This window comes from Nicotiana tabacum, chromosome 19 (genome assembly GCF_000715075.1).
Source record: "Nicotiana tabacum cultivar K326 chromosome 19, ASM71507v2, whole genome shotgun sequence".
Classification (NCBI taxonomy): Eukaryota; Viridiplantae; Streptophyta; class Magnoliopsida; order Solanales; family Solanaceae; genus Nicotiana; species Nicotiana tabacum.
Window position 1 is genome coordinate 5,955,074 of NC_134098.1, and position 72,089 is coordinate 6,027,162.

Below are 72,089 nucleotides of genomic sequence, written 5' to 3' on the forward strand. Positions count from 1 at the left end.
GAAATCGAAAGTTTATTGAAAATAGTCTTTCTATTTTTATTAGATAAGGATAAAGCCTGCATATATATTATTATTTTTCAAATTTCTTTTTATAAAAATATATTAAATTTATTATTAATATTGTTATATAATTATTTTTGATCGAATGGACTAATCGTGTAACTTGCTTACAATAGAGGGGAGATGTTTTATAGATGTACATTGTACACGTTTTTGGGAGCGTGGCTGTTTTTTGACTTTGGGAAAAGGAGGCTGAAGACCGAGCGTAGCAGACAATAGATTTGTTGTGTTGACAGGTAGTATTTCTATTCAGAAGTGCGTGGCAAACTTATCTTTATCCAAAATGAAGATGATAATTGGTTGGCTTATATTATTTACTTCCTCCGTTTCAATTTAGGCGAACCTATTTGATTGGGCACAGAGTTTAGGAAAAAATAATACTTTTAGAATTTGTGCTCCTAAACAAGTCAAAAGGAGACTCAGAGTATTTGTGTGATTATAAAAACTTCTTGTTAAAAGTAGAATTGTAAGTTTAAACTAAATTGTTTTCAAATTTAGAAAGGGGTTATTCTTTTTGGAACGGATAAAAAAGAAAATAGGTTCACATAAACTGAAACGGGGGTAGTATAAGTTTAATAGCCTGTTTGGCCAAGCTTATTTTGGGCCAACAACAACATTGATCCAGTACAATCTCACAAGTGGAGTATGAGGAAAGTTTTATTTTGGGCCAAAAGTGTATTTTTTTCAAAATTTGAGGTGTTTGGCCAAGCTTTTAAAATGAAAAAAAGTACTTTTGGGGAGAAGCATAAGCAGTTTTGGAGAAATAGAAAAAATATTATTTTAGAAGGGAAGGATGGATTTTTAGTGTGGACGATTTAGAAGATATAATCGGAGGACATGTATGGTTAGGTTCCATTTGTATATTTGGTGGAATCTGGCATATCTTAACCTTAACTTTTCTCCAAAAGTACTTTTTAAAAAATCACTTTTGAGAAAAATACACTTAAAAGCAGTTTTTAAAAACTTGGTCAAACACTAATTGCTGTTCAGAAGTGTTCAAATTAATTAGCCAAACACAAACTATTTCTCACCAAAAGTACTTTTGAGAAAAAACACTTCTCAAAATAAGTTGATTTTTGCAGCTTGGCCAAACATGCTATAAGTTTTAGTATCTGTTTTTCTAGGTAGGGTTGCCGAGTGCACAAAGTATCTCACATTTATGCAGGATCCGAAAAAGGATTATATCCGAGGAGATGTAATGTAAACTGCCCTAATACAATCATCAATGACTAATTTCAGAACAAACATGTAACATATGGGTCACACGAAAACAACCAATAACCTATTATTTTCCCGAAAGAGGATGATGTTTCCGCTAGTTTTTCTGAGATTTCATGGTTCTTCTATTTTATTGACTAACTTTATGTTTTATATGTTGAAGCACGAGATATTATTATGTTGTTCTTGCTTTTTTTAAGGCTTAAAATAGGCATACTTATGTTTAATATTCCTCTCGTCCTAATTTATGTGAATGTGTTTGAATTTCGAAAGTCAAATAATTTATTCTTTAATTATTTTTTTATATATTTTTTAAATATTATAAATTATTAATTATTATAATTTATAATATTTTTTTATATAGCTTTTAAATATATATATTATATTTTAAAATATATAATAATTCTTTTTATTAAATATTCGATCAAAGTTGCAAAGTTTAAATTTCGAAAAACAAAAAAATCACATAAGGATGATGGTTGTGTCAAAAACATCAGAATCAAAGTGTCTAGAACAAAACGTGGCAGGTCATTGAAACAAAGGAGATCCCTTTGGTCATTAGTCAAAGTATCAGCTACTTGGTTCGTGTTTTCTGGATACATAACATATTAAGTCTGTCCAGCTAATCTAAAAGTGATTCACAATCATCAATAATATGTGATTAGTTTTTTAATCATTTTAAATTGGTGCAAAACAACCTCAAGCATCGACTTTGATTTTTTATTTGTTTCGCAAAAGGAAAGGGGGAAGCACAAGTAGGGAAAGTTGGAACAGTGGATAAATATTATCTCCAATAGAAAATTATCTATATCTTGGTATAACAGCCTACCACATAATGTAAATAATGGGGAAGGAAGAAAAAGAAAAGTCAAAAGAAAAAGGAAATGAAAAAATAATTGTTATTAAAATCTCATTTTTGTTATAAAATAAAAGTTGTAAAGTAAATAAATCGAAGACAAGTATAGAGAGAGATTGATATATTATTCAACTTCAAACTCATGTACATAATGAACTGAAATCCCCTCTATTTATAGAAGAAAGGAAGTTGATGTGTAAGCTGCTACTGCAAGCTGTTGTGTAAGCTGTTTGTAAGTTGCTGTGTAAGATACTTGTAAGCTGATATTATACCAGATATAGATAATCTTCTACCAGAGATAATATTTATCCATAACAGAGTACCGAAATGATAAACTTCTTCAGGAGGCTTATTTCCAATAGAGTACTAAATAGATAAGCATATTTACGGCGGAGTCCCATATGGATCAACTTCTTCAGGAAGCTTATTTACAACGGAGTACTAAATGAATATCCATAGTATAATATATTTATAACACTCCCCCTTGGATGTTCATTAAAAGATAATGTGCCCCCTTAAAACCTTACAAAGAAAAACTCTGTGGGAAAAAATTCTAGTGAAGGAAAAAGAGTACACATATCTAGTAATACGCATTGCTAGCTGTCTCATTAAATACTTTATAAGGAAAACCTTGTGGGAAAAAGAGTAAGTCGCATATTTTACTCCCCCTAATGAAAATCTTGTTTCAAATATTGAGTCTTCGCATTCAATCTTGTATACTATCTTCTTAAAAGTTGAAGTTGGTAAAGATTTAGTGAATAAATCTGCTGGATTGTCACTTGAACGAATTTGCTGCACAACGATATTATCATTTTTCTCGAGATCATGTGTGAAGAATAACTTTGGTAAAATATGTTTCTTTCTATCTTCTTTTATGAATCCTTCCTTTAATTTGGCTATACATGCAGCATTGTCTTCGTATAATATTGTAGTTTTTTTTATTACATTCCAACCCATATTTTTCTCGAATAAAATGAATCATTGATCTCAACCATATGCATTCCCTACTTGATTCATGAATAGCTATTATCTCGGTATGATTTGAAGAAATAGCAACAATAGATTGATTTGTGGAGCGTCATGATATGACAATACCTCCACATGTAAATACATATCCCGTTTGAGATCGAGCTTTATGGGGATCGGATAAATAACCTGCATCTGCATAACCAATAAGATCTGCACCACCTTTGTTAGCATTAGCAAGATACATAAGTGCACTAATTGTATTGAGATAGAGTATTTAAGGACCAAGAAGTTTCTCATCCTCTTCTGGAGGTTGGAACGGGTCCTTATTCACTTCAAGAGATTGAACACCCATTAGTGTACCTAATGGGTGCGCTTTGTTCGTATAAAAGCATTTAAAGACCCTTTCTGTATAGGCAGATTGATGGATAAAGATCTCGTGTGCTAAATATTCAATTTGCAGACCAATAAAATTTTTATTTTTCCAAGATCTTTCATCTCAAATTCTTTCTTAAGATATTCAATTGTCTTTTGGAGCTCTTCTAGAGTTCCAACAAGATTTATGCCATCAACATAAACAACAGGTATAACAAATTCTGATGACATTTTCTTTATAAAAATACATGGACAAATAACATCATTTATGTAACCTTCTTTCAGCAAATATTTACTGAGGCGATTATATCACATGCGCCCACCAGATTGATTTAAACCATACAAAGATCTTTGTAATTTGATCAAGTACATTTCTCGAGACTTTAAATTATATGCTTCAAGCATTTTAAATCCTTCAGGGATATTCATATTGATTTAATCAAATGAGTCATATAGATTATGATTTGCATTTAAATGGTATGACATCTTCAGGTGTCTGTCTATAGGCCCGATCCTCACAATCTTTTATAATATCGTGCACTAAATTGGATTAAATATATCGTCGACGATCATTTTGTATCGGTTCCTAATCGACATAACTTGTTGAGATCTCATCACTTTCTTTATTTTTAGGTATCTGAACTTCTTCTGGAGTTTCATGAAATGTTATGTCAAGGGTTGTTCTAGAGCTCATTTCCTCCTCATTATGATCATTTGCTCCTATCATTTTTCAAGGATTGTTACCTTTGGAACCGATCGGTTTACTACGCTTCATGCATGTAGTAAACTTTATCCTTCAGGGACTTTAATTTTAATAGGAGCATTTGCAGCTGAAATATAATATTTATTTTGGATCAGCAAATGCTTCTGGCATTTGATTTGAATTATCTTCTAAGTGAGGATAATATTAATGATAATTTGATTCATATAGCATATTTTACAGCTGTTTATTCCATCCCCCAAATGTTAGAAAAACTAACTCATATCCCCAATCTTCTTTGGAAAACCTATCTTTGTGCATTGTGGTAGAGAAATTAATCATATACCACACATCAAAAGTTATTAGATAGTAAAAATATTTGGTTTATGATCCTAAACCAATTGTGAGGGGAGGACTTATCATATTTTATTGGTCTGATGCATACAAGTGCTACTGTATGCAATTTAGAAAATCTTAGACCAACACATGAGTTTTTGTTCTCATAAGCAATAGTTTAGCCATTAATAGGAGGTATTCAATGCTAAATTAGCTTGGATATAAATCAACATCATCAAGATGAACTATCTTGATTTCATAATCTGAAAGTTATGCTCTTAATTGAGAAAGGCAATTTCAAATGCCAAACTGCAGGTTGACAATAAACATACATGTAACAATCTCATATATGCATCTATAAGTGGTTCACATGATAAGTGAATGGGCCCATATTCACCTTTTATATATTCCAGAATTCATGGATTTTAGTCCCAACTTTAGCTGGTATAATCAATTTATTATGAGAACGAGCAACACAAGAGAATTCTAAAAGAATCTTCTAGTTCTTCAGTATATGCTTATCTGAATTCTCAAATAGCTCATTTAAAAATGGCAAATGAAAATTTCAAGTTTATCATGGCATGTGATATCTCTTAGTAAGCTTCTGGTTTACTATAGCATAAACTTTTGCATTAGTAAACTTCTGATTTACTGTGGCTACTTTTGTATCAGCGAATTTCTGATTTACTGTAGCTACTTTTGCCTCAGTAAAACTTCTGATTTACTGTGACTGCTTTTGCATTAGTAAACTTCTGGTTTACTATAATACATAATATAATACAAATTAAAAAATAAGGCAGGTCACTTCTCACATTCATATTATTTTACCCCCTATGATTGTGAAAACATGAAGATTTTCAATCTTCCAGCTATTTGTAGTTTCAATATGATAGCCATTTGTATTAGTAAATTTCAGGTTTACTACAACATATGTTTTGACCATAATCATATAATATTAATGATATATTTGTATATAAGATCTTCGAGAGCCTTCATTTATTATCCACAATCTAATATTTATCAGGCACTACTGGTGTCATATGTCTTCTAGACAAACAATTAGCTTTTCAGGAGTTGTTGATACATTTTGTACTATCAAATATTGCACAGATACTTCTGGTATCATGAGAGAAAATCATAATCAAATAAACAATATAAAATAATTGTTTAAGTAGAAGAAAACACCTCTTCATAATATTTTCCTACTTCAGGAGGAAATTGCAATTGTGTTACTTCTTCAAGAGCAAATTTAAAATACGAAATATTGAGTATATATTCGCTCAATCATATTACCTCTCCTGGAGGTGAATTGTAATATATTTACATCAAGAGCGCGTTCATATTTACGAGTTTTATTAATATTGTCACATTCACTTCGGGGAATGAATTTATATTTATCAAAAATTCTCATCCTTCAGGAAATCGAATATAATTATCTGAACGCGCATTAATCACATCAAATTATGATGCTTCAACATATTTTAAAATATTTACTACTTCAGGAGCAAATCGAGGCGTGCATGTAATATAGAGAATATTTCTCTAGCTTATCTTCAATTGTAACCATAGAAAGCCTAAATTATCACTTCTGGTGGTCATAGGCATATACCACTTCTAGTGGTTAACAAAAATATAAATATTAAGATAATTAGGATGAAAACAAATACCAAAAATAGGTATTGTATGCGTAACATATAACCAAGCAAGCGATGATAAAGATATTAAAATATAGGCAAAAGGCTCAAATTAATTTACGTAAATTTGGCCACTCCAGATGTAAGTGATATCTACATCACTACTGCCAAGAAGAAAAACTCACCACCTCAAAGATATAATCTACCTTGTGATGCTCGGAATGAACATGATCTAACCACGGACATAAGAGTGTCGCCTTACATCGGAGATGAACACTGAAATAGAAATTAAACGAAGTAAGTGATAAACATGGCAGTCTCGTGCTGATAACATGTTATAAAATAAAAGTTGTAAAGTAAATAAATCGAAGACAAGTATAGAGAGAGATTGATATATTATTCAATTTCAAACTCATGTACATAATGAACTGAAATCTCCTCTATTTATAGAACAAAGGAAATTGTTGTGTAAGCTGCTACTGCAAGCTGCTATTGTATCAGATATAGATAATCTTCTATCAGAGATAATATTTATCTATAACGGAGTACCGAAAGGATAAACTTCTTTAGGAGGTTTATTTTTAATAGAGTACTAAATAGATAAACATATTTACGGCAGAGTCATATATGGATAAGTTTCTTCAGGAAACTTATTTACAACGAAATATTAAATGAACATCCATAATATAATATATTTATAATAATTTTCTAGGTTTTCTTGAAAGTTTTATAAATTATTGCTACTAATTATGTCTTTTCTCAAAAGAGAATTCTAAAGGAGCATAAATTCTCTCAAAAAAATAAATTTTACTAAGAAAACTTTCTTTGTTAGATTCTTCTAATAATAATTTGACCAAATGCTAAAAAAGCTTAGAGCGGGAAACGTATTTCGTGGATATTTATGGTAGCAAATCTAAATTATGGATTTAACTTTGCGGTGTGAAGATCTTTTTACGTTAGCAGTATAGTTTAACTATTTATAGCAACTATATACTTTATATTTGAGTGAACTTATTATTAACAATAGAAAAGGGTCAGATATATTTATTTACAATTGAAAATGGTTTAAAACTATCCCCGTTATTTTATTTGGCCACCTCAATCCCTACGTTACACTGCTATTCACAAATATTTCTCGTTTGGACAGCCCTCCACGTGTCATCACCAGAACAAAATAACTCATTCCCCTTTCTTTACCTGATACCTGACTCATCTAAAATAACCCTCTGCCAAGTCCAAACCAACCCAATAACTTAACGTGAAAATGGTCAAATATACCAATTTACTTTCGTATATTATTTATATTTAATATTTATTATACTATCGGATCAAATTTACCCTTATCGTTATATTATTGGGCCAAATTTACCTCTACAATCAGCAAATTTTTAAAAGTACATCTTGATCTGTTAAGTAATCCAAAATCTCCCAAATTCCTTTTATTTAAATCACTTGTTGTTCTTCTTGGTCCATTATTTTTAAAAATTACTATTGATGTGAATGCTAAAGTTACTAGACTATACAAATTATTCATAATTTTCTTTTAATTACCAATGCACCCATTTCTTTTTGTAATAAATAAAGTTGGTTTAAAATTTTATTTATTTTTCAATCATATACACACCGTAGAATTTAGTGGGTCCATTTATTGTGTATTATATGCAGCTGATCATCATGTATGTGATAGGTCGAGGCCCTGTTCCGACCTTGATATAGTTCAGTTATCTTTAGAGGTATGTAGACGAGTTCTGTACATGTATATTCAAATATATTTTGCCATTGCCTGGTTAGTATAGAGTTTGATCGACTAATTTAAGAGTGCACAATGTGTAGGCATTTAATTAAAGCAAAGTTGAATTAGACAATGTAAAATCTCCGAGGAACTTCAACTTCAATCACTAATACTTGCAAAGTCTCCATACATTTGGTGCAACGAATTCATTAAAATTGGGATGTTGTAAATACTTTTAGAATTTAGAAAAGCTACCTAATTTAGATTTTTTAATTTACTATACTTTGTTTATTCGGTTGTATTATTTAATATTTTTTTCTCTTATTTATTTTTTCTCTAATTCAGAAAGCAGGTAAATATCAATTATTTCAAAAATAGTGGATCAAGAACAACAACAAGAGATTTAAAAAAAAAAAAAGAAATTTGGGAGATTTTGAATTACTTAACATATCAAGGGGTCTTTTTAAAAGTTTATTGATTGTAGGGGTAAATTTGCCCCAATAGTATAACGGTGGAGGTAAATTTAGCCCGATAGTATAACGGATGTTAAATATTGACAATATATGAAAGTAGAGGGGCATATTTGGCCATTTTTACTTGAAAGAAATCCCAAACGTGAAAAAACACCCCCAATTATATTTCTCTCAAACCTCGGTTGTATCATTCTTCACTTTCACCATAAAAAAAAGGCTGCTTAGGGTTTTAACTTACAAGGTAAGAAGTTTCGTCAATAAAAGCTTTTTTTAACTCTTAGATACTTCTAAAATTGTAAAATCATTCTTTCAGGGTTTCAAGTAAGCTTTTGATGCGAAGTTAAATTGCAGCTGCTTTAGAAGTGATACCTTGAGCTTGTGTAGTTGTACATGAAAGTTAAGTTAGTTAAATAGGCAAGGGAGTTATAGTTCCGATTAAGTGCAAATGAGTCCCATACTAGTTTAAGTATAAGTTTGAGGTATTTACACATTAGTCATGTTAGATATTAATTTTAATTACTTATAGTCCAATAGAGTTAGTTATACTATTTTGTCTTTTAGCTAATAGTGGAAGCATATACCCCTCTGTATTCAGACAATAGAATTATCAATTGAAGAATTATCATTTATTTTCTTAGCCTTCTTCTTAGCTCTAGATTTTCTCTTGAAACCCTAGCTGCCGCAATAATGGTATCAGAGCAATTCCGCGGCTCTGTGGATAAATGTCGACGGAGATGAATGAAGTGATGAACATACTGCAGAAGATATCCACTGATATGTCCAGCTTTGTATCTAGACAGAACCAGCTTGAAGCTAACCAGGAACAAAGCTGCAGAAATCAGGAAGAAGCTTTGAGCGAAATTAGAGATGTACTCAACAAGGTCATTCATGGAGCCAAGAGACCTGAACGAGACAAGAAGTGAGATTCATTGGAGAGGAGATGTATTCTCCAAACGATAACCCCTTCGATTTTGGTGAGTTAGCTACCCCCTATACTGCCGGAATTAGTGATTCTATAGGGGTCAGTAGGAATGTGGTGTCAACCACTTTCCCCCTTGTTAATGAACCAATACAGGCATCGCGACTCCCTCAACATGTTGGTTCTAGCCACCCTTCTTCAATACCAATTACCCACAGACTTATTTCCCCATACAACCAATTCCAGTCACCCATGAACCAACCCACACCATTTCACACCCAAAGCTTTCAGCCAACTCCCTCATCACTAATGAGAACTAACCAGATTCCTCCACAACCCTATATTGGTCCACCTGACTTGAGCAGACCTTCACACCCAAGCCAAAATCAATATCAAAGAACCTTCAACAATAACCAAATGCTTTACCATTCCCATGGCAACAACATGCCCTATCCTCCACCTTATAACTTACCAAATACTCATATGCCACCTTCCCTATATCATCAACTTCCTTATGTACCACAGCCGCCAACACCACCACCCTATCAAAACACCCTTTCAGTTAATACTCAACAAACAACCCATAACAACCATAATGTTCCCCTGCCTAGAATTTCATTCACCAAATACTCTAAAGTCGAATTTCCTAAATTTGATGGTGAAGATCTGAGAACCTGGTTGTATAAGGTAGACCAGTTCTTTGCTGATGAAGAAGTTACTATACAGAAGAGAATGAAGTTAGCATCCCTACATTTTGAAGGAGATACACTTCAATGGCACTTGGGGTATATGAGGAGTAGAGGGCAATTGCCATTGCCTAGCTGGGAGAAGTATATCTGGGCTCTATGTGATAGCTTTAGTGCTGAGTACTCAGATCTAATGACAGAAATTATGAACATCAAGCACACAGGCACTGTAAAGGAATATCAAAAGGCTTTTGTTGGGGTAATGACTAGACTAGATATCTCAGTAGAACATGCCATCAACATTTTCCTGCATAATCTTAAGACATAGTTGAGTCATATAATTAAGGTGGGGAATCCATGCACCTTACCTCAAGCATATTACCTGGCCAGGCTCAATGAGGCCAGTTTTGTTGCTCAAAGCAAGGCTATCAAGACCTTATCATCAGGAGTTTCTTGGAATAAAGGGCACAACTCAGGAAATCTGCAAAGAAACAGTAACAATGTTCTCAGGAGACCTATCACAACTAAGCTAGATAACACCAAAAAAGGAGACTCGCTCCTATAGAAATTGAGGAAAAAAGAGCCCAAGGCCTATGCTTCTTATGTGATGAGAAGTATGCAGCAGGACATGTCAAGCAAAAAGGCAGTTGTTTTCCTTAGAATTAGAAGGTGTTGGAGTGATAGAAGAAGAAGAACATGAGGAGGAGCCAATAGTGGAGGAATAGGAAGAGAAAACAATGGCAATGGAATCTCTAGAGAACTGTGCAATATCACTACAAGCCTTGAATGGAACAATGGGGTACCAGACACTAAGACTCAGAGGGTTTACAAAACAACAACCTCTAGAGATATTCATAGACTGTGGATCCACATACAATTTCATAGATAAGGATACAACAAAGAGACTGGGGTGCAAGATTAGCAAAATCAAACCTCAACTGGTACAGGTTGCAGATGGAAGAGAAGTGCCAACAGATAGCATATGCAAGGGATTTCAGTGGTTGATGCAAGGAGTTATGTTCCATGATGACTTCTTAGTGTTTCCCATTGGAAAAGTGATGTAGTTCTTGGTATCCAATGGCTATACCCACATCAAGTTCAATTTCAGAAAGTTGTTAATTGAATTTGAGTACAAGGGGAAGTTGCTTACCTTAAAGGGAATACAACCTAATTTCAAGATTATTAAGGCTAAGTCACTAGAGAAAATAGTAATGGAGGGATCACAATTCTTCATGATTAAGGTTCAGTAAGCAGAATCTAAGGTTTTTAAGATAGAGGAGAGCAAGGTAGAAGAGTAACCTGTAGAAGTTAGAGAAGTGCTTGATAAATATGCAGAGATTTTTGGGGAGCCAACCCAATTACCATCTTCCAGGGGGTTTTGACCATCACATTCCCCTATTATAAGGCACAACACCAGTAAATTCAAGACCCTACAGATACTCACCCCTTCAAAAAGATGTCATTAAGACCATGATTAAAGAGATGTTGAACCAAGGAATTATCCAATACAGTTCAAGTCCTTATGCATCACCTGTAGTACTAGTGGGGGAAAAGGATGACTCTTAGAGATTATGTGTAGATTATATAACATTAAACAAGGCAATTGTGAAGGATAAGTTCCCAATTCCAATCATATAAGAGTTACTAGATGAACTAGGGAGATCTCAGGTTTATTCTAAAATACACTTAAGGGGAAGCTATCACTCGATAAGAATGGCAACTTCAGATATCCCTAAAACAGCTTTCAAAATACACTCTGGTCATTATGAGTACTTGGCCATGCCATTTGGCTTGACCAATGCACCCTCAAGCTTCCAAGGACTGATGAACTATATCTTTTAGGATCACCTCAGAAAAGTCATTCTAGTCTTTTTTGATGACATTTTGATCTATAACAGGAGTTTGAAGGAACACATACAACATCTCAGGATGGCATTTGAATTGCTTGTACAACATCAGCTGTTGGCCAAGAAAAGCAAGTGTGTATTTGCTTCTAAAAGAGTAGAGTACCTAGGATATTATATCTCAGCACAAGGGGTGTCCACTGATCCCAGGAAAGTGGAAGCTGTGAGGTCATGGTCTGAGCCACTGTCTGTGACACAATTGAGAGCATTTTTGGCCTTGCCGGGTACTACAGGAGGTTCATCAGGGGCTATGGGGTCATTAGCAAACCCCTCACTGACATGCTTAAAAAAGACAGCTTTGTATGGAATAAAGAGGCTAGAGAAGCTTTCAAACAACTTAAGAAGGAACTGACTACAGCACCAGTCCTAACTCTCCCAGATTTTTCCATAATGTTTGTGGTCGAGATTAATGCCTGCAACATGGGCATTGGAGTTGTCTTAATGCAAAAAGGATACCCTATTGCATTCCTTATTAAGGGTCTCTCCAAAAGACATCAGTCTTTGTCTGTTTATGAGAAAGAATTACTGACTTTAGTGCTAGCTGTGAATAAGTGGTCACAGTATCTAACAGGTAGACCCTTCATTGTAAAGACAGACCAAAAATCTCTCAAGTTCTTATTTGAGCAAAAGTTACACATAGAAACTCAACTCAAGTGGATCACTAAGCTCGTGCAGTTTGACTTTGATATTGAGTACAAGAAAGGAAGGGAAGGAAAACAAAGTAGTTGATGCTTTATCAAGACTTCCTCTGGACAAATTGGCTACAATGACACTGTCAACTATGAGAACTGACCTATTGGAGTTGATAATAAAAATCTGGGATAAGGATGAAAAATAAGCAGCATTAATTCATGCATTAAATGAGAAGGAAATTGAGATTAACAATTACACCTTCATCCATGATCAACTAAGAAGGAAGGGAAGACTGGTAGTAGGTCTTGATAAACAACTCAGAAAGGATATACTACATCTTTGGCATGACTCCCCGGCAGGAGGGCACTCGGGCATTAACAATACTTATAGAAGATTGGCATCACTTTTCTGGTGGAAGGAAATGAGAGAAGAGGTTCAGAACTATGTGAAGGCCTGTGATATACGTCAAAGGCATAAATATGATAATGCTCCTTATCCTGGGCTATTGCAGCCTCTCAAGATTCCAGTAGCAGCATAGAGTAGTATAAGCATGGATTTCATAGAAGAGTTGCCTAAATCAAAGGGAAAACTGTGATTTGGGTGGTGGTAGACGACTCACAAAATATGCCCATTTCATTAGTCTTTCACATCCTTACTCTGCTCATGATATAGCTAAACTCTTCATGGAAAACATTTAACAAGTTGCATGGGGTGCTAGAAGACATAACCAGTGATAAGGATCCAATTTTCACAAGGTCTGGCAGGAACTGTTCTCTATGATGGGAGTAACTTTGAACACATCTACTGCCTACCACACTCAAACAGATGGCCAGACATAAGTGGTAAATAGGTCTTTAGAAACTTATTTGAGGTGTTTTTGCTCAGACTCTCAGACTGATTGGACTCAATTCCTGACATCAGCTGAATAGTGGTATAACACCACCTTCCACACCTCAATTCAGAGTACACCTTATAAGGCTTTGTATGGTCAGTCTCCACCTTTACATCTACCCTATGAAACTGGTGATTCGGTATTAGAAGAGATAGATAGAAGTCTATTGACTCATGAATTCAAAGGACAACTACTAAGGTATCATCTTAAAAGAGCACAACAGAGGATGTTGGCTCATGCCAACAAACATAGGTCTGATAGACAATTTAAAGAAGGAGATTGGGTTTACCTAAAAATTTAACCATACAGATAAATTTCCATGGCGGGTAAACATTTTTCTAAGTTATCTGCTAGATACTATGGACCTTACCAGGTCCTACAAAAGGTAAGAGTTGTAGCCTATAAACTGTCACTGCCTCCTCAACTTCTCCTACATCCAAACTTTCATGTCTCCCAACTCAAGCCCTACCATGCATTCCCAACAACCATTTCTCACCCCCCCCCCCCCAGTTATAGACCTGTCAAGCCCATATTATCCACAACCTGAGAAGATTTTGGAGAGGCGTTTGATTCAAAAAGGAAACAAGGCAGTATCTCAAGTTTTAACCCAATGGAAGCAATTACTTGCAAAGTCTGCTATGTGGGAAGATTATCAAGCTCTGAAGCCTGCCTTTCTTCCTTGAGGACAAGGAAGATATTAACAAGGGGGAACTGATGCGAAGTTAAATTGCAGTTGCTTCAGAAGTGATACCTTGGGCTTGCGTAGTTGTACATAAAAGTTAAGTTAGTTAAATAGGAAAGGGAGTTATAGTTCCGGTTAAGTGCAAATAATGAGTCCCATACTAGTTTAAGTATAAGTTTGAGGTATTTACACATTAGTCTTGTTAGATGTTAATTTTAATTACTTATAGTCCAATAGAGTTAGTTATGCAATTTTGTCTTTTTGCTGATAGTGGAAGCATATACCCCTCTGTATTCAGAAACTGGAATTATCAATTGAAAAATTATTATTTATTTTCTTAGTCTTCTTCTTAGCTCTAGATTTTCTCTTGAAACCCTAGCTGCCGCAATAGTTTTTTTATTATTTTCAGATGCTAGGGTTTTGGGTACTGGTTCAGATCGATATATATATATATATATTGTTGGTTGTTGAGATGTTTTAGTGTTGTATTTTGTTTGCATGTGAATTGTTTTACGTAGTTTTGGATCCTAAAACTGAAAAGTGATTTTGTCGTGATATTGTATTATATTCTTCACTTTTCTTTTTCGTGTATTTTTCATGTATAGAAATGGCCCCTTTTTAATTTATAATTGTTTAGTTGCAATCATAGTGGTCCGTTTTCATTTGTATAACTATTTTTTAATTATATTTTTAGCTTTTAATTTTGTTTGTCTTTACATATTTTCTTATTGTTTAGCATTCAAAGGTGTAGTCCTTTTCTAGTTCTTTATTCTGAAGTAATTTTGTTTGAGTTAAATGCTAGTCAAGAGAAGTGTAAGAGAGCTAAAAGGATGATTTTAGAGACTTTAAAGGGCAACTTTACTGATGGTTATAACAAACTAGAGACTTATGCCAATGAACTTAGACAGTCAAATCCAAGAAGTGATGTTATGATCAATGTGTCTAAGGTGACACTTGCTCTCAAGGTAGAAGAAAGTTTCTTGGAATGTAAATCTGCTTCAAGGCAATGAAGATAATGCTCGAGACCCTTTATTGGATTAGATGGCACATTTCTTAAAGGAAAAGCCAAGGGACAATTACTGGTTGCTACTGGTCAAGATTGTATGAACTACTTCAACCCTTTGGCTTGGGAAGTAGTAGATAAAGTGAACAAAAGTAGCTGGAATTGGTTTTTGGTGCTACTGCAGTATTCACTGGAGCTCCAAATGGGAGACGACATAACCTTCATGTCAGACATGCAGAAGGTAATATTGCTTCTTTCTTACTTTATTTATATCTTTATCTCTTACTTTATGATTTTTCTTGTATGTAAAAGTTTAATAGCTTGCCTTTCACATACTGGGATTAATTGATACAGTTAAAATTATACTATCAGAAGCACATCGTAGATTCTGTATGAGACATGTAAAGGCAAACTGGTGCAAAAGATGGAGTAAAGGGGAGCTGAAGAAACTACTGTGGTGGAGTGTATGGTCTACTTACGAGGAGGAGTTCCTAGACCATGTGAAGGATATGAGACCTATTTAAATAAAAAAGGAATAAAAAAGAGAAAGAAAAAATGATTTAGAAAATCAAAAGCAAAAGAAAGCAATTTGTGAGACCAATCAAAATTAAAAAAGTCAAATTTGGTTGGTTACATTGCACATGGGCAGCTGAACTTTGCAAATTGTAGAACCAATCTGATTGGTTGGGTTGGTGGCAATTTTGCCTATAAAAGGAGCTATTCGTTCCTCATTGAAAACACACCAAAACATAGAGAAGCAATAGAAGTTAGAGAGAGTAATCCACATATTATAGTCTGTGAGATAAATAATGAGTGTGAGACTATATTGTAGTGAGGTGTTTTAAATAAAGAGTGGTATTTCTTTCAAAATTGTAGTAATCTCTTGACACTACTAAGTTGTAATATTATAGTGGTAATATTGCTTCGCTCGGGTATTATATTTTACCCCGATAAAAGATTTGGTATCGTTGTTACTCTCTTGTGTTATTATTATTTGCCGTGGATGTTATTCCTGGGCGGAATATTATTTTTCCCCAACAATATGGTATTAGAGACATGACAAATAATGGTACGCTATCTTTTCAATACCCCCGTTTCACAAAAAATAATTATGAGAAATGGTGTCTACGCATGAAAGCCATTCTTGGCTCCCAGGATGTGTGAGAAATCGTAGACAGAGGGTATGCAAAATCCGATAATGAGGAAGCTCTACCTCAAAATGAAAAAGATATCTTGGAAAAGACAAGGAAGAAGGATCAACAAGCTCTCACGCTCATCCACCAATATTTGGATGTTGTCATGTTTGAGAAAGTGGCAAATGCTACTACCTCAGAGGAAGCTTGGGAGATTTTACAAAATTCTCTTCAAGGAGTTGACAAGGTGAGAAAGGTAAAACTTCAAACTCTAAGCGATGACTTTGAAGTTTTAAAAATGAAAGAATCTGAATGCATCTCGGATTATTGTTCAAAAGTGAAGGCTGTTGTAAATCAACTAAGAAGATACGGGGAGGACATAGAAGATGTCCGTGTGGTAGAAAAGATCTTTCGTACTTTAACACTTAAATTTGATTTTGTGGTATGTGCTATTGAGGAGTCTAAAGATTTAGACTCTATGATGGCAGAGCAATTGGAGGGTTCTTTACAGGCCCACGAAGAAAAGATCAAAAGGAGACAAGAACTGCCATTGGAACAACTTCTTAAAACTCAGACATCCTTCAAGGATTATGGAGGTGAAAAGAGCTATCGAGGGAATGGACGGGGATGAGGCCGTGGCAGTCATGGAAGAGAAAGAAGTAACGGTAACAACTTCAACAATGAAGTTAAAATCCACCAAACATTTAGAGGTCGTGGTCGTGGACATAGAGGAGAAAGATGACGTGGCTACTATCAAGAAAATAATGGACAAAGGTATAAAAAATAAAAAATTTAGTGTTATAATTGTCATAAATTTGACCATGACTCTTGGGAATGTCGTAGCAATATTGAAGAAAAAGCTAACCTCGTTGACGACAAGAAAGAAGAATATGAGTCAATGTTGTTGATGACACTCAAGGAAGAAGACAATAATGATTGCAACTCGTGGTATTTGGACAATGGAGCAAACAATCATATGTGTAGATGCAAAGAGAAGCTTGTGGAGATCAATAAAACGGTGAGAGATAATGTGTCCTTTAGAGATACCTCAAAGATTCAAATCGAAGGGATATGTACGATTTTGATATCCTGTAAAGATGGTAGTCATAAGCTAATTCAAGATGTTTATTATGTGCTAAAATTAAAAAGTAATATTTTGAGTTTGGACCAACTTCTTGAAAAGGAATATGACATCCACATAAAAAATATACATCTTTGGCTTAGAGATTAGGTGGAATTCTAATTGGTAAAGTGCATATGACAAAGAATAGATTATTTTCTCTGAATCTTAAAATAATTTATGCAAAGTGTTTGAAGGCTAATGTGCAAGATGAATCATGGTGTTGGCACATGCGATTTGGGCACTTGAATTTTGAAGCACTCAAAACAACGGGAGAAAAGAACATGGTGCATGAGATACCATCAATAAACCATCCCAATCAATTGTGTGAAGCTTATCTTCTTGGAAAACATGCAAGGAGGAGTTTTCCAAAGGAGGCCATGTCAAGATCAACCAAACCGCTCCAGCTTGTTCACACTGATGTGTGTGGACCAATCAATCTGGTTCTTCCATGCCAACATGGATACCAACCAAACTTCATATGATTTTCTTCCATACTTCGGTGATGAAGAAGAACCAGAGACCGTGGAACCTGTGAAGGATACAACTCCACCTCCTTCTCCAACCAATGTTGTATCTCCCTCTTCTCAAGAAAGTTCAAATGAACAGCCGCAAAGGACAATGAGTATTCAAGAGATCTATGAGGACATAGAAGAAGTTACTAATTTTGATTTTTTATATTATTTCTTTGCTGACAGTGAACCAATGAAATTTGATGAAGATGTTACAGACAAAAGGTGGAGACAAGCCATGAAGGAGGAGATCGATTCAATAGAGAAGAACAACATTTGGGAGTTAACAATTCTTCCCAAGGGTAATCGCGCAATTGGAGTAAAATAGGTATACAAGACAAAGAAGAATGTTGACGGAGATGTAAAGAGATACAAGACACGACTTGTGTCTAAAGGCTACAAGCAAAGGCACGACATTGACTATAAAGAAGCCTATGTACATGTTGCCCGCATGGATACGATTCATTTTCTCATCTCTTTGGCGGCGCAAATGAAGTGGAAGATCCATCAACTAGATGTCAAGTCAGCCTTCTTGAATGGCTATCTTGAAGAAGAAATCTATATTGAACAATTATTGGGCTTTGTGGTCAAAAACCATGAAGATAAAGTGTTGCGGTTGAAGAAAGCTTTATATGGATTAAAGCAAGCCCTACGAGCATGGAATAGTTGCATCGACAAGTATTTTCAAGACAATGGGTTTACTCGTTGTCTCCATGAATATACTATTTACCTTAAAGTTCATACTAATGGAAATATATTACTTGTTTGTCTTTATGTTGATGATCTTATTTTCACGGGTAATAACCTAAGTTTGTTTGAAGCTTTCAAGAAAGATATGTCCCGTGAGTTCAAGATGACAGACGTAGGGCTCATGTCATACTACTTGGGCCTAGAAGTGAAGCAGATGGAGGATGAAATTTTTATCTCTCAAGAAATCTATACAAAAGAGATATTGAAGAAGTTTAACATGCTCAATTGCAACCCCATAAACACACCGATTGAGAGTGGGACAAAATTGTTCAAGTTTGATGACGGAGAAAAAGTGGATCCAACATTCTTCAAAAGTCTTGTAGGAAGTTTGAGGTACTTGACTTGTACCAGGCCAGATATACTCTTTGCAGTTGGAGTAGTAAGTCGCTCCATGGAAGCTCCTACCTCCACTCATTTGAAAGTCACTAGAAGAACTCTTCGTTACCTAAAAGGTACGATCGACTATGGGTTATTTTATTCTTCTTCTAGTGATTTCAACCTTATGGTATATTGTGATAGTGATTATGTGGGAGATATTGATGATAGAAAAAGCACAACTGGTTTTGTATTTTTCTTGGGTAATTGTGCTATTTCCTTGAGTTCAAAGAAACAGTGCATTGTTACTCTCTCGACCTGTGAAGCCGAAAATGTAGCAGCAACGTCATGTACCTGTCATGTTATTTGGCTGAAAAAATTATTAAAGGAGCTTAATTTTCCACAAATTGCAGGTACGAAGATTTGTATTGACAACAAATTCACACATGCACTTGCCAAGAATCCGGTATATCATGATCGAAACAAGCATATAGATACAAGATATCACTTCATCAGAGAATGCATTGCCAAGAAGGAAGTCGAGCTCAAATATGTGAAGTCTCATGATCAAGTTACAGATATTTTCACAAAGCCTCTCAAATTTGAAGATTTTCAGAGATTGAGATTAAATCTTGGAATGAAGAAGAAAAATCAAAATTAAGGGAGAAATTTGTGGGACCTATTTCAATAAAAAAAGAATAAAGAAAATAAAGAGAAAATGATTTTGAAAAGGAAAAGCAAAAGCAAAAGGAATGCAATTTGTGGGACCAATCAAAATAAATAAAGTCAAATTTGGTTGGTTACATTGCATGCGGACGGCTGAACTTTGGAAATTGTTGAACCAATCTGATTGGTTAGATTGGTGGCAATTTTGCCTATAAAAGAAGCTATTCGTTCCTCGATGAAAACACACCAAAACATAGAGAAGAGAGAGTAATCCCCAGATTGTAGTTTGTGAGATAAATAGTGAGCGTGAGTAATATTGTAGTGAAATATTTTAAATAAAGAGTGTTATTTCTTTCAAAATTGTAGTAGTCTCTTGACACTACTAAGTTATAATATTATAATGGTAATATTGTTTTGCTCGGGTATTGTATTTTACCCCGATAAAAGATTTGGTGTCGTTATTACTCTCTTGTGTTATTATTATTTGCCGTGGATATTATTCCTGGGCGGAATATTATTTTTCCCCAACAAAAGGAAATAGGATAGCTTGAGGAACCTGCTGCAAATGACTTAATGGGGTATCCTCCACAGAGTTGGTATAGAGCTTTCTCCGACACAGTGTGTAAGAATCAAGCAGTTGACAAAAATCTTACAGAGTTATTCAATGTATGGATACTTGAAGATAGGTACAAACCTATTATTGGGATGTTGGAGGGTATAAGGATCAAATTGATGAACAAGTTGAGAGAACAATAATATTTTGTGATACAATGGAGTGGCCAGTTTACTTCTAAATCCCTCAAATTATACACTGAATATTTGAAGATAACTCATGCTTGTAAGGTTGACAGCAATGGAGATAATGGATATGAGATATCAGAAAAAAGGAAACAAACACATTGTCAATATGATCATGAAGAGGTGTACTTGTAGGGTATGGGACCTCACTGGAATTTAGAGCCTTGATGACAACAACGGTTGATACACTATCTGAAATGCATTGGTTTCATAGCAAGGAAACATTCTTGCTTACCTACAAACATAAGTTGCAGCATGTAAAGGGTGAAAAATTCTGAAAAATTGACCCTTCTCAAGCAATGAAACCTCCAGAATTAGTCATTCAAGTTGGAAGGCCTAAGGTTAAGATGAGGCACTTAAGAGGCAGGGATAATTGAGCGGTTCTAGAAAAGGTAGAGTGATTCATTGTGGCAATTATGGAGAGCCAAATCACAATGCCAGAGGTTGTGTCAAGGTTACTTTAAACACAAAAAATTCATATACTTTTTTAAAGCGTTTACTAACTTATTATTCCATGTTGCAGAAAAAAGAAGTAGGGAAATGTGGGTATCTAAAGGAAAACAGAAGCAGCCTACGAAGGGCTTACTTGATGAAGATGATGATGGTCCAGTTGAGAAAGCCATTGATTTATCAGCACCATACAGTCACAAAACTGTGACCATACAGTGGTGTCTATGCCAACAGATCTTCCATACACCCACACAACTTAACTTGGAAGGTCAAAGCTGCTATGACCATAAATCAGTTGTAAGTTGAATATCAGAAGAGGATTGGGAAGTTGAAGCCAAGAAAGGGACAATATCAATAGTTTTAGGAAAAATGGTTCTGGACAATACTATTTCTACTGCTTATGAAAATACTCTTTTATTCGGTTAACTTGGTGATGTATTAACTGCTTATTACATTACTCTTTTGGTTAGGAAACTTAGTGATGTATTTAATGCTTATGGCAGTACTTTTGTCTTTATTTTGTGTTCAATTGAAATGCAAATATCTGCAGGTTTTATGACTTGGATCATTGACTGAATTATTGAACAGGTTTTGTGTTGATTTCGGTGAGCCTATATGGGGGTTTTATGCAGTCTTTTAATTAATTTTGGACTAGTTTTTTTAAGTGTAGAAATTTTGACTGCTTGCTACAGTTTTTAAAGAGTAGTTTTGGCATGGATTTGTGTTAGTTCTAATGAGCTTATATGGTGGTTTTTATGCAGTTTTTTTCTTAATTCTAGAGTGTTTTTTTGTGCAAAATTCTGCACTTTTGTTGCAGTTTTTTAGGAATGGTCTGGCATGAATTTATGTTGGTTTTAGTGAACCTAAATCAGTGTGGCAAGAAGGTAAAAAAGAGAGCTGAAATTAGTAGAATAACTTACAATTTCATTACAAACAACATAATACAGCCTAATATGCAAGATACAAATTACATTAACAAGAGAAAAAAAATTCATTCAAGCAACATTACTAAGACTGCAGACTTGATACAACCTAACAAACTAAATTACTTCATCAACAATGTGGTCACAAATCCAACAGACAATGCACAAGAAATCAGAAAATACATGACCCTCGATACGGAAGTGTGGCGGTCGAGGATTAGGGTTGTGGGTTGACAGATAGTTGAGAGTCTCTTCTAATCGTACTAGTAGTATTAGTATTAGTCTTGTATTCTCCTATTTCGAGTTCCTTGTTGATTAGACTATGTGGCACTATTGCCGGTAGTTTTCGTACTTTCTCTTATTGCTTCGTATTCCTAGTTTCTTTGTTATTACATACTGTGCTGTTTGTTTCTGTTATCTTATTTCCTTGCCATTGTTACTGTTTGTTTATTGTGTCATTTTCACTATTCCTGAGCCGAGAGTCTATCATAAACATCCTCTCTTCCGTCAATAAGGTAGGGGTAAGGTCTGCGTACACATTACCCTCCTCAAATTACACGTGTGGGATTGCACTGAGTTTACTATTGTTGTTGTACATCTTCATCTTTCTCAATTTCTCTTCTACCTCCCTTATTTGATCTCTTGATAATTATTTATAGTCTCCATAACACTCCCTTTTTCTTTAAGTTGTCTCTTTAAATTTTAACCGCATCCAATGGCGAACTCAAAGTATTGACTTTAACTGTAGCCACATCCAACTGAGCCTTAATATTGCTTATTATCACCAACGCTCTATTCGGGAGTACTTCGTTGTGCCACTCTCAATACCTGCAAGAATCAACCTGTCCAACCCAATCAAAAAGAGAACTTCAAATTAACAGCCATTATAAAAAGAGGGTAACTATTTTTTGTAAGAATACTTAACAATTATGCATATTCAATAATAAAACTAACATCACGTTTAGGACATTTATAAAATCTTATTTGGGGATTAAGGATTGTTGTTTGAGTAAAGAAGTGGCCAATTTCAGTGCAATGACACCTCTTCTTGGACGAGTTACTACTTCCAGACATTCTACTCCTTTTTGGATTAAAATTACTTACCTGCGAAACTTAAAAATTAGATAAGAGAGACTTTACAACAATAACAACAAACCCAATATATTCTCACAAGTGGGGTCTGGGAAGGATAGTGCGTACGCAAACCTTACCCCTACCTAGTGAAGATAGAGAGGTTGTTTCCAATTGATTCTCGGCTTAGAAAGAGTGAGAAGAAGAAGAAGGAAAAGAAGAGGAAGAAGAAGAGGGGGAAGAAGAACAAAAAAGAGAAAAGAAAAATAAAGGGTACTAAAACAAGGGAAGAAAAAGAAAAGGGAAAAAAGGGAATTAGTAGTACTAATTAAACACTAACAACAGGATATATACTACCATAACATAAGTGAACTAAAACACATGACGAAGTAACGATCTACTTAAGCATAAGAAGGAACCTGAGTGCTACTAAAGTAATTGGTATGAGAAGGAGAAACTTATAACTACCTAATACCTTTCTACCCTAATCCTCGACCTCCATACCTTCATATCAATGGTCATGTTCTCAGTAAGCTGAAGTCGCGCCATATTATGTCTAATCACCTCTCCTTAATACTTTCTTGGCCTACCTCGTCCTTTTCTCAAACCCACCATAGTTAGCCTCTCATATCTCCTGACAAAAGCATCAATGCTTCTTCTCTTTGCGTGTCCGAACCATTTCAGACTCGACTCTCGTATCTTATCCTCCACGGAGGCCACTCTCACTTTGTCCCGAATAGCTTCATTCCTAATCTTATCTCTCCTAGGATACCCACTCATCCATCTCAACATCCTCATAAATTTACCTTTAAGTCTTGACGGTACATTCCTATCACATAAGACGTCAACCGCAAGCCTCCATTTCATCCATCCCGTTCCAATACAATATGCAACATCCTCGTTAATCTCCTTGTTACCCTGGATAATAGATCTGAGATACTTGAAACTCCCTTTCTTGACTTGAGTATCAAGCTTCACATCCACGTGTGACTCATGAGCCCCGTCATTGAATTTGCACTCTAAATATTCTGTTTTATTCCTGCTCAACTTGAAACCTTTAGACTCTAAGGTCTGCCTTCAAACCTCCAACCTTGCGTTGACCCCGATTCGTGTCTCGTCGATCAACACTATATCATCGGCAAATAGCATGCACCATGGCACTTCCTCTGTATGTTCTGCGCCAGCACATCCATTGTCAAGGCAAATAAAAACGGGCTAAAAGCCGATCCCTGGTGCAGCCCCATCACAACTGGAAAGTGCTCTGAGTCCCCTCCCATAGTCCTCACCCGAGTCTTAGCACCATCGTACATATCCTTAATCACCCTAGTGTATGCTACCGGAACGCCGCTAACCTCCAGACACCTCCACAAAACTTCTTTCGGTACTTTATCGTATGCTTTTTCAAGGTCGATAAAGACCATGTGCAAGTCCTTTTTCCTTTCCCTATGCTGCCCCACTTATCTCCTCACTAGATGAATAGCTTCCGTAGTCGAGCGCCCCGGCATGAATCCGAATTGGTTCTTGGAAATAGACACGTTCCTCCTCATCCTGACTTCCACCACCCTCTCCCAAATTTTCATAGTGTGGCTCAACAACTTTTATACCCCTATAATTGTTACAATTTTGGATATTACCTTTGTTCTTGTACAACGGAACTATCATACTCCACCTCCCTTCCTTAGGCATCCTTTTCGTCTTAAAAATAACATTAAACAACTCAGTGAGCCACTCCAAGCCTGCTCGACCCGCGCTCTTCCAAAACTCCACTAGGATTTCGCTTGGCCCCATCGCTCTGCACCTACTCATCTTGCGCATAGCCCCTTCCATCTTCTCCACCTTAATACGCCTACAGTACCCAAAATTCCGCCGACTCTCGAAGTGCTCCAACTCATCCAGCACAATACTTTATCGGAGTGCTCCAGATAAGAGAGATTTTAAGATTCACATAATCTATTGAAGAACCTAGAAATTGAAATAAGAACTCTAAGTAGCCTTTTTTGCTATGAAGAATGATACGGGCAAGTGTGTGGGTTTTTATGTTTGGGATTTCTTTTAAGTTATTGTGGTCGATTTGGATCGGGTACTGGGTCATTTTAGATGATATAACGGTAGGAATTGAGGTGACCAAATAGTATAACGGGAGATATTTTTTATTTATTTCTGATAGTATATAAATATATATGACCCTTTTTCCGTATTGACAATTACCTGTGAATGCGATTAACCTTAAATTGGTAGGGCAAAAAAATTTATGAAGCACTTAAATTATATACCATTGTACATTATAAATGGAAACAATTGCTTGTTGTTTAGCTGATTATTAATTCATACTTATTATAAAAAGTTACCTATAAATATTACATTCATTTATAGCAAATACGAGACAATTTGCTTAACGGTAGAATAAATTGAGCTAGTTTAAATAATTATAAACTAGAAGACAACAACAATAACAATCTAGTAAGATCTTACTAGTGGGGTATGAGGAGGATAGTGTACAAAGATCTTACCCCTACCCCAAAGGGAGGGGAGGAGATAGGGAGGCTGTTTCTGGGAGACCCTCGGCTCAACAGATGAGACAATAATATCAGAAAAAAATAAAAGAATAAATCTGCAACAAGAAAAGAAATCAGAAAAATAATAATCACCATCGAAAGAGATAACAAATAAGTGGGAGGGCAATAATCCAATACTATGCAAAACGAGAAAAATAGTGTGAAAATAACATAAAACACTAGCCGGTACAAATTATAAACTAGACAAAAAATAACAATATATTGCATATTAAGAAATTATAGGAAAATAAAGTTGTAGTAAAAGAAAAAGATGCAAAAGTATTAACGTGTAATGTGTATAAGGAGAAACGACGTAGTTTGGGGTTTGCCGTCTTGTGACGCGCTTGCACAATCACCGTCCTTTTGCTCGAAGCAAAAACCACCACACTTTGCTCAGACAGGCACCATACTTCCGCTAACATTCCATTGGTAGTTTGGTACTACTATTATACTACTCCCTAGTAATAATTTACAATAAACCAACAAACAAAGAACATAGGAAGTAGCAGCAGATTAACTCTTCAGCATAAAACAAGCAAAAAATGGAGCTTTGAAACACTTCAAGATTGCAACTTTTTGCTTCAATGGAGTGTCTACTCCCAACCCCTTTTTCATTTTCTTCTTCTTTTTCCTCACCAAGCTGGTTTTCTCCATTTCTAGTACTAAAAAATAGTAGTAAACTTGGTTTCAACAGAAAATTATGTAGCTTTAACAGAAATGGAAGTAGGTCCACGAGTATGAGTCATGAAATGGAAAGCTCTGTTTTTTCTTACAAGAAGTTGATTCACTTTGCTTTAGAAGAAACCAACTCACATACCCAATTTGTCCCTTCTCCATTACAGGTATATATATTTTGGACTTTCATTAGTTTACACTATCTTTCTTTATGTTTGTGCTGAGCATGTGAGTGTGTGTGTTTTATTTATTTTTTCCTGTGTTTGGTGTGAATTTGATGGGTTTGAAACATTTTTTTGGTTTTGCAAATGCTGGGAATAGTAAGGATTCCAAAGGATTTTACCGAACAAATTATTGAATTGATGATTCTTCCATTTGTTAGTTTTGACTAGTTGCTGTGTTAAAGATTCTACTTTCAGAGTCAAAAAGGTGTTTTGAGACAGGAATGCTTAGGGCAGAGAGTTAGGTTAATTCTTATCTAATCAGAAGTATTAAACAAACTTGAACTCTTAACTTGTTTATCTCGTGTATGATGTAATAGTCAATGAATTTGATGAAAACTATGGAATAACAAGGTCCAAATACCAATAGAGACAAAACTCGCTAGGTCATCTCTTATAAGCCGAGTAGAATTACCGGTATCTGTGTTGGTAGAAGGTAGCAGGTACCCAATGGAACAGTCAGAGATGTGTACAAGCTAGTTCGGATAATACTATTATCCCAAAAAATGAGCTTACACCATATTTGGTTGGGTGAAGATAAGAGGGGTTAGAGGTATTTCCCTTATTTGGGTTAGGAAATATGAGGTAGAAATGGAGGCATATGTTACTTTTTTCACATTAATTTTTCTGTTCTCTCATAGAAGTGGATTGAAGAGGAAGTAAGTGTTCTTTATCTCACTTCAGTTGCACCAAACAACTGAAGAGGAAGAATGAATACTTATCCTAGTGGAAGCAGAAGAAATAGTACTCCTCCTTTTCCTGGAAACAAAAATAGGTTAATGCTACTCTGTTAAAGGACAAAGTAATCTTTTCTTGGATGAAAGTATCAACTAGTTAGAATATGAAAGATACCCCTTTGATTGTAGGCTGTGTTGTAGCTGATGGTATGATGTCTTGCAGCATAAATATGTAAAGGGGTTAAACTGGGGACGGGAATTAAGGAGCACTGGGGTTGGGAAATATCAAGGTAGCTCAAATAATGATGGGTGTTGGCAGGTATATAATCTTTATCTTTTAATGAAGGAAGTGGGACAAGGTACTACATTCTCTCACTTAGGTGATTCTATAAGTAGGGATAAGTTAATGATGGTGCAAGCACATAAAGCATAAATGAACACAAAATTAGAAAATAGTTGGAAACTGAGTATGTGTGTATCAAATAGTTATTGTGCTTCTTGAATAACACCGGATAGTTTCTTCCCGTACGTCTAAGCCTTGGTAGGCAAAGTTACTCGGTACATGTGTTGGTGAGAGGTATCAGGTATTTAGTAGAATAGTGTAGGTGCCTGCAAGCTGGTTGGGACATCACCATTAAAAGGGCTGCCCGGTGCACAAAGCATCCGGTGTTCACGCAGGGTCCGGGAAAGGGCCGCATCCCAAGGGGTGTAATGTAGGCAGCCTACCTTGACACAAGCATTAGTGACTGATTCCACGACTCGAACCCGTGACCGATAGGTCACAGAGAAACAACTTTACCATTGCTCCGGACATCACCATTACCAAAAGGAAAAACACTAGAAGTGAGTATGTCATCCTCGCATAAATAAGCTAGTTGAGTGCTGATTTCTTTTGTGATTGCTCATTGTACTGGTCAAATTGTTCTTCCCTTTGGAACACTGGCTTTATGTGAGGGAAGACTTGCTTTTCAACTTATACCAGCCACACCTAATTGTTTTCAGCTTCTCTTTGCTTTGAAATGCATGATTTGCATGCTGTAGGTTTCCTGGCTCAAGCTTTTTGCTTATATCTGTTTTCCAGTTTAAGGTTAAAAAGATGAGTTTCATGATACCTCTAGGAGTTTAAGTTGCCTTTGGAGTTCACCTGTTCACTTTAACTCTTTAGTCTTTAAATATATTCAAGTTTTCTTACCTTTTCATCCAAAATATTAATATATCAAGCTTCCAATTTGCAGCTGTTAAGGTTATCTTCAGAACTATGCTAGCAAAATGTGGTTAACCTTTTCCTTTCTACAGGAGAAATACAGCTCTTTGTTGGCCATGGATGACGAAACGGAGCTACAGATGCTGTCTTTTGAAGCCCCTAAAATTCGACTTCTTCGCAGTTTGTGTATTGAAGGGAGCGACGGCATGCAGGTTCAATTATGTTCAAGTTCATGTTGTAGCTATCAGTTATGTTCAAGTTCATATTCCACTAAATGAAGAGCATTTCATGCAGGTATTGGATTTTGCTGCATTCCCAAAACCGGAATTTGATCTGCCTATCTTCTGTGCGAACTTTTTCACTGCTGCTAAGATGAACATAATTGTACTGTAAGCTATTCTTTTAGGTGGTATTTGAGAAATATGTTACCTTTAAGCTGCATTTATAACCTTCAGAGGTTTACTATAAAGTCAAGTAAAGCATATAAATGGTAATTAGTTTCAGGATCTAGAGAACGTATCCAGAAATTCTGAGGTGGAAAATGTTTGAAGTTAAATCTTCTTCCGTCCCAATATTAGATGAAGTTTGATAATGAAAAGAGAAGTACTGAAGTGAAAGACAAGCTGTCTTCTAGTCAAATGAAAAGGAAACTGAAACATCTTTTTGATGGACAAAAGAGGTAATGATTGAAAGAGAATTAATATCATGAAAACAAAATTATATAACATTGCTAGAGCTTGGATAATGCTTTGACAGTGATTCTCAGAGTCGGAGCCAAGATTTTCACTAAAGCAAGTCAAAATATAAAGAAGTAAAACCCAGCGCTTAATGAAAGGACTTATACTTTGCATCTGAGGCAGATTCTCCAGTTGGGGACACGCCAAGGCGTTCCATATTGGTGGGTTGAAAAAGCCATCAAGGACTTGGATCTCCTTTTAGAAAGGGCTGGAAAACCCTTTAGATTTGAAATTCTTCGCGCCCTCCACCCACTTCCATTTTCCCGTGTGCCCAAAAGCCCACTCGCCCGGTTTTTGAGACCCTTTCTGATTCCCTCACCCAATCTCATGAGAAGCAAGCCCACTAGGCCCTGCCTTAACCTGTCTTCAGAAAGCCAGCCCTCACCAGGCTGCTGGCATTGCTAAATGCTCCGCCACGAAGCAAGGTCAATATATAGTGTATATACATAAATAAATAAAAATTACCCAGCTACATAGTGTAATTTTCCCGAAGGGGTGTCGGTCCTTGAATACATGTGGCTCCACCACTGGTCATTTTAGATGCATGCTTTTGAATCTTTTGATTGGAAGAATACATAAGAAATTTTGAGCATTTCAGTCTTGCTGATTTTATAATGACCGTTCATCTTACTAAAGAGTTTATAAATTACTTGGACGAGTGGTTTGTGCATCAGAATCTCTTGTCTTACATCCCCATGGGGTAAATGGAGAAGTAGTAGTTCTTATTTTTTGTTGTTAAATTAGAGGGAAAGAGGTAATTGGAGAAGTATTAGTTTATGTTTCACTGTTTCCATTTGTGGGGACAGACAAGTCGTTATCCTGCCTCTCGACAATACTTATTTGGTATTCATCACTTAATCTTGCCTATAGATTCACGTATAGAAAAATGGCTTATGTTTTCACTACTGCCAGCCTATAAGCTTTATTAAAGCACCAGGATTTCACTAAGGAGTGTCGAAATATATAAAATTAAATACGCGGTAAAGCCAAGGGGATTCAACATATAATATGCATAAAATAAATTTTTTACCTAGTAACACAGTGTGAGCTCCACCACCGAGTACTGTGGTATCTTGACTTGATCTTGAAGACCACTAGTTTATATAGCTTTCTTTCTTCCACAGTGATGATCAAGACTTCCAGATAAGATTTTATTGCAGTAATTTGCACGTGAACTCAGATGTGTTTGCTAAACTACTATACTATGATTACCTGACTTAAGATTCTGAGCTAGAACTAGGAAACACCGGTAGGCTGTCGGAATCCCACCCCTTGGGGTGCAGTACTTCCCCGGACCCTGCGTGAACGCAGATGCCTTGTGCACCGGGCTGCCCAACTAGGTAACACCGCTTATTCAGGAAGAACTATAGCGAAGAAATGAAAGGACAAAAAAAAATTCTTCTTTTCCACCTTGTAGAAACATTCTCATAAATACAATGCTTAGAGATGTCCTTGGTTTTCTGTGTATATTGTTTGAACCGTAATAGTTATTGATGTCATAGACCACTGAGGCTGAATCCTTATAAAACATATGCAGGGACCTTAACCCATTGCATGATGTCATGGATCAAGAAGATTACAAAGAGAAGTACTATAAAGGCTTGATTCCTTTAGGCCTCAAGTATTCTGAGGTAAATGATAATCTTATGACATTTGCACAACTCTAAAACATAATCATATTTCTGAAGCACTTTTCTTCTGAACCCTCTCTAAATTGATTATATGGAGACTTAACACAGACTTCATGCAGCTTTTACCCTGGGGAGGGAAGCTCACCAGCGAGTCTCTGAAATTCTTTTCCCCAATAGTCATATGGACGAGATTCTCATCTAGCCCATACAACCATTCAGTTCTGTTTTCTGCATTCAAGGATTATTACAAGGTACCAGTAAACTATGTCCCATATTCTCCCTTTTATGTAATCTCTTGTATATCTTAGTCTAGCACACTATATTTTTAGCTTTTTTTTTCAGAAGTTTTTATACGCAAGTATATGTGTTTAAGAAGGCCAGGTCTGTTCACTAGGCTTACTGCTTTATTTGTTTCTATTACAGGCATGGCTTGAGCTAATGGACAGATCAGAAGAGGAAACTGATGCTTCTCAAGTTGATCGCAATCGCGAAGCTCAGCATAGATACTTGACATGGAGAGCAGAAAAAGTGAGTATTTGTGCCTTCTCTTACATCAGTCTGGCATTATTGGTCAGCTATCATGATTAGCATGGAATTCAATTCTGTTAGTCTTACAGCGTACTGATATCCCAGTTGTGGAAGCATTATTGAAGAAGTAATTAAGTTTAACCTCTCCCTCGCCCTTTCCCTGTCTTTGCTTTCTTGGATTTCTTGGCCCTTGGTTAAAATTTTCCAGAAACTGAAAATGTACTGTTTATTTCAAAATTTGTTTCGTAGTAACAACATACCCAGTATTATCCCACACCGTGTGGTCTGGGGAGGGTAGTGTGTACGCAGACCTTACCCCTACCTTGTGAGAATAGAGAGGATGTTTCCAATAGACCCTCGGCTCAGGAAAGTATATCACCACATTAATGAAAAAATATAAAAGAAGGGCCAAGCAGAATAGAAACAACAAGACAGTAAGGTGATCAACAATGAAAGAAAACAACAGCTAGTCATAAAAACTTACTACGAATAGAAAACGAGACTGCATGCCAATACTACTGTTATGAACACTCTAGACTACCTACTCTACTACCCTAATCCTCGACCTCCATACCTTCCTATCAAAGGTCATGTCCTCTGTTCGTAGTAACTAAAACAAAAAGTTCTTGATAAATCAAATACTAATCCTAATCTAGGTTTGTATTAAGCTAACTGTTTGCAAAATCAGCCCCATTTGATTCAACTTGACCCCTCAACTCTCAGCTATTTTCCTCAAAGACTTTTAACAATCTGGAAATTCCTTATAAAAAATAAAAAAAACTCTGGAAAATAGAATTATTTTATTTATTACTACTATATTATCGTGCTTAATTCAACACTATATGCCATTGGTTTTTTTTAATGACCTTTTCTTCAACTTCAGCTCAAATGTTGTCTCTAAATACAACTCGATTGTTTTGGACATTTTTTTCCCTCTCAGTACGTTGGCGTAGTTCACCAATGGCATATAAAATATCTCTTTCAAATAGTTTTCTTATCTCTATGGGTAATATCGCATGTTATGTTCCATGTTACGTTCGTCAGGTGTCCATACCCTTAACATGAAGTTAAAATCTAGTTAGAAACCTTGAACACAAGGATCCAGCAAAGAATCTGAATCTTCATACGGCTGTTCACATTTGTGTTGCTACAACTTCTGCTCCATTTTCTCCACTTTGCTATTGTTCTTCTTGATCTCTCTATTGATGCAAAATGCTCTTTGTATCAGGATCCAGGTCATGGAGTTTTGAAAAGACTGGTAGGGGAAGCTCTTGCCAAGGTATATCATTCTTTCATCCAAAGAGGCAAAGACTCTCCTATGTCTTGTTATTGGCATCTCTAATTATTCCCTTTTTTTTTAATCACTCAGGATGTGATTAGTGAATTCCTATTCAATGGTGTTAACAAGCTTGGTAGCAAAACATTTCTTGATTACTTTCCAGAGTACAGATGTGAAGATGGTAGAGTAAACGAAAAGCGCAGCATGATTGGAAAATCATTTGAAAGTCGACCTTGGAATGCAAGAGGAGAATTCATAGGTAATAGGGTTAGCTAGTCTGATGTAATTTTTGCAATTTTCTTTATTTATTTTTTACCTAGTCGCCAATTCCAACTCGCTTGGGATTGAGTCATAATTGTTGTTGTTGTTGTAGTAGTAGTAGTCGCCATCGTCGTCTCTGTCAATGTTAATCTTGACTGAGATGCAAGAGGAGGAGATCCATAGGTGATAGGTTGGATCATCTGTTGTAATTTTCATAAGCTCTCTTTATTTTTCTTTATTCAGTCTCTTTCAATGTAAAAGTGTTCATTCTATCCCCTAATCACTTTCTTCATTCCCCTCTAATTTATATGTTACCTTGGTTTCCATGTTCTATCCATACAAAAGAGATCATAATTTGATCTTAAAATGAAGGTATATTCTCAACAGTTCAAAGATATACCAAATTTGTAAATGACAAAATGAGTAATATCTACCTAAATAGGTCGGAATCTTTGTAACTACTGTGGATTAATACCCTGTGTAATTTCCATTTTTATATGGATTATTGATTTCTTTTGTGAAATTTGTTATCAAAACGGATCTCCCTTTAGATTGCGATAAACTTTAAATGTTCTCGGTATACACATAATTAAGAATATAATCTCGGTATAAATTCAACATTATTTTACATTGCATTTGTTTGGTATTTCTCTTTTTGGTATAAGCATTACAATTGTATATATCAATTTCATTAACTATTTCAGATCAGATTCTACATGGGATAAAACACCTAACGACAAAAAAAGACTTTGTTTCATCTTTATTTACTTTTAAAAAAAGAGTATAATTTGTTTATTTACCTAACAAAAAGAGTAAAATTGTAAGGTTTTATACTATATACTATTATATATCCCAATTGTAGGAAAGAACGAAACATTAGATAAAAGAAACTTAATCATCCATTAATTACTAATCTATATATTACAATCCTTGCATATTTTTGTTGGCGAACCACACGACCCCTTAATTCACAAGGATAAGGGGTTATAGGGTTGGGAATTGCATATGTCCATCTCAGGCAACAAGTTAAGAAAACTTGTCATCAGACAGGACATCATAAGTATTCCAAAATCCAAATGTTAGAAAGGGGTAAAACTGTAGACACTTCATTTTTTGGTTCTTTTTGTGGAACCTTGCAACATTTCTTATGCAGATACACAACACATATCAGAGAGATTTCAACAACAACAACAAAAAAAGGGAAGATAAAGGAGTCTAACTCGCAAAAAATGTAAAATGTTATAATATGCTTTTTACATGATAGAACCAGAAAGCAGCAGCAAGGATCATGAATCTTTATAGGCATTCTTGGCTTCTATAAGCTCTTTCTTACTGTACGCTATCTACTACTTACAAATATCCTCACCTGTTGAAAAGAGTGCACATAAACTTCAGGCAGTTGCTTTGACATCAGAAAACTCAAAATGTGCATAGTCATTTTCAGATTACAGAAAATACACACAAAGCTGCATCATGTCTGTTGCCATGGTAAAATTGTGTCCATAAAGGTAATAACAACGACAAGAACTGGGGTCGGGTTGAAGAATCCTCATTGTCTATCTCGCTCCATTTAAGCCCATCATAGTCCAATATTATAAACAATTAGTTCTCTAGCACCCAAAATTCTCTGCATTTTCTATTGACATATTAATTGTATCAGACTAAAAGACTCTTAGCAAATCTGAATCCTAGTCCTACTAATTTTTTCCTATCACCTGTGTAATATCTTTTTTCTATAATTATATCCTCTTTTTCGCTACATCTACATGATTTTGAGAGATTGTAGGTCTTTCACGACTATTTCCATGTGATTTAAGATCTTCTCATCTTCTTTTAGCACCTTCACTCATCATGGTTTCACACCTACGTATCAGTGCACGTCTATAAAGGTAAGCTTATCACAAATTGAGAAGGAACAATTGGAGCACAAAAAAAAACAAATGCAAAAGACAGGAAAGAAATTTGAAACGAGGGGAGTGAAGAAAAAACTCAGTTTAATTCTCAATGATCAAACATGTCAAGATGATTGTATATGAAAATAGAACTTCAGGTAATTTCATATTCATTTTATGCAAATTAACTTGCTAAAAATACAGTATGGCATGAAACATATCATTCTTTTCACCCACCAACTATTCTACCGGGATAAAAAGCAGCTCGCTAAGGATTCCTTAATTTCAACATTCTCAATAGAAGAAAGTGGCATTAAGATAGATCAACTGTCTCTCACAAATCCGATTATAATCCATTAGATAACTCAAAAAACGATTTCAAAGGCCCATCACATATTGGCTCGTGTAAAGCAAAGTTTAGCCTGCAGCCTAAAATCCAAAATAAAGCTGGCTTTTGGGATCAACTACTGAAAGAATTTACTTGACTACTATGAAGTTACCACTAAGGGGTGTGGTGAGATGGTTGGGATCCTTTAACCATTAACAGGAGGTTTTGAGTTCAAGTCCTGAGAATGGAGAACCTCTTGGTAAAGAGTACTATACCCCCCTTAGTGGACCTACCTAACGTAAGGTCATAGGGTTTTGGATACAAAATAGCTACACTAAGAAAAATGACTACAATAAAGTTCCTCATCTCTTGGTGTCAGAGGCGGATCCAGGATTTGATGGTTACGGGTGCCACTCAGGGGTGAATGCACATTTATCGAAGCAGTGTCAGGCGACATCGCTTTGTGAACTCTTTTGCTAAATATACGTATTAATACTGCGAGGAAGCGGATAAGTAGGAAAAAATGACATCACTTGGCATGATTTGTCTCTTGGTATATTGGTTATGTGCTTGAATATGATCTAAGAGGTCATAGGTTCAAACCTAAACTAGCACATCGTTTTTTTTTTGCCAAATATTTGAGAGAATCTATGCAGTTAAAAGTTGTGATGAAGTAGAATTTAATTCAGGACTTTTTCTGACTTAAAACTCAACAAAATCAATAGACTAAAGTTATTTCTTGTCTAGAAGTATGATAATTAAAGTTATTATTCCCGTTCTTTTATAAATTTTGACACCGCTTATAAAAATTCTGTGAATGTCCCTGGTGCCACTGCTTTTAATGCAAACCGGCCATAGTGAAGAGATTGAACTTGGGTGCACATTTAGTCGGTTCGATCCATTTTTAATTAATTCGGTTGAGGTCGGCTATATGAATCATCATTGGCCACTTCTTAGTCCATATATTGCGAGAACTAAAAGTAGAGTTAATCTTAGCTTATTCCTTTTTCTATGTTAAACTTTTGCTTGTACACATTATAGATACTAAAAGTTTTTGATTCCTCCCTGAGCTTTAAAAGTGAAGGGTGAAGTGCAAATGAGGAAAGTGTTACAGTAAATACCTGGACACCAAGCAGGGGCGGATCTATGTAGGGGCTTGGGGGTGGTACGCCACCCGGTCGCTCGAGTAAAATCATATATATGTACTAGTATTTTCCTCAAAATATTGAACATATATAACAAGTGGCACCCCAAGTCACAAAATGACTGCAGGTGCCATGGTTAAAGCACTGAAACTCCACATAAAATACTCAGGATCGAGGCTCTGTTGAAGTTCTAGCTGTTTTGCTGTTATCTTCTTTCTTTATGCTCCTTTTAAATTCTTTTAATTTCTTCACCTCTGTTATTTACTCTATTTTGTACAATCTCCTTTTTATTATTTATTTAAATTGTATATTTGCTTCCTTTTTCTTTTCCTAGATCTTCATTTTATTTGAATGTGATTTTAATCATTTTCTCTTTTTATCCATCTAATATTATTTTATTAATTTTAGAAACTAGAGTGATGCATCAAAGACATAATATTAATCGAGCTATATGTAGATTGAAGTGATGTATTTCCTAATTTAAAATTTTATTTTTCTTATATTTTTAAATCATATTAATCGAATTAGACCGAATTGGATAGAACTTATTCGATTTTGTGATCACATATTCATTTATGCATAAAATAATCTTTTAAATTGAATTGAATTAATTCAAAATGGACAAAACTGAGGCCTAGTAGCTGTTGTTGTAATATATGACTAAGCATGTAAACTACAATTTGATCAGTTATATATTTTTGATTAATCAACTAACAATGTTCTAAATATTTAACAGTTTTTTAGTTCTTAAACCAAATGATCACGACCAAAATTCAATTTAATCGACAATTAAAGGACCAGACATGCAACAATCCCTAAGAAAGATTCAATTATCTACTACTGGTTATAACTATCAAAACTAGAAACGTAGACCATCATAAAACTGGGGGGATCTAAAATCCATTAAAATTGTCAGAAAAATGCTTAGATGCTAACACCGAGAATCATCAGTGAACACATTATGTAAAGTCAGATAAATGATACCAGTGGCTGAATTAAGTAGAAGGACGAAGAAATATGCGCCCTTCTCTAGATCACCGACAAGTGACAACATATGGGTGACAATATCTATATTGACATAATAACTCATCAAACAAATCGTTGCATATAGTATTAAGTGACTTACAGTTTAGTGTATGTGTATATATAAATTCAGGGCTTCCTCTGATAATCTGTATAAGAAATATAGTTGAACTGCACTTAATTGTTCTGAGGAGCTCTAAATAACTCCTGCCACTTCAGCGGATCAGTTCCTGGTCCATCACCCTGCATTATTTCATGGTACAGTGGAAAGAAGTAATGATCTGAAAATTTGCTGTCCACAGAATATTTTGTATAAATGTCAACAACATTCAAACAAAAAAAAAAAAAAGTATTACCACTAGGTTTTGAATTATGCTATTTCGAATGTTATGGGCATAACTTGAACCAGGCCCAGAATTCTTTCTTTACTTTATCTCAAAAAGATTCTAGTTTGTGATCGAGCACGACCAGGTAGGAGATAGGATAGGTTGCAGCTATAGTCAGAACAGAAGCTGGCTACCATTCCTCTTCATTCCCAGCTCTTCCCCGTCCACTTATATAAAGCCTCATATCATCTCTCCAAGTCCAGTAACTTGGCAACTGGATTACAACACAATGCTCAATTCTCAAGGAGATTACAGCCAACTTTGTATAGGCTCCTCGTTACTCCCTCCGGTCCACAATAAGTGACCAATTTGCTTTTTCATTTTGGTCCAAAATAAGTGTCCATTTATGTAATCAAGAAAAAATTCAATTTGTTTTTACTCTTTTACCCTTATGTGCATATCCCTAAAAAGTTTTCTTACTCCTCACATTAATATTTAATTAAGGGTAGTTTAGTCATACTAGGTATTTTTGTATAGAATTTAGTATTTTCTTAATAGGCGTGCCTAAAGCAAATTGGTCACTTATTGTGGACCGGAGGGAGTATTACTTTCAGTTTCAGATTAATCCCATGTTTCCATCTTGTTCTTTAACAATTCAAAGCTAATTTTCAGATAATAACATATATTTATCCATGAAGACAGTTAGTTTCAGAATATATGTATAGCTCAAGATAATTACCGTAATAGAGTTTATTTCATAAATTTGTCCTTCTGTGAAGTCTATGTCCAGCGCCTGTATGCAAGCTTCTGCAACTACAAGCCTACTAACTTCTCCAACAAGTTTATCCCCTGGAAACATGCATAAACAAACAAATATAGTAAAAATAGATAGGAAAAACAAAACATGTCTGGCGAAGGAAGAAAAAGTCAAGATTGCTTTCACACAAATTACACAAAACTATCCTCACATAGAATGAATCTTAAGGTTCTCAAATGCTTAGAAGACCCTATAGGTGTAGTAAGAATATTGACCAAAGAAAGCTCCGAGTATCATGATAAAGGATATCTGAACTGGATGGTTTCTACCCTGTGGTTGGAGGTGGAACCGGAAGAAAAATGGTAATTTGCCCTTTTTACATTTGGTTTGACAAAAGCAAAAGGCAAATTGTTATCAGCGAAATCCACGAATTTCTGGAGGGAAAAATCTAAAGATAATTTGTGAATATGGAAACCTTGATGTATTTTAAGCTTAAGAAGCTTGATGTCGAGAAAAAGCAGCAGCAAGTAACAAGCTTTTTGAAATTGAGGGTGCATAGGTTGGCGGTTTGTCATACGGAATAGTCTTTCAACTCTCTACCTATCAAAACTAGTTCTTATTGTGTCCCATCTAGACACATGGAGATTAAACATAAAGTTAGAATCTTGCAACATTTACTTCGTCTTGAGGACACCTTTTCTGAATTTTGAATTGATCACCACAACTTGTGAAATGTGTCTCACTTCTCATTATTTTCAAGAAGCTTATCAAACAAACATCTTTAGGTTGTCAAGTGTATGTCCAATGTAATAGGATGGAGGGAAATAACATTGTAATTTGTCAGTCACATCTGCAGCATATGTGATCCTAATGAGGCACTTAAAAAGTAGCACCCTCTGCTAATTTCACGTTACTTACATGAGAACAAAAGGAGTAGATACCTTGACCTATTAAAACTGCACGCCGTTCGCCAGCAGTAGCTTGTAACAGTGTGTTCAAATCATATGATGTGTATGGTCCATCTGTTAATCTACCAGCTCTGTATTTCAAACTGATGAATAAGCCAAAGCAGTATCTTTGCGAATAAAGTAACAGCAAAATATGAGATATTTAACATGTGGATTTAACTTATATACGCTAACAATGTTAACCATCAGTATAATATAACCTGTCGTCGCAGGTTGCCACTCTATTTCCAGGTAACTAATTCTACTTATAATAGATAGTTACTTGTAGTTATCTTTTACAGAACCTAATAGTATAAAAATTATTTTACACTGTCAATGTATAGAAGTTAAACTCTTAACATATAGCCAGTAGAACACACCAAAAATGGTTCAACTACCTGATTATGGTGAATGGAAGACCAGAATTGCGAACAAAATCCTCCCCCATCTTCTTATACTTGAGAACACCAAAAAGGTTCATGATACTACAAAACAAAAGTTGGAAACAACATTATGAGAGGGGGGAAAAGACAACGAACCTACTGCATTCTTAAGGATGGAGATAGTTATAGATCTCCTATCTCATTTTGCTTTTCAAGGAGCAAACGTAGTCACTTTAAACGCCCATATTGGGGAAATCATCAAACATGTGATGCTGGTATATACTTCTGAAAGGTGTATGTCTTGCTTGACATCCATAAGTTCTCCCACACTTAAACATTCCTTCTCAGTTCATCACAAGAATTCATTACCTTTTTATTTTCTTTGTGATGTGCACATAAGCCAAGAATATCCAAGTCTTAGAAGTCAGTGAATAGTTTAGATGGAGATTTACTAGTGTATAGAGTTTATCCAGTAGAGAAGGCCATTCGCTGTTAGGGTCCAACGTCAAATAGATGCTAAATATTAATATACTAATACAAAATCTAGACATATCACACAATTCAGGCACTAAACCGAAAAATGCTATATATAGTAAAATAAAGGAACACAGAAGTCAATAAAGGTGCACAGCAGGAAGAGTATGAAGGCTCATTCATTTATTCATGATGTACAAAGCTCTTTAAATACAAAGGATGGACCAAGAATTACTCCTAAATTATAGGATAAGGAGCTGTAATTGACAAACTAAAGATGCACCAAAATCTGCCCAAATAAAGGAATAAAATAACAGTACAAAAATACAAATAAAGGAAACAAAATAACTAAGGAGATTCACCAATAGTCAATTAGTACAATGCAAAGAAGAAATGAACCAACTTTGATGGAAGATGGTGCAAAAAAAGAAACGAGCCAAATAGTGTCTTAGGAGCTCTAGCCAAACTCAACCGCAAATGGTAAAGAGAACTTTCTTTTTTCTTTCTCAAATGAAAAAAGTAATTTTGAACCGAAATCTGGAACTTGGACTTTATTCAGAAAAAAATTATCATAAAAATATTTGAGAAAAACACAACAGGATTCATTAATCACCAAATCTGATACAAGTTATACATATTTATAAATCTTGATATCCATCATTTAGTTTTGCAATATGTTAAAAAGATATGAGAAAGATCCATGAAGCAGTAACCAGAATATGACGAGAACAAATTACTTTGATGAGCAACTTTTTGTTTCAATAGCAAAATAATCTAAAAGACATTCAAGAATTTAATTGAATCAAAACCAGAAAATACAAAAAGAAAACCTTAAACAGAACCTCTGCAGCACACCTCTCAAGTCAAATAAAATAAAATAAAACAAAAACTTAATCCTAAATCAATACCACTATAACGAAGTAGTTTGAATTCGAACTCCACAAAAGGTAGCATTCAAAAGCTAAACTGGATTCTTACTTGGAAAAGAAATTAACAGTGCCAAATCATTACTCCATGTTCCTATTTTAGATGCATGCACGGAAGGCAACATCAACAAGAAATATATATGAATTGATAATCATTTGAGGAGGTCAAAATATGAGCGGCGTTGTACCTCCAAGGCAACTCATTGAACTTTGTGACGCCAATTGATGAAACAAGAACAATTCTTTTTAACGACTGAGGCAATGCTGAGACAAGGTTCCTCACACCTTCCCAATCTACACAAACAAATGCATATGTGTCATAAAGAAAGACTACTGATACAAAAACTTTGAGAAATTAGCTTCAGATAGAAAGTATACTGAAGAATTCATCAAAATTGCTTTCAGTTTTATCAGATATAAAAGAGACACAAGGACAAGACAACAACTCAGAACATGTTAATGAACCTATCAAAAAAACAAAATCACGGTACAGTCCTTATACACAGTGCAGGAAACTCATAGGTATACTGTGAAGTTGATTATACACCAATCCAACCACTAAAGCATATATTATAATCCATTTAATAGTTATAGAATACTTGACAGCAATTACTAGAGACACCTGCATCAAATATAAAAAGTAAATAGCGCATAGCAAAAGTTTTCAGTGGCTTAGTAAACAAAATAATATTATAGATTTCTTTTTTTTTGGGATAAATAATTAGAATAGATTTCTATCTTTGGGTTCCTTCTCCGTTTTTCTATATTCATACTCATTCTATTCCTAACAATACTTCTTTTTATATATTGCTTAATGAAACATCGGAACATGGTTATATAAACCATCATATAAATATAGGCATCCCACTAGAAAGATTCTAACCTACTCTTTCTGGAGTGTTATCTCCATCCCATCGCCTGGATGGAAAAGCAGTGGTCCCAGTGCAGCAAATGACATGAGTTACACCCTGAAAGTTCAGTTGTCAACAGTCCAGCAGCAATTTGAGAAAGTTATTAAGCCATTTAAATTTTTCAGGGAAGTCCAAAAAACGTTCTAGATGTAATGAACAAACCTCAAATACAGATGGATCTGTGCCTGTAGGACTCCGTGTATCACCTTTCCATATCTATAAAGTTTGGAAACAGTCTAAAGTTTGAGAAATCCTCTTTAAAACAAAGAATATAACTTCCCCAGCTAATTGGGGCCCCGGTAGGGGGGGGGGGGGGGGATAAGTTTGGCACAGCCATATAAGAATGAGATAAACCTGCAGCTTTTCCTCATCCTGCTCGCCAAATAGAGTAGTTGCTTTCTCAGGGTCTCGAAGAATGAGACGCAATTTGACATTCCGATTAAGCAATGATGCTACAACTATCTGTCCTGCATCAGACATATATACGAAAAGTTAAGTGAATCTTATGATAAACTTATTTCAGTACAACCATATCCAGCATAAATTGTTTGGCACATTAAATTTTTTAAGCAGATAAAATTCTGACTAAATTGGTAATACGAAGCACTTTATTTTGGATTATACTCATTAAATCTCAGTTATACAGTGTGATGAAACTATCTAATAACATGACTATGCAGTCTATTCAGAGTAAAACGATTTATCAAATACTATAGGCATTCTCATTTGTTATTTAGAATATGGTAAATCCTGCCCCGCTGAGTGGTCAATGGTGGCTTTCTACTTTTTCTCTTTGCTGACCCGAACCCTCAACCTGGGTGTAGGGCCATTTCCACTAGGATATCCTTCACTAATCCATGTTTTTCTTCTCACATGACTCAGTGAAACCTACAAGCAGGACATCTATGCAAGAATAAGATACTAACCTAAAAATCGATGCCTTTCCCTCATCGGAAAACAAAGGTACTAATGTAATTCCTAGACAGAATAATCCTTGAGCAACTACACGCCGACTCCCTGCTTTCTATTATGTAAAAGGGAAGCAATATTGTTGTCTAAAGTTATTTCACCTTTGAAAGCAAAGCTTTCAAGAAATTCAGGAACTGAGATAGCAAAGATATGACTTTTTAAATCACTCTTTCTTTCCCCCTCATTCAGTATAAAAAGTATCTTCTGAAAATATATACTGATACTCAGCCATCAGTAAATAGAGTTTGGCCAAGGATTCGAGAAAATATTGTGTCTAAGGTCAAGAATTCCGCAGCGCATACTAAGCATGTCCCGTCTAGAAATGAATGAAGAAGATAATATGATACTGTGTAACAAATGAAATCATCTCTAAAAAGTTGTTGCATTGGATATTAGATATGTCGATGCAAAATCTAAAACATAATACTGAAATCAAAGAAATAGAAAAATTAAAACCTCAAACGTGCAGCAGCCAACACTAGATTCTGCAATGGGATGTATAAGAACAAACTGTATATGATGGACGAAATATTGTAGATTATGTTAGCTCGGTACAACTCTGATTATGACTGAAGAGGGATGATTTTTTAATGTCCAGCACTGAGCTTTAATTTTGATCAATATATTGTCCAGTATGGACTTAGTGCTTGGCTTTTTTAATGAAAGCACTTTTGCTTATTGATCAAGAAATTCATCAACGAGAAGACACTTCATTTTCACATACACAGATAAATGATAGAATCACACATGTACACGTAAGACATGCAAATTGCAGCAGACATATTAAGATATTAATCAGAGCTCAACTTGCAAAGACATAAGTATTTAAAACAAAAAGGTTCCAATTTTAACTACTATACTCCATTGACAGTTTCTCCAGTTAATGTTGAATCCTTACTTCTACCGGTCGGGTCAAGGATCATATAGAGAGACAACAAACGCCCTAACCAAAGGTTGTTAAGTAGGTATAAATCATTTTAGGTTCTAATTATGACTATACATGATCAAAAAACAGATCCCTCTTCATTAATGAAACCTGTCAATTACAATCTTCTGATTGGACCATCTTGCATTCCACAGGGTACCTGCTATCTCTCACCAGTACTAGTATCGGGTAACTCTGCCCACAAGGATTTCAAGAAAGTCGAAAAATTCATCTAGTGGTCTCTGCTACGATTTGAACCTCGATAAGGTTGTTACTTCATCTCTTCAATTGCCAAGCGCGCCCTGGGGGCTCGGTCAGTTATATATTATGAACTCAAATAAAAGGTCAATTTTCTCCCACAAGGCTTGTACAGAAACCAACCTGGGAAGGACCCAAAGGATCAGCAAACAGGGACTATTAACAGTGTAGATCTAGAGAGGATTCTGTGGGCTCTATTGAACCTATAGCTTTTAGCTCAAATTATGTACACATGAACAAAAAAATTAAAATACATACATAAAGTAAAATCACACTCATCTGGAACGTACTGACTCTAAATCCTAAATTCGCTTCTAGTAATCATATGTTCGTTGCAACGTTCATTTCTAGTAGAGTCATAAGACAAAGCATCTTTATTTGACCAAGGGCCGAGCCGGGCCAACCTAAGGTAACTACAACAAGCTAAGATCTTATCCTATTGACCATAGTTTTAAAGCACAATATTTTTGCCCAAGTCATAAATAGTTTATGCCAAGAATGAAAAGGACTTAAGTTATATAAACTGACAGTGTAAAGATATTTTTTACCAACTTACGTATTAATGCCTATCAAGAGATTTATCTTTAATAGGTGATTTGATTGTGTAAAAAAACAAAATACACAGGCCGTGCTAAAACTCAAACTCTAATAGAAAGTGCTCACAGAATTAACCGGTAATTACAACTACTTCTAGTATTACGATATCTAGTTCATTTCAATTTCAAAACAACATCCCTATGATAATTTGTGTCATAATAATAAGCTTAGGGATAGGGGCAATACCAACGCCACCGGTGCCACCAACGACGAGAACCACTTTGCTGGAAGAAGCAGGCGACGATGATGACGGAGGAGAAGTTTTCGATTCTTCAGTGACAGCAGCTGAAACTAATATAGATCTGTGAGAATTCGATTTCAATTTCGATGAGAAAACCCTAGAAGAAGAAGGAAACTGCTGTAGGAGGGGAAATTGAGGAGAAAGTTGAGATTTCTGAGTGGAAATTGGAAGGTTCCAGAGAGGAGAAAGAGAGATTTTAGAAGCCATTGATGAAGAATAAGAAGAATAGTGTGTGTGTGTTCGTGTGTGTAATGATAAGCGCGGGGATTTCTGAAGGGGGTTGAGAATTTTTGTGGTGGTCGTTGCGTTTTGAAATTTGTGATTTTACTATAACACCCTTGAAATTAGAAATATTCGGTTAGAAGTAATGGTATTATTTTTGACAATTCGTTTCCAGCCCATTCAGTTTAAGAGTCTGACTATATTTTCTTCTTATCATAAGAATTTTCACTTTTTCCCAAACGGCCATAAAATTTTCAAGTTTCACTTGTAAATGTATTTTGAAATTTTTTAAAAATTTTAAAAACTTCAGAAAGCTATTTTTTAAAATTTTCACTTATATCACTCACAAAAATTTAAAAATAACTCAAAATTATATTTATGTTCAAACACAACTTTAATTTTTAAATAACATTTTCACTTAAAACAAATTCACTTATGCTTGGGTTATCTCCCCAGAGCACAATCTTAAGGATTGTTCTATTAGTTCTTTGCTTTATGAATGTGTGTAGTCGTTTGGCCGGCTATTGAAAGAAAAAACTTGCATTAATACTGAAGCATTTGACTTAGATTATTCTTATAAAAATACCCATAAATTTCCTAAATATCTTTTTATTGTAGGCTCTGTCAATGAGTTGATTTATTTTTCCGGTGAGGGAGCATAATCTTTTTCTGGAATTTATCAATTAGGAAATTCAAGAAATTACATGATTCTAGAGGTTATTACTCTTTCAAGTATGGTTTTGGATATGATGAGTTTCATGACGACTATAAAATAGTGGGTATTGAGTGCTATTTGGGTCGTGACGATTTGCGTCATATTGAGGCTAAAATATTTAACCTAACTAGTGGTTCTTGAACAAATGTTGATTATTTTCAAAGAGGAATGTGCACTAATAGCACTATGTCACTATATTATATTTTTATACTTTGTTCTTCAATTAATCAATTCATGACTCCATTTTTTCATAGCCAAAGATCAAGAATTATTGTGGAGCTTTAGACTTCGGAGTTCAGTGTATTGATTCAAGAAATAGTGGGGTGTTTTTTTTTGTTCTATTTTAATAATTCAAGTCTTACGACAAGCATACTCGAGCAGAAATTTTAATTTGATATCAAGTTATCCGTTCTTGAATTAGGTTCTATCATTCTATCTTTTTATTATTTTCTCATCTAAAATTTAATATTTTGCTATTTAGTGCATTTTTAGATTATTTATTAGAAGATAAGTATGTCAAATAGAAAGTGTGAATCTGGTTATAAAAATAGAAGATAAAATCTTACCTAAGATCAACAATGTCTCAAGAGAGATTTAAATGAGTTAGCTATATTGTCAATTAAGAAAGACTTATTAGGAGAAATTGATTATAAGAAAATTATTAGTAACTTTGCATCTAAAAAAATAAAAAAAATTGACTTCAAATAATAATAAAAAATTAAAACATTAAGGCCCCTCATTAAAATTTTGTTTTAGGCCCCAAAATACGTCGGGCCGCCCTACGTACTTATAATATAATTGGGGCGACATTTCCATTGATCTGGCGGATGAGAAATGAGGAAAGGTGGAAACCCTGCTATGGAGAAGAAGATTTTGATTTTACATTGGAAGTATTGGGAAGTGATCTTTTTCGTTTTATAATAATTGGAGACTCACATAGATATGTGGGTTATGAAAAAGTATGGGATTCAAGAATTATAGATAATCCTGATGATGCTGTGTGCTTTTTAGCCTTTTTCATTCTTTGGCATGCCAAATGAAGGTGAAATTTTGCCCGGCTTTAGATCACCTTTCATGATTACAATCGTCTGAATAGGGAGCATCAAAACTAAAGAATTTCAAATGTTCATGGCTCAAATTTTTAACTTTCGACTAGAAGCACCAAAATAACTTTGGGTCACTCGATATCTGATCCATATATACGTACAAGTCCAAAACTATCATATGAAAGCTAATAGAACAATCAATCACCAATCCAGAGTCGTTTATATAAAAGTCAACCATTAGTCAATTCCAACAATTTAGAGTTTCCAAATTGGGAATACTTCTTCCAAAACACTCATGAACCTCCCGAAAATCAAAATCAATCACGCACGCAAGCCATAATATATCAAACGAACATACTCGAAGTCTTGAATCGCTAAATGGAACGCTAGAACTCAAAATACCGTTCGGGTCGTTATACCTATAGCCAGGGGCGGAGCCACAATATTGGTTGCGGGTTCGGCCGAACCCAATAGCTTTTGTTCAAACCCTGAATTAGTATTAAGAATCCAATGAATATGTACACATTATTAATTTAGAATCCAGTAACTTAAAAGGATTATAATCTTGAACTCATAAAGTTCAAATCCTAGCTCCGCCTCTACTTATAGCCTCCCGCAGATAGATATTGGCGTTTCTGCATCAATCCATAAGACTCTATTAGGCTTGCTCGTGATTAGTGAGACCCTTAGAACCAAAAGCTCTTGTCACACCCCAAACTCGGAGAGTGCGACCAGCGCTCAACCGAGTAAACCCGGCTAAGCAAGCATGTTAGATTTCATTCTACCCAAAATCAACCATGAATATAGAGGAGATGTACTCCATTAATCAAGTACTAATAAGATTTCATTAGCAACTTCTATTTCATTTCCATTAGCAGCTTCATTCACAATTTCCAAAATATTACAAGTTTATAGATATAATGAAAAATATGTTTGCCAAATACCAATATTTATAGATCAATTTCCCACATCAAACGCCACCCACAACCTGTCTACGGAGCCTCTAAGTACAACAGAAGAGTAGTATGGAAGTGTCGGCAACAAGGCCCTGGCTATACCTTAAAACACAATGTACAACTCAAATGATATCAGTCCCGAAATAGAGTAGGGCTCTCCAAAACCTGCTGAATAGAGAGTGACTGCTAACGAGGACCAAAGCTGCCCGCTGATGAACCACTTGCATCCATTAAAGATGTGCCCTCGGCAAAAGGGACGTTAGTAGATATGGAATTGTACTAGTATGTAAAGCTAACTGTCCTCTTTCAAAATAGAATACCAATGTAAGAAAGGAAAAATCATGGAAACAAAAATCAACAATCAATGATATTCAAATGCCAAGTTAAAACATAATAATTTCCAGAATATGAACATAACATTGTGAAGTGATAATCAAAATATGATGATAATATTATTTTTGGTTGGGAAATCTTTAGCACCAAATTACCACTGTTCACTGTACCAATATTCACAATACTAATACCGTGGTACTTTTAGCACGGAGTCCGATCACGACCCGATCGGCTAGGCCATCTCATTAGAGACATCAACCACAATCATTCTCAATATCAATACCACCGTATTTTTAGTACGGAGTCCGATCACGGCCCGATCATCTAGGCCATCTCATTAGAGACATCAACCATAATAATAATTTCAATTATAATTTCCAGCACAATCACCACCATGTGTGCTGCATGGCGTCCGTTCACGACCCGATCCGCTAGGACGTCTCATGTGAGATATCATCCTTTTCTATTATCAATCTCATCCCAAATAAGGGAAATAACTTTGTCACATCAATCTCATCCCAAATAAGGGGGAAAACATTTTTGATTTGCATACAAAGGAAACATAAATACATATTTCATTTACCTCATGACCTTTCATATCGTATATAGCTTTGTTGGTACTTTTAACCACTTACAACATCATTATTTCATTGGCTCTCTGGGCCATACATGTGATTCTTCTTTCATGGCACAATGGTCGTATTTCATATTCCACATTTTCATTTCTTTCCTTTTATGGGTCATCATTATAAATATCAATATATAGAATATTCCGAAAATCACGACTTTAGGTTCATTATTAATAAAGGCTTTAAACACAATGGATTTCTTTCCAAGAAATGGAGTAAAATGATTGGCAATCGAAGAACAAGTTAAAATCATAAACAAGTAATACATAATTTATTCTTGAAATACTTTGAGCTTTCCTTAGAGTACTACAATATTCTGTAAATTCTAGCAATCCAAATCTATTTCGAGACATAACAAAATTGAATACAAATTAGGAAGATATTCATGAACTGAGCTCACTTGAGTATTTTATCAAATACTAGATGTGCAAATTTGATTACAAGGTTCTTTCACAAGATTTTCTTCACTTCACAACCTAATCTTTACTTATTTAAGCTCAACAATCTTCCCATAAACCTTATTGGTACATGCATGTATAAATAATACTCTCACACCCAAGAATCATACTCTCAATCAACCATCTTCTACCCAAATTCGAAATTGAAAACTAAGGTATGAAACCTTACCTCATAAATGAAGAACTTGAGGGATTTCTTGTTGGATTTTAAGGCTTGGACAAGATCTTGATGAACAAAGCACTTGAGCTTCTTCCTCTCTCTTGAACACTCTCACTTCTCTCTAAAAATATCAAAAATATTCTCCAAAATGAGCTTCAAGGGTTATTTATCGAAGTTGGTTTGGGTTATAAAAATAGAAGAATGGATACTCCAAAATTCCGGACCGGACTACAGACCAGGCTAGGCACGCTCTGTAGCGAGCTACAGACCAGGCTGCGCGAGCTACAGACCAGGCTCTAGGAATTTGAACCTAACGTCTTGTAGGAATGTCCAAATAATAAACGGTTTGAAGCGTTAGAAACTAGACTCAAAGAGATTTAATTTTATAGGTGGATCGCCTCCTAAGTCGTTATACTTTGGTAGCAGCATACTTTTCAAGTAGGATCTTGTGCGAATTGAGACATCCTTTCAACTTAATGTATCCAACTTGTTCCACGCGAATTCTTTCCATTCACAAAACTCCTTACTATGTTTCAACACACCTTAAACATATATTTTTTCATTTCAAAATAATTTGATCCTATTTCTTAGGTCTTCTTTAATATTCGAATACGTTATTCCCAAATACAGTTGGCGCACTTTAAAACCTTAAATCATTAGAAAATTTTAATGGGGCCTTATATTCTCCCCCGCTTAGGATCATTCATCCTCGAATGAGGAGTAGAGTCCATCCCCAAATACTTAACATAACACATCTCTTCTTTTTCGCACATCTCAAACTCTCAAATTTGACTAACTCCCAAATTGTTCAGAAATTTCGACAGAGTTTCCTCTGTATTCGGGCCTATCTACCTGTCAGAGAACTATCAAAACCAGTCCTAACAATATATCCACAACTCCACAAAGCATCACAATATATATATCAACAACATTAATCTCAATATTACAAGCATCATATTAACAAGAGTGATATCTGGACATGAGCTGCACATATTTAAATCATAACACATATAAAGTGTCTTTCGATTCACAATCATTTGACTATACAGTTAAGTGAGAACATTTTATTTCCTTAACACTTTTGGACCTCAAGGTGGCCTCCTCGACTTATAGACTTCGTCATAACACATTAACGGAGGCAATCTCAACTCTCGGACTTATCTAACAAGGATGGCAATTAGATACCCCTCATAATCCAATTATCCATTAACTTTACATTCACTAGCTTTCACCGGAATGATAGACAAATGATTTATAATTACCTTCATAGACGTAGACACATGATACACTGAGTACACGAAGGACAATAATAGGGAAACATCATACTCATAGTTTGGCCTATTTCCTTCAAGATTTCATAAGCTCTAGTGGGACTACACGTACTTTACCTTCCTTAACAATTCACCCAATATATTCATAGAGAAAATCTGGAGAATAACCCGTTCACTTTCTTCAACTCTAAATCTCTACACCAAACACCTAAACTAAACCTTTGGCAACCTCCAACAATTACTCTAAGATGTTCTAGCTTGAATATTACCATAAAACTTCCTATCCAATATATTCGATCATGGGATGATGCTCCTTCTTTGATATGTTTGAAACTACAATTCTCGATAGGTTCGTTACAAACAGGAACAACGAGGTTTGAGATTTTGCTGGAATTATTCAAGAATCCATCAACGTGCTGAGAAGGGTATTTCAGGAAGTTATAGCTTAAGAGACATGAAGGATACTACCATTAGTACTGACATGATTAATCATTGTGATGACATCATAAATTCGACAAATGAGACATAGAGTTGCCTAGTACGCATAGATACCGTGGAAACATGTACATGATCTGGAGATGTAAAAGAAGTGATGCCCCCCGATAAAAGGGACGTTGGTACATATGAAATAATACTAGTATGTAAAGCTAATTGTCCTCTTTCAAAATAGAATACCAATATAAGAAAGAGAAGACCATGGAAACAAAAATCAACAATCAATGATATTCAAACGCCAAGTTAAAACGTAATAATTTCCAAAATATGAATATAACATTGTGAAGTGATAATCAAAATATAAATGAGACATACCACTGTTCGCAATACCAATATTCATAGTGCCAATACCACCGTTCACAGTACCAATATTCACAATACCAATACCACCGTACTTTTAGCACGGAGTCCGATCACGACCCGGTCGGCTAGGCTATCTCATTAGAGATATTAACCGCAATCATTCTCAATACCAATACCACCATACTTCTAGCACGGAGTCCGATCACGACTCGATCGGCTAGGCCATCTCATTAGAGACATCAACCACAATCATAATTTCAATTACAATTTTCAGCACAATCACCATCATGTGTGCGGCATGGCATTTGATCACGACCCGATCGGCTAGGCCGTCTAATGTGAGACATCATCCTTTTCTATTATCAATCTCATCCCAAATAATGGGAATAACTTTGTCACATCAATCTCATCCCAAACAAGGGGAAAGACATTTTTGATTTGCATACAAAGGAAACATAAATACATATTTCATTTATCTCATGACCTTTCATATTGTATATAGCTTCATTGGTACTTTTAACCACTTACAACATCATTATTTCATTGGCTCTTTGGGCCATACATGTGATTCTTTTTTCATGGCACAATGGTCGTATTTCATATTTCACACTTTTATTTCTTTTCTTTCATGGGTCATCATCATAAATATCAATATATAGAATATTCCGAAAATCACGACTTTAGGTTCATTATTAATGAATGCTTTAAACATAATGGATTTCTTTCCAAAAAATAAAGTAAAATGATTGGCAATCGAAGCATAAGTTAAAATCATAAACAAGTAACACATCATTTATTCTTGAAATACTTTTCCCCAAAAAGGGAAATACACCATTTCAACTCATAAATATATAAGAGCTCAAAACACATTGAAAATACTTGCAAAGCATAGCATTCGATTAAAACAACCACATTTGGACATGGTTTGAGTACATAAGCTTTTAGGCAATTCTATTTTAGAATTCATTTAAAACACTTAAATCGATGCTCATTTAATAACCTTTCTCACATCATTTCATTTTATTGGCACCATTGACCACAAGTATGATTTTCATTCTTGGCACAGTGGACACAATTTATATCATCAACTCATTTTTTTTACTTTCGAGCATATTTATACATTATCAACAATAAGGCATTTTCAACTAAGACTTTAGGTACACATATGAGCAATTAAGGGTATATTAGCCAATTAGCTATTTGTAGCCAAAAAAAGTTAAAATTTTACTTTCTTTTGAGTGGGTGTTATTAGAATAGATTGGATACATCTTAAGGAGCTTGAGTCTCAGTTTTGGGATGATTTGGTGGAGTTTTGAGGTGGTTTGAATTGAAAATTCGAAGTAGAAGATGAACATGAAAAAATGACATGTGTATCACACTATGCATCACTTGTGTATCATATATGTATCATATTTATATCAAATATGTATCGCATGTATATCCATGTATACCTGCGAGTGAGATACATGCGTGATACATGTTTGATACATGTGTCCTAGAAGAACTTTTTGAACTCGATTTTAACTACGAATTTTGATACCAATTCAGTCCAAATCACCTCCAATCTTCCTCAAATTGTGTATATTGACTCATCTATATGTTTTTAATGAATCTCAACCATACCCATTGAAAAAAAATCCTTTTTTTCTTAGATTTTTGGAATCTTGTATATATATTTATATATATATTGTATTTCCTCTCCTTATTTGTTGCCTCATTATATTTCATCATCTTATTTGCTACCTCATCCATGAAATTTCCTTCCCGTCTTACATCTAATGTTGCTAATTACGCTTAAAATTATGGAAGGGGATCTTTGTTTGTGATTCTCGAAGAGAAAGAACCTTATTTCTTTGATTTTTCAATTTTTATGTGTTTGGATAGTTTTGGTAAGTTTATGATTAATGGCTAGAGGTTGGTAAGTTGGGACTTTTTGGGGACATTTCTGTAGATTCCCTATAAAAAATCGGAGAAAGTTAACGTTTTATTTAGTTTATGTGGAGAGTAGTACTTAATAAAATTTTCTATGGTATTGGTGCGAATTTAAGCTGCTATAAAAGGTTATTCCCTTAATATATAGAATTTATTATGGATAAAGGTTGTTATATTTATCCATAAGATTGAGTAAGAAGGAAGTAAAGCCATAAGCCTTAATGGAATCAAACCGCACAATGAGGAAATCAAGAAGGAAAGTGCTCCTAACAGCCCTGTAGCCTATCGAAGATAAGTGCAGACGTATCTGTACCGATCCGCAAGACTCTACTAGGCTTGCTCATGACTCGTGAGATCTAAGTGAACCTAATGCTCTAATACCAAGCTGTCACGACCCAAAATTCGCCACTGGTCATTATGGCGCCTAACACCGCCGCCAGGCAAGCCAACGATGATTTACTAATTTAATTACTCATTTTAGTATTTTGAAATCATGATTTTCATGAATTGAATAGTATAAAATAGAATTTACAGAGTAAATTAAAATATTTACTTTTTTATTGATTTAAGCTCTAATTCATGATTTTTTTAATTTTTTATCTTGTCCGCTAGTCTGCTAATATCTCCAAAAAGCAACGAATATTTAATTTTTTTTACAAATACAAAGAGAACTACATTCTTCTTCCTAGCAACAAATTCAAAGTTCAAATTGCAGGTTAATCATCCTTTTTATTCCTCTATATAGAAAACTTTATTCTTTGACTCAAATTACTTGTGCTTGTAAGTAACGTATAATAGATTATTTTGATTTATTTTTTGTGGGGATGGAGCACACATATATATAGTTTTCTTCAATATTTATGCAATTTTACCTATTTATAAATATTTACTGTCATTATATTATTTTATAAAATATTAAAAACTAAATACCTATGGAGCTTACGCCCCACTGAGGCATATGTAAAACATCTCGCCTTATGCCCACGCCTTTTAAAATACAGTCACCGCTACTTTCTTTGATGCTAGACTTGATACTTATTGAGTATCGTGACTTTATACTCATACTACACTTCCGAGACTGGTATTCACGGTATCCCTTGAGCTGAGTAGGTGTATTATTGGAGATTTCGTAGTGAGTTGCTTGACATGATCCGATTCGCAGTACACGGAGTTATCTTTCCTTACTTATCTATTTCTGTCTATGTATTTCTTTTCCCGGACAGATGTATTTGTTCAGTTGACTCTAGTTGCTCGTGATAAAGTGACACCAAAATTTGGGCGTTGTAGACGATTGTAGTCATGTTTAGACCTTATCGTTGATTATGTATTTATATTATGGAATTGAGATTTATTTCGCACTGTTAATTATATCATAAAACATCTAAATGGTTTAATAATTGGATTATATTGTTGTTGTTGTTATTGTTGTGTGTTACCTTGCCTAGCAAGCGGGTTAAGCATCATCACAGTCTTTGGTGGAATTTTAGATCGTGGCAAATTGGTATCAGATCTGTAAGGCCCTGTTAAATTTTTCTAATGATTTAAGGTTTTAAAGTGCGCCAACTGTATTTGAGAATAACGTATTCGAATATTAAAGGAGACCTATGGGATAGGGCCAAATTATTTTGAAATAAAAAAATATATGTTTAATGTGTGTTGAAACATACTAAGGGGTCGTTTGGTAGGAGGTATTAGCAAAAATAATGCAAGCATTAGCTTTATGCATTACTAATACCTTGTTTGGTATATTTTTTCAACTTGTGTATAACTAATATACTTGTATTAGTTATACATCATACTTAGCATAGATCCTATGCATAAGTAATGCATAGAAAATAATGGCATTAGTAATACCAAAGCTATTAATGCATGCATTAGCATGGTTAGAGACAAAATTATCCTTAAAGTCCCTTAAAGCTAGAGAATATGGAGGGCATTTTTGTAAACAACTATTTTTCTTAAAAATTATGCAATGCATTAGAATTTTAATATACCACACCAAACAGGAGATAAGAAATAATATCTGCATAATTAATGCTTGCATTACTAACCCATGCATTACTAATTCATGCATTACTAATACATTTTATTCCGCACTATATTATACACCCTACCAAACGACCCCTAAGGAGTTTTGTGAATAGAAAGAATTCGTGTGGAACAAGTTGGATATATTAAGTGGAAATGATGTCTCAATTCGCATAAGATCCTACTTCAAAAGTATGCTGCTACCAAAGTATAATGATTTAGGAGGTGATCTACCTATCAAATTAAAGCAGCCCTTTGAGTCTAATTTCTAACGCTTCAACCCGTTCATCATTTGGACATTTCTACAAGAAGTTATATTCAAATTCCCAGAGCCTAGTCTCTAGCTCGCTACAGAGCTCATGGAGCTTTACTTTTAAATTTAATACTTTTGAGTTCCTTTTTAAACCTTTTGAGTAATTACCAAACTGACTTTTGAGAATTTGGGTATTATATGAAAGACTAATTCAACAAATTTTATTTTAATTTGAAAAAATCTCTAAGGTTTACTCCTTACTAAAAAACGCGCCCCGAACGCCCGGGCGTACGCCCCAAATTGCGGGGCGTACGCCTCTTGAGACTTTCGCCCCACACCGTCGCCCCGGGGCGTGTTTGGTACGCCTCGCCCCGGGCTCACCCCAAAAATGCCTTTTAAAATAGAGGCGGTAAGGGGTCGACTCTAACACCTACTCATAACTCAATAAGCATGTGAAAATAGAGCGTGAAATAAAACATGATAACATCAAATGGGTTTGCCAATATAAACTCAATAAAAACTGAAATTTAGACATGCTTTTTACGTAAGAAGATATAATACAATATTAGTTATGTCAGTACTTCCCATGATCATGATACGAGTTAGTCAATATTCAGATATAACATAAGAGCCACTACATGAGTCTAAGCTACCAATGCATGCTCAACAAGGGGAAAAATGCAATATCAGTTATCTCAATTTTTCACAACCAATATATAAATCAGTCAACAGTCATATGTATGTATGTATGTAAGAGCCATTTCACGAGGCTGCCAGTGCATGCTATACTAAATATCATAATCAATATATATATATATATATATATATATATATATATATATATATATATATATATATATATATATATATATATATATATATTAGCGATTAGGTATTTGTATTGTTACTATTGTAATTTATCATTTTGATGTGTTAGGCGTCCTAAAATCGGATTTGTGTACTTTGCCCCGGGTATTCGGTGGTCGGTATGGTATGGTATTTAGATATTTCAATTTAATATGTCAGTATTCGATTTCTTAAAATGCTATACCAATATCATACATAATTAAATTCACTTTTAAATTAGGTATGGTTCACTTTTCTCCTTTCGGTTTCGACTTATTGATTTGGTAATTTCAATTTGTTCGGCTTGAATATTAAGTAGTGCATAAAGCCATACACTGTAATATTTTTAAGTAAGGTACTAACAAGAGTGGGTTGCTCTAGTGGTGAGCACCCTCCACTTCCAACAAACATTACCCTCCCCAGACCCCACTAATGGGATTATACATAATATTAATTTTAAAAAAAACTTAAATCAAATACCATACCAAATACCATAATTTCCAATACTACATATCAGTTTTTTCAAATTTTGATATACCTTTTTTTTTTTTTTGGGTCTCTTGAACTAAATATATGTTGTAGGAGGGAGAAAAGGAGAAGTATACTGTACAAACTGGAAAATCTTCATTAACACAAAAGAAAATAAAAAATATCAAACCTAATTGTCGTCTTGTCAAATTTGCGGAGCCCAAATGGAATCAAAACGGAGCAAACTCACTCAATTTTCTTCCACTTCAATGCAAGATTCAAGCTTAAAAATCCCGATTAATATGCCACCCGAACTCATCACGGAAATCCTATTGAGGTTGCCAGTAAAATCACTCTTACAATTCAGGTGCGTTTCAAAATATTGGCTCACTTTAATCTCTAGCCCTGAGTTTGTCAAAACCCATCTCAGTATATGTGCTAATAACAAGGATTACACCCACCATAGGCTTATGGTGGGGTTATCTCCACCAGAGCACGATCTTAAGAACTGTTCTGTTAGTTCTTTACTTTATGACTCTGATACTACTGAAGGTCTGAAGCATATGACTTAGATTATCCTTATAAAAATACCCATAAATTTCCTAGATATCCTTTTATTGTGGGTTCTGTCAATGGGTTGACTTGTTTTTCCGTTCAGGGAACAGATTTCTTTCTCTGGAATCCGTCAATTAGGAAATTCAAGAAATTACCTGATCCTAGAGGTTGTTGTTCTTTCATGTATGGTTTTGGATATGATGAACTTCATGACGATTATAAAATAGTGGGTATCGACCGTTATTTGGGTCGTGACGGTTTGCATCATGTTAAGGCCAAAAAATTTAGTCTAGATAATGATTCTTGGATAAGTGTAGATTATTTTCAGGAAGGGGTGGTATTTATTAGGTCGAAGGGTATGTTTGTGAATGGGAAGCTTTATTGTACTAATAATAGTACTTCACAGAGTTTGCGTTCTTATAATAGTTGGGGCATCGTTTCTATTGATTTGGCTGATGAGAAATGGGAAAAGGTGGAGAAACTCTGCTATGGAGAAGAAGATTTTGGTTTTACGTTGTGCTTGGGAGTGTTGGGAAGTGATCTTTCTCTGTTTTGTAATAATTGGAGTGGTCGCGTGTATGTGTTGGTTATGAAAGATAATGGGGTTAAAGAATCTTGGACAAGGATAATTAACATCAATCGTCCTGATAATTATGTAGCGAATCTGCTTTTTCCATTCTTTTGCAAGTCAAATGAAGGTGAAATTTTGTTGGACTGTGGATCGTTTTTCACGATTTACAATCCGAAGGATGACTTGATTATATATCAAAAGGTTATCAACTGTGATGCCTTCCACGAGGCAAACATTTACGTTGAAAGCTTAATTTGGCCATATTCTAAAGATGGTGCCAGGGATGCAGCAACAACAAAGGCTCATATGAAGAAAATCATGTAATTAATAAATAGTAAGAGTTCTTTATGCATTTTTCTCAAGTGATGTTAAATTCTGTTTCTTGTCTCAAAGACAACAAGACATTACATATTACATTCATCTTTGAACAATATCTGCTTGGAGATCTTGTTGGTCCTTTTTCCTTTACGATGAAACAACAATTTCTTTTGCAAGAACAGTTATTTGGTTGAAGTGCTTGGTCGCGTTATATTCAAATTAATAGTAGTCATCTTTGTTTCTCTTCTTGAGTAGTATTTGAAGGGGTATGTTGTGCCTCTGAACAAAGTAAGAATAAAGAGCACCAGGAACATGAAATTCATGTTAGGTGAATGTGCCGATAACACCTAGGTGTAGCGCTTGCTAGGGTTATTGTATGATCTAGGACGCTTCTTAGTAAAAGGCACAATTTCGTAGGACTATGATCAGAATAGCTCCTCGGTAGGTGAATAATCTTAGCTTCTAAATGCAGGATCAATGAATTTACAGTGTCTGTGCAGCCTATAAACTTACTAGCTCTAATATTATTAATAGGTAGTCCCCCCAAATTTTCACTAATGGGGGTTATTTGATTAAAATCTCCTCCTATAAACCAGGCACCACTATAGCAGTCAGCAATGTTTTTTTATGTTATTCCACAGTTTTATTCTATTATTCAAGTTTGTGCTAATTTGTTTGGGACCGAGACATAGTTGTTGTACTCAAGTTTGTGCTACAACAAAATTGCCAAGGTGGTGAAGCGGGATTTACCTTGATCATAGCATGACTTCTTGGCTGGTTGTTCCAATTTGATCCAAATGTACCTCAGCATTATTCGTAAAGTTGAATCAAGCTTAGTAAAGTTGAAGTATACCATCAGAAAATTGTGCACTTGTAGTCGGGTCTCCAGCAGTGCAACCACAGTTGGTATTTTCGAATCTATCATCGCCTAAAATTTCTTATTGAAGTTGAGATTACCAGCACCCTGCAATTCTATTGTAAAATTCATGATTCTTGATGTGCTTGCACTGTCTTTCTCATAATTTGTATGGAGTTGGATTTGTTAAGGTTCTGATAATCAGAGAAAACTTAGGGGGTAAATAGAACATACTTTTTTTCTGTTTGGTTTGAGGAACATCGTGCTTAAGCTTTATAAGTTCAGAATATCTAGACTTCTCTCCATGAGAACTACCTCTTCTTCCTCCTCTCGTACCAATGGTATCACACCCCTTTTCTACCCCAAAAATATGTGTGTGTTAGTGGATTGTAGGTTAAACAGTTTTTCCAATTAAAGTGACAAACTTAAGTAGAGATTATTTTATTTACAGAGTCGCCGCTTGGAATTGATTTTTGGGTGTTCCAAATCACATTTTATTTGAATCTCTATTCAAAAGAAGGTTTGACTCTATTATTATTGGTCTGCGAAAATAAAGTCCGGGTAAGGATTCTGTTGAGCGGGGAAAAGGTGTAAGGCATTCCCCGACCCCGTAGTTCTAGCACGGTCGCTTTATTGACTACATTTGGCTTATATTATTTTTGGATAAATTGTGATTTATTGGTTTTTATATTTTATTTATCCGCTTTTATTGCTTGATTATTAAGAATGATTTGGATGATAAGATGTCTTAACCACACTACGCAAGTGAATGCGTGATCGAGACGAAATTTATTAATTTAGCCATAACGCGCTACGCAAGCGAATCTGTCATAAAAAAATAATTATTAGCACGTTATTACCTTTGGAAGAAAAAACTACATTTGAGGAATTTAATTTTTTAAAATTTATGAAATGTCAACTATCATGCTACGCAAGTGAATCCGCGATATTAGTAACAGATTAACTAAAATTATTAATTAATTAAAACTAATGGATATGGAACGAGATTATTGAATTAATATATTGAACATTAAACATCTCGCTACGCAAGCGAGTCCGTGAATAAAATAAATAAAAAAGGTTAAAGTATGTCTACTACTTGCCTAGCGTCTAAATTATTTTTAAAATAATAATAGTTAAGTTATTTATTTAAAAATAATAAAAACTGATTTTATTAAAATTATTTGAGTAAACTAAAATGTAAGAACTAATTGAAATTATTTTAAGAGAATGCATTAGCATATTCTATTTACTTTGTCGACATTAGGCTTGCCAAAATTATTTTTAATTTGCCCAAAAGTGTAGTGGACCTTACACGACAAAAGAAAGTTCTGCTTACATCTTGTTGTTATTAATCCATGACTATTGAACAACAACAACAACCCAATACAATCCCACTAATGGGATATAGGGAGGGTAGTATGTACGCAGACCTTACCCCTACCTCGAAGGAGTAGAGAGGTTGTTTCTGAAAGACCATCGGCTAAAAAAAATAAAAAGACAAAAAGGGAGACAATATTAGTATCACAACAACAATCATAGGATAAATAGGAACACTATGAAATCCATAAGAAAGATGCAAAGCAAAGGGAGACAATATTAGTAAATATTAGTATCACCACAACAGTCATAAGAAAAATATGAACACCATGAAATCTAGAAGAAATATGCAAAGCAAAAGCGATAGCTAGTAAATAGGACATGCACTGAAAAACGAAATAGTAAGCCACAATATTCCAACTAGCTATCTTAGACAAATACCCTACATGGCTAGTCCCACCATGGTACGAAGTAAGGCACGACTCAACTACATCCTAACCTAGAACCCTAATACTCGACCTCCGCATCTTCCTATCAAGTGTCATGTCCTCAGAAATCTGGAGTCTCGCCATATCCTGCCTGATCACCTCTCCCCAATACTTCTTAGGCTGCCCTCTACCTCTTCTTGTGCTCTCCGCAACCAGCTGCTCACATCTCCGTACCTCCGCATCTGGGCTTCTCCTCTGAACATGTTCGAATCATCTAAGTCTCGCTTCCCGCATCTTGTCATCAATGGGAGCCACATGCACCTTCTCCCGAATATCATCATTCCTAATCTTATCTATCCTAGTGTGCCCGCACATCCACCACAACATCCTTATTTCTGCTACTTTCATCTTCTCGATATGTGAGTTCTTAACGGGCCAACACTCAGCCCCATACATCATATTCGGTCTAACCACCGCTTTATAAAACTTACCTTTGAGTATAGTGGCACTATTGAGTAAAGAAGAAGAAAAAAATGATTTACCATAGTTAACTTGATTTTCTGTTACCTTAATGACAAAAAAAAAACTTATTAAAGTTGCCATATAGGGAACAAATGCACATGGAAACGTGATTAACTGGAAAACTTAATCCATATTACCAAGACTATCATGGAAAGGTCAAGTAAGAATAACACTATGTAATACCTCCATACCTTTAGCGAGAATGATCTTTAAATTAATAGAACAATTTCCTAGCAAATGTGGACTTAACAAGTAATAGAATATCACTTTTTAAGCTTCATTAAAATCAGAATTGGCTTTAGCTAAAAACAAAAATAGAGTGTACACATGAATTCTAAATCTCATACATCACATGTAAAAATAAGGACCCAACTACATACAGAAAATTAACCTAACTTCATTACCAACTTACAACCAAAGATAAAAGATTTCGCAATTCTAACATTTACTTTTAACAACCAAGAGATAGAATAAGAAGCAGAAGAAACTAAAATGATTTCAAGTAATTTAAATCTTCCTCATTCCATTAAAACTACATTACAGTTAAGAAGAGTACCTAGACTGCAGAAACATCAAAGGAGGCAACATGGATGAACTTTGTTATCCACTATCCAATAAGCGCAATAAGAGTGTCGAAAATTACAGCAAACAAATAGCAGCGATTTGGAGCGGACAGCAGCAAACTCGTACCAAACAGAAACTTGAAACCAAAGACAAATATAGAAGTTGTTTCTATACAACTTCCTCCAAACCAACAAGACCTTAAAAGGAAACTTTCTGGAAAAAATATTTAGTATTTTCCAGCTCCAACAGCTCTCTCTTTCTCTCTTAAGTTGTGTTTTCTTATAGTGTAAAGGACGATGGCTAAGTGTGTTAGAGTGTGTGTCTATATGAGTGAGTTGTGAGACGCGAGTGTGAGGAGTGTAGGCGGATTGGAGGGAGTGAAGAAGGACTGGGTGGCGGCTAGGGTTTTTTTTGTGTAAAAAGGGAGAGATGATCTATTCTTTTTCTTCTCCTATTTGAGCTATTTTTTGAGGGAGTTTTGTGGGTGAATGTTGAGGTTGTTTTGTTGCCTCTTTAGCTGGAGTTTCCAGCTGATTCCCATGGTAAAGAAACGTGAGTGAGTAGAAATGAGTGGGAGGGGGGGGGGGGGACAAGTGAAAGTGGAGTGTGAAAGATGGAGTGAAAAGTGAGATGAGCGGGAAAAAATTCAAGCACGGATAAAAATTAGTATGTTTAGGCTTCGGTTATTAGTGACTTTGGTCCGGAAAGGGAATAGGGCAATAAATAAAGCTTCGGCTATTAGTATGTTTGTTTTCTTTCTTATAACTTGTGTGTATCTATGCTCATTGATGATTAAATCATTTATAAAGGTTTCAAAAATGGAATTTGTGCTTGATATTTGTGTAGAATTTATTGGGGTGGTAAGGTTTGAAGAAGTGTGATTGCTTTCATTATAGGATGGTCATATGTTAGTTTCTGATTTTTGTCATGAAGTTTAGGCTAAGATTTTTAATAGCCGAGTTTGGAGTTGATTCAATCGACAAGCAACCCGCTTCATATTCTACTTAATTATGGCGCATACAGTGTTGAGTAGGATTTGAATAGAAACTCTATTTGAGGCTCAATGTTGCTTGGACTCTAATCCTTCAAACCAGACTCGCTCCGCTCTATGCCTAAAGCTACCCTTTAGCAGGGCCTATGTAGCGTATAGGTGCGGGTTCAATTGAATTAATAATTTTCGATTCGGACCATAAATTTGTATGTAAAATCTATTAAAATTACAACAAATAGTAGATTTGAACCCATAGTCTTAAAAATATAATGAGTACAATGCTAAAAATCTTAAAGGTTGAACCCATAAGATTTAAATTCTGGATCCACCTCTGCTCTTGAGACCTACGAGCTCCTAAAGCAAAGCAAGAAATAGATAGACTTATAGCCTGTTTGGCCAAGCTTCTCCAAGTTTTTTTTCAAATTTGAAGTGTTTGGCCAAGCTTTTAGGAGAAAAAAAGTATTTATGAGGAGAAGCAAAAAGTAGTTTTAGAAAGCCGAAAAAAGTAGTTTCTTCCCATAAATACATTTTTGAGAAACACTTTTGAAAAAAATACACTTAGAAGCGTTTTTTAAAAGCTTGATCAAACATTAATTGCTGTTTAGAAGTATTTTTAAATTAATTAGCCAACACAAACTGTTTCTCACCAAAAGTACTTTTGAAAAAAATACTTTTAAAAAAATAATTATCAAAATAAGCTGATTTTTAAGCTTGGTCAAACGGGCTATTAGACAAGGGCATCTTGAACCCCTCCCCCTAGGATTGCGTTGGCCCATGTATTCTTCATTAGAAGTGTTCATCTCGCATTAAGTAGTATATCTTAGTTGTAAAAGGTGCGACATTCAGATATGAGTTAGAACTATATGGGAAGAAATTAAAAAATAGTCAAGTGGTCATTCAAAAATAGTTACATTTTTAAAAATAATTAAAATTTAGCCACTTTTCATTTAAAGATAAATTTGAACAAAAATACTGTTCAAAATCCGGAAAATACTCCAGTATATTATACTAGAGTTCCAGCATAAGTATATTGGGACTGCAACATATTATACTGGAGTTCTAGCATAAGTATACTGGAACTAGATCATAATATAATAGAGTTCCAGCATAAGTATACTAGAACTCCAGCATAATATACTGGAGTTTCAGCAAAGTATACCGATCCAGTATAATATGCTGGAAGTTCATACACATGTGCTCGAATCTCCAGTATATTATGTTGGAACTTTCCGCGTGTTGGAGTTCCAGCATAATATGCTGGAAGTTCATACACAGGTGCACCGAACTCCAGTATATTATGCTGGACTGGTCTCTGTTGCAGCAAAATAGTGACTATTTTTCAATGACTTGACAAGCACTGGCTATTTTTGAATGACAAGTCCGAAATTTGGCTAGCCCATGCTATTTTTACCACTATATGACACGAATTGATAATTTGTCGGCACAAGATTTTGTTTGGTTTCCTTCATAAAAAAAATATTTCCACCGGAAGTAGAAAAAAAAGAGAAGAATAACCCTGTTGACTCTTGTATCATAAGACAAAAAGAAAAATCACCTTCAAATAAATAAAGAATTAAGTCCTATCATACGAGGAATTTAAGAATATGAAGGGGAAAAAATGAAATACTAAACTTGTGTTAGTTCATTTCCTTCTTAAAGATGAAAAAGGAAATTTTTTTCTTTGCGGGGGCGGGTTAAAAAAGAAAATTTTGCTATGCGGGACAGGGTGGGTTGAAGTCTATGCGGGTTAAGGCTAAACCCGCAGGGCAACCGTCCCGCCCCATTGCCATTTCTAAATTTCTTATCTATATATCGATTCTTCTAATTGCCACAAAATAAAGTTTTTCAATTTATATATATTGACAATATGAATCTTACATTATTAGTATAGTTGGATCTAAGATTTTTATAACATGGATGTATCCCTAAAAAGGAGGAAAAGGAAAGTATTACATGGAATTGATCATTGCTTCTCTAGATAAATAACTTATCATTCAACCAAGTACATCATTTAGCGTCTTTGGAGCATGGATGCATCAGATAATATCAATCAATTCTAGAAAATATGTACATAAAATACCTAACTTAGTAGAGAAATCGTTGGTTCACGTGCCCCCATATATTGGGCTATAAATCCGCCCCTGATTGTCAGTGTAATTTAACTTGTAATAACGAGTAAATTACCATTATTACTAGGTAATATTTATCCTAAACACTTACTTGTAGTTACTATATAATTGACGTGATCATACAAAGTATTTTTACACTTGTCTAAAACTGTAAAAATAACATAAAGTAATTTCTCAAATTTGCACAAAAAGTCTCATTTGAGGCCACTATTTATATTGTCTCCGGTTAAGAAAGTTCTGCAACTATAGTCTAAATCCTACACAACCGGAAGAATGGAGAACTTGCATTACCAAACAAGCTAAATTTGGTACTATCCTCGTTTTACTTATCTTGTTAAATTATTCACAAGTATAGTTTGATGCACAGGCAACACTACAGGTGGCTTAAAGCCAAAATTTAAAAAGAGACTTTAAATTTATTTAATAAAAAGTTATACTTATATTTTATTTGATGTTTATTTTTATAATTTCTTAAATGCAAGGTAATTATAAAATTTTGGTAATAGATTTCTTATTTTCAATTGATAATATATAGGCACATAATCTTGCGTGAGGTACTTTTTTATCTTAGGTAAGATCATATTGATTTTAATTTGAATTGTTTTTTCCCAATAGAGATATCTGCTACAAAAACTATTAAAATCATTCTATAAGCATTAAAAATATTTAAAATATAACTAAGACTTCATCTGATTGAGTATTTCCGTTAGAGTAGCATCTTCTACTTGTTCAATTTCTTTTAGTTTCAAAAATAGATTAGAACTATCAATATCATAATGACTATTATGCTTTAAAAGACATTCAAGGTTAAGAAAATACTTTTTCATATCTAATCTTTTGATAATTTCACTAGCTTGGGACTGAAAAATTGTCTAAAAAGCACTTAAAGAAAAGAAGAAGATTTTACAGAGTCGTAGTTATAAAAAAAATTGATTCAAGTTGGAGTGAGTTTGACAAATTGAGAAGTACAAAGTAACTGTAAATTTAATTGTCTACGACTTTCAACTATAATTACATTAATTATTCTTTTTTTTAAAAAAATAGCATAAACTTTGAAAATCAACGAGCAATGATTGGTTATAAATTGACAATTGTTTCTTCAAATTCTACATTACATATACGATTTTTTAAAATATTATATATAACATACATCTTTAGGAAAAAATTAGGCTCTGAAAAAGTTGGGGCTTCAAGCCATTGCTTTAGTAGCTTTATTGTACAACCGGCACTGACCAAAAAGAAGAGAATGCTGATGTAGAAAGAGCGAACTGCCCAAGAATAATAAGTGGACATTCTTAGGTTCGTATCATAGCTCGTTATTTTTATTTTTTATTTTTTTTGGGGGGGGGAGGGGGGGGGGATAGAAGTTTCTTTAGGCTCTACGATCATAGGATATACTTTGTAACAAGATAGCCGATTGAGAAAAATGTAAAAACGAGTAATACTCCAAACTTATTTGGCTAAAGGTGCATTGTTGATATACAATTGAAATAGCTGTTTATTAGAATTGCAAGCATAGTTTTCAGTAGACAACGCAAATATAGCGGCTTTTGAATAATCTACAGGAGAGAGAGGACAAAGGTTAATAATACTGCGGGGTAGCCACTTATTGTTAGCGAATAAATTACAATCTGAATATAACAACATATTTACGTATCCGCTCCCACCAATATGTTTTGAGTTCGAGTCACCACAAGAGCAAGGTGAGGAGTTTTTGGAAGGGAGGGGATCGAGTGTCTATCGAAAACAGTTTCTCTACCCCAGGGTTGGGGTAAGGCCTGCGTACACACTATCCTTCTCAGACCTCACTGGTGGGATTATACTGGATTACTGTTGCTGTTGTATTTACGTATCCGCTCCATCTATAGTTACCTTCTAAAGTTTTCATTATTAATATGCAAGTTTTGGCTATTTGTCGTAATCGTATGAAGATGAAGGAGGACGAGGAAGAAGAAAGAAGAAAGAAGAAGGAAGAAGAGCGGGAATAGGGGCAGATGCACGTTTAACGAAGCTAAATCGCACGACAGTTTTCAAATAATAATAATACAAGTTGACATAAATTATCTCTTGACACGTTGGTTATGCACCTGATTTTGCTCTAACAGGTCAAAGATTCGAAATAGTTAAAAAAATGTAATGAAGTAGAATTGAACTCAGGACATTTTATAAGCCAAGACTCAACAAAATCAGTAGACTAGGATTATTTCTTGTTTAAAAGTATGGTAATTTACACCTTGATTGGATGGTTGTTACCTATTGTATCATATTGTATCGTTATCCCAAAACAATGATTGTTTTGATTGTTTATTTAAAATTGATTTTGTATCGTATTGTTAAATTCATTGTTCTGTAACAACCAAAAGCCCCATTTTATGAAACAACCGAGTTAGTGTGGTGGGATTATTTTTTGTTTATTTTTTCAATTATGTCCTTACTTATTACTATAATTCTATTTTATCCTTTACATATTTTTTTTTATTTTTACTCCAAATCTCTAACCTATTGACCTACTTTATTTTTTTCATCTTTTCTAAAGTTGGTTCGCCCTGTTCTTTTTGTCAAAGTCTCTGTTCGATTCTTTGTCTCTTTCTATCATTTTAAATTTTTTTTTTGTTGTTGCTAATATCAGTTAACCTTTTTCTTAAGGTTTTTACTCTTGTTTCCAACCTACGTAATTAATGATAAATTAGTAGAAAAATATTTTCTCAAATTATTATGTGTAATTCTTGATAAATTTTATTTAAAATAATTGCGGGTATTTTAGTGAACTTATCGGTTACATTACAATACATTTAAACCAAATAATAAAACTATTATTTAACAACAGCAAACGATATCATCTATTCAAACGTTGTATCTGTTAAACGATACTATACAATACAGTACTATACAATATAATAAATTATAAAATGGAGGATAATAATAATCCAAACATAGCGTAAATTATATTCCCGTTCTTCTATAAATTTTGATACCGCAAATAAAAATTTATGCGTATGCCCTGAGCACATAGATGGAACCGGTCATCTGACGCTAGGCCTATTTTTGCAAAAGTTTGTAAAACGGGGACACATTTTTAAAAATAAGCCAAAACGGGGACAACACCCCGGTGTCATTTTCTCATTGTGTTATATCCTGGCCCAAGTGTCCTCATAGTAAGAACCTGATATACTTGCTTTATGACAAACCATTGGAATGATTAAACCGCCAGGTACATATTTGAGATCTTCTCACAAATTCCATGGGTGGAATTAGATTTTCTGCAAGTTCTTTAGGAAATGTGTCTTATTCTTTTTTAATATTGAAGAAATATATTGTGGGTTTTTTTACCTAAACTTAAATACCAAGTTTTGTGTTTAAAAGGTTTTGAACCTGTGACATGCGCCTAGCGCCTAACCTACACAGTGCTAGGATGCACGACCCGCTATGCATGAGATCTACGAAGGACCAAACCACATTAAGTCTTATTTCAGTGGCTTGAGCCTCTAACCGGGCTGCTATGCATGGGATCTAGGAAAGGACCAAACCGCATTAAGTCTTATTTCTGCTGCTTGAGCCTCTAACCTCCCGGTTAGATCACGGCGGTTTCTACCGTTGCACCAAGATTCTCCGCCATTTACTTACAATGATACTGATTTGAGTAATTCTTTACTACATACCTTATGGACAATCAGAATGTATACAAAGTGCATTCACAAAATTATGAACTGTATACAAAGAAAGAGGGCAACAACAAGACTAATAGAAAGATTACAATTTCCATGACAAGTTTCACTACACAAAAGTTCCTTCCTACAAAGTGCATGGCAAAAGAGAAGAGAAGAGGAAACTATTTAAGTTCCCTTTGATTGTAATACTTGGTCTAAATCTCACCTCCTACATCTCCAAGCAGATACTGAGAAAAGAACGCGATCTTGCCAGCAAATCACCACGCAACCATTCTCTTCTTTAATCTTGTATCCTTCACAACTGTAACTCTGCAACAATCTCCTTGCCTGCAACATTGCATAATAACTCAGAGGCACATTCCTGAAACTGGCTCCATCGAATCTTTGAAACCACTTATCCAGTTTTTCGTGCCTTTCCTTCCGCTCGACTCCCTCACACGCTACGATATTCTTGATCTCCTCGCCGAATAACATTTTCTCGACCTTTAATCGCTCTAACGATGTTCTCTGTAGTGTGAACTCAAGACAATCGAATAATGCAGCGTAAAAATACAATGACTCAGATAGCCTTTCCATAAGGGTCGTTCCATTGTGGTTCGAGTCTTGTTCTGTGACCACCATGACCTTTGGAGACAAACCCCACAACGCGTAGAGGAATCCGTCAATCTTTGCTGGGGCAGTTGGAGATAGCGGAGATGAAGATGCTGATTCATTTCCCGGACTAAAAACATTAGTTGTTTCCTTTTCGAGCAAGTCCCCTAAAGTATTTTGGTTGAGTAATGCCCTTTGCAAGTGAAGGCCATTCAAATGCTTGAAACCCAAAGGGGATTTCTTTTGGGGTTCATCATCATGTGCAAGAAGAGTGTGCAACTGCATAACTGAACTAATCGCCAACGCCTCCCCGGTTTTAACTCGTAGTTTTTCAACATCAAGATTTTCCAATTTGCTAACTACCTGATGGAACTGAAAAGGGATATCCAACTTTTCAGCTTCTTCTGTTAGAACATGTGCTATTTGCTCTAACACTTCCTTTTGCTGATGAACCCCCGTAATCCGCAAATGGGGCGGTCCTTCAGGGCGCGCTCTCAAATCCTGAAGCAGCGCACGCCACTGAAGGGGTTCAGAAGCATTGAGATCAACAATATGAACCATTTTTTCTCCTTCCATAGCTTCGATGATCGCTTGATTTGTGATCAAAGAAGCTACTTTCAAGAACGGAAAATACTCAAAAAACATTTTCTTGACCAGTATATCTTCTGATACGATCGATAGCTTAGTCGAATGCAAGGCCTTATAAATACCAGGCCAAGATCTCAGAATCCTATCAGCAAGCGCCTCAGCGAAATACGAGGCGATTCGCTGCATTGTATCTCCTTTAGGAGAAGCTAATTGGGAGATTTGGTCAAGTGCAATGTTAGCATTCTCAAGATTGCCAGCAGCCACATGGTTAGCACAAGTGAGCAAAAGGTGAATTAGATATAAACCTCTTTCCTCAGATTTCAGCTCCTTGAGCCAATGGTATGGTGAATTCAAACTAGGTGAAAGTGACGTCATTGGAAAGTTTTGAAGAGGTGATGATGAGGTCACTGATGATGAACCATCATCTTGTAACATTGTCACAAATTTACACACAAAAAAAGGCCAAAAAGTAGTAAAAAAAAAGCTTTGGTAATTTCTTGAAATCAAGACTCAAGATTTCCCAATAAAGATTCTTGAAAAAAAGATTCAAAATTTCCCAATAAAACTGAATGAAAGAACAAAGAGAAATGTGCACTACAAGATTAAGAACAGGTCAAACAAGAAAATGAGTCTGAATTCAGAACCATTTCAAACCCAAACTATAGAAGCTAAGCCAAAAAAATGCAATTACTTCAATTGGACTAACAAACTCCAGGCCCCATTTACATTTACAAGACAGAAATTAGAGTTAAAAAGAGCAAAAAATTCCAAAAAAAAACAAACTTTGCAACAAATCACCAATTCACCAAGCAGAAAACAGAGTAAAAACAGAGCTAAATTTTGCAAAAAAGGACAAACTTTGCAAGAAATGACCAATTCATCAGGCAGAAAACAGAGCAAAAACAGAGCAATAGTCCCAAAAAGGACAAATTTGGCAAGAACTCACCAACAAGATAAAGATTCAGAAATTCCTTCCTGGGTTATTTAGTTCATCAAAAACCCAGAAAAAGTACCACAAGAATTCACCAAAAAGCTCTAGCTTTTACAAAGAAATTTTGGCAAGAACAAGTTCAAGATTGTAGTTTGTGTGTAAGTTTGTTTGGTGAAGATATAGAGAGAGAGGAATTGGACTTTTAGGGGGTTCAATTAAAGCTGTAGTGAGAGAGAGAGAGAGAGATGAAGTTAAAGGGAGTTTGTTTTGTTGTCGACAAAGCGTGGGGTTTGTTTTTGTCGGCAATGTTTTGGTGTTGTGTTTTTTTGCGTATTTCAGAGGAATATGGAATTTGTGAAAAACAGAGCCTCTGTTCTTGTTTTTGGCTTTTTGTGTTTTAGGTTTTTCCAAAACTACGTGTCTCATTGTTTATCATTGTTGCTTTTGCTTTATGTAACGATTGTTCAAATTGATTTGCACGTATTCGACCCGATTTAGGTTTCAAGAGTTTAACCCTTAAGATTTTTAATAATTAAATCTTTTAAAAAAATTATAATTTTATACATATTATTTATTATAATTTTTGTGAATTTTAAACATAAATTTATATTTTATATTAAAAATACTAAGTTCAAATGCATATGTCGTCCTGCATTCGCATCTGTATTGTATACAGTGACAGAATTAGAAATTTCACTAAAGATTGTCAACAATAACAATAACAACAAATCTTGTGAAATTCCACAAGTGAGGTCTCGGTAGGATAAAGATGGTAGAGTGACTGTTTCCGAAAGACCCTCGACTTAGAAAGACGGGCGACAAATAATAAAAATGTACATCTTATATAGCTTATATACTATACACTTAGTGTATATATATATATATATATATATATATATATATATATATATATATATATATATATATATATATATATATATAACTTTTTTTTTTAATATACATTATAATTTTCCGACGAAAAAGTATACGGACATCGTTAGCATAAATTGTCTCTGCCAATGCTTGTATGCACTTTAAATTTCAAGTTAAGATCTGAGAATATAGATACTGTCATTCATATGTATCAACTGTTGAATAGTTTGATAAAAAAATTATCTAAAAGTTTAAACCGTTAAAAAAATTAATTTTAATTACCTCTAAGTATATAATATATCAACTCTAAATTCATCTCACCAACCCCTTTTCTCCCTCAAATCTCATCATCTTGTAAAAATGTCAAATTTTTAATTAGTGGTCGTTTGGAC

General features: G+C 34.8%; 3 protein-coding genes, 1 long non-coding RNA gene and 1 pseudogene across 4 annotated transcripts; 3 read left to right on the forward strand and 2 right to left on the reverse strand.

Annotated features, from left to right (window-relative positions):
* Positions 1-19,805: 19,805 nt before the first annotated feature.
* On the forward strand, positions 19,806-21,374 carry LOC107761636 (uncharacterized). Its single transcript, XR_001642621.2, has 2 exons — positions 19,806-20,806; positions 20,887-21,374. It is a non-coding gene; the product is annotated as an uncharacterized LOC107761636 (long non-coding RNA).
* A 4,384-nt stretch (positions 21,375-25,758) lies between these two features.
* Positions 25,759-32,899, forward strand: LOC107761635 (phytochromobilin:ferredoxin oxidoreductase, chloroplastic). Its single transcript, XM_016579879.2, has 8 exons — positions 25,759-26,204; positions 28,232-28,351; positions 28,434-28,528; positions 30,414-30,507; positions 30,627-30,758; positions 30,931-31,035; positions 32,264-32,314; positions 32,405-32,899. Exons 1-8 carry the CDS (start codon positions 25,947-25,949, stop codon positions 32,588-32,590), a joined length of 1,041 nt encoding a protein of 346 aa, XP_016435365.1. The 5' UTR covers positions 25,759-25,946; the 3' UTR covers positions 32,591-32,899.
* Positions 32,900-33,654: 755 nt separating this feature from the next.
* On the reverse strand, positions 33,655-44,942 carry LOC107761634 (uncharacterized protein At5g02240). Its single transcript, XM_016579877.2, has 10 exons — positions 44,623-44,942; positions 42,042-42,154; positions 41,850-41,903; positions 41,660-41,744; positions 40,965-41,070; positions 39,392-39,478; positions 38,988-39,085; positions 38,029-38,138; positions 37,067-37,206; positions 33,655-33,941 (listed from the first exon to the last, which is right to left on the reverse strand). The coding sequence occupies exons 1-9, from the start codon at positions 44,882-44,884 to the stop codon at positions 37,141-37,143; spliced, it is 981 nt and encodes a 326-aa protein (XP_016435363.1). The 5' UTR covers positions 44,885-44,942; the 3' UTR covers positions 33,655-33,941; positions 37,067-37,140.
* Positions 44,943-56,921: 11,979 nt separating this feature from the next.
* On the forward strand, positions 56,922-58,433 carry LOC107818899 (F-box/kelch-repeat protein At3g23880-like; annotated as a pseudogene).
* Positions 58,434-68,709: 10,276 nt separating this feature from the next.
* Positions 68,710-71,125, reverse strand: LOC107818897 (scarecrow-like protein 3). Its single transcript, XM_016644970.2, has one exon. It carries the CDS (start codon positions 70,326-70,328, stop codon positions 68,916-68,918), a length of 1,413 nt encoding a protein of 470 aa, XP_016500456.1. The 5' UTR covers positions 70,329-71,125; the 3' UTR covers positions 68,710-68,915.
* Between the last annotated feature and the right edge of the window lie 964 nt (positions 71,126-72,089).

Coding starts and splice junctions, on each gene's coding strand:
- LOC107761635 (XM_016579879.2), top strand. CDS start 25,947: ATGGAGTGTCTACTCCCAACCCCTTTTTCATTTTCTTCTTCTTTTTCC. Junction 30,508..30,626: donor TAGGCCTCAAGTATTCTGAG/GTAAATGATAAT, acceptor GACTTCATGCAG/CTTTTACCCTGGGGAGGGAA. Junction 31,036..32,263: donor TGACATGGAGAGCAGAAAAA/GTGAGTATTTGT, acceptor TCTTTGTATCAG/GATCCAGGTCATGGAGTTTT.
- LOC107761634 (XM_016579877.2), bottom strand. CDS start 44,884: ATGGCTTCTAAAATCTCTCTTTCTCCTCTCTGGAACCTTCCAATTTCC. Junction 42,155..44,622: donor TGGTGGCACCGGTGGCGTTG/GTATTGCCCCTA, acceptor TGTCTGATGCAG/GACAGATAGTTGTAGCATCA. Junction 41,745..41,849: donor CAGATCCATCTGTATTTGAG/GTTTGTTCATTA, acceptor CTGAACTTTCAG/GGTGTAACTCATGTCATTTG.
- LOC107818897 (XM_016644970.2), bottom strand. CDS start 70,328: ATGTTACAAGATGATGGTTCATCATCAGTGACCTCATCATCACCTCTT.